General features: G+C 39.4%; 1 protein-coding gene across 1 annotated transcript; it reads right to left on the reverse strand.

The window, feature by feature from the left end:
* Positions 1-2,932: 2,932 nt before the first annotated feature.
* LOC106877232 (uncharacterized) lies at positions 2,933-53,350 on the reverse strand. The gene is made up of 12 exons (XM_089345515.1): positions 53,214-53,350; positions 45,233-45,391; positions 40,045-40,119; positions 34,709-34,800; positions 25,866-25,927; positions 21,882-21,979; positions 18,766-18,876; positions 16,477-16,596; positions 15,319-15,581; positions 14,495-14,686; positions 9,376-9,538; positions 2,933-3,114 (listed from the first exon to the last, which is right to left on the reverse strand). The coding sequence occupies exons 2-12, from the start codon at positions 45,320-45,322 to the stop codon at positions 3,067-3,069; spliced, it is 1,314 nt and encodes a 437-aa protein (XP_089201641.1). The 5' UTR covers positions 45,323-45,391; positions 53,214-53,350; the 3' UTR covers positions 2,933-3,066.
* Between the last annotated feature and the right edge of the window lie 18,739 nt (positions 53,351-72,089).

The following is a 72,089-nucleotide window of genomic DNA, read 5'->3' on the forward strand; positions in this document are numbered from 1 at the left end:
GTGCATGTGTATATGATTGTGTAGAGATAGATATGAATATATATGGGAACACATATTTAAGCTTAAGCTGCCTTTCATAGATGTGTGCATATATATATATACACATGTGGTAGCGGGTAGAAAAATTAAAAGTTATATATGTATGTATAAGAGTGTGAATGTGCTTGCATGTTTGCTTGAGTGTGTAAGCACATAAAGTTGCCTTTCACTAACCAAGCTCCTAACAATCCTAACACAACTAACACCAAGCGGTTCTCAACTGGGGTCCATGGTAGTATTTTAGTGGCCCATGACAAAACTTTGCTTTGGATATATTTATCATAGGTGCAGGCATGGTTGTGTGGTAAGAAGCTTGCTTCCCAACCACATGGTTCTGGCTGCAGTTCCACTGTGTGGCACCTTGGGCTAGTGTTGTCTACTACAGCTTCTGGCCAACCAAAGCCATGTGAGTGGATCTGGTGGATGAAAACTGAAAGAAGCCAGTCTTATATATATATATATATATATATATATATATATATTTATGTGTGTGTCTGTGTTTGTCCCTGCCCCACCATTGCATGACTTCCACTGCTGGTATGTTTATGCCCTCATAACTTAGCAGTTCGGCTAAAGAGACTGATAGAATAAATACTAGGTTTACAAAGAATAAGTTCTGGGATCGATTTCTTCAACTAAAACCTTCTAACGTGGTGCTCCAGCATGGCCACAGTCAAATGACTGAAACAAGTAAAAGAACTACAAGAACATCCAAGAACAATGCCAGCAACAGTGACCATTGGAAACCAAGTCTGGTGGGAGAGGCTGATGGTTTGGCCACATCTGCAGGATGAGCAGCTTTGTCGTAGCAGTGCCTCACTCACTGGAGAATCCAGTGCAATGCACCAAAGAAGACATGGGTGAACCAAATTAAGGAAGACTAGAAGTCACAGTGCTTCAACCTCAAGCATGCTAAGGCCAGCACCATGGATTGGGAGGAATGGAGTAATATTATCACCAGAGTTTGTCAACCAGCAGCATAGTGGTTGAGAGGACAGCCTCACCCTTTGCTTGCCAGATAGCTATTCTACTTACTTTCTTATAGCAAGAAACAGCTAGGTTTCTTTCTGAGGTGTGGCTATGTAGTAAGAAGTTTGCTTCACAATCACATGGTTCTGGCTTCAGCCCCACTGCATGGCATTTTGGGCTAGTGTCTTCTATTGCAGTCTCAGGCTGACCAAAGCTTTGTGAATGGATTTGGTCGATGGAAACTGAAAGAAGCCAGTCACATATATACATGTACATATGTGTGTGTGTGTGTGTGTGTGTTTGTATCTGTATTTGTCCCCCAACCGCCACTTGACAACCAGTGCTGGTGTGCTTCCGTTCCAGTAACTTAGCAGTTTGATAAAATAGACCGATAAAATAAGTGCCCAGTTTTAAAAGAAATAAGTTCTGTGGTTCATTTGGTCAACTAAAACCCTTCAAAGCACTGCTCCAGCATGGCTGCATTCAAATGACTGAAAGAAGTAAAACGATAAAAGATAAAAGAAAAGATAATGTTTTCCATCTTTCAACATGTTTCCAGCCACTGAAACACATTCTCTCAAAGAGAACTATTTACAAACCTACACAAGTGAACATGTGAAAAACAAAACAGTTATTTTGAAAGGAGTGTCTATAAAACTAGCTTTTAAACACTGAATGGCTATGGGGATCCACCAGAATAAAATAATAATCAAAGGAGGTCTATGCAAGTAAAATAGCAAAATAGCAAATTGGGGATTTACAGTAGTATATTAAGGGTCATCATCATCATCATCGTTTAACGTCTGCTTTCCATGCTAGCATGGGTTGGACGATTTGACTGAGGACTGGTGAAACCAGATGGCTACACCAGGCTCCAATCTGATTTGGCAGAGTTTCTACAGCTGGATGCCCTTCCTAACGCCAACTACTCCGAGAGTGTAGTGGGTGCTTTTACGTGCCACCGGCACGAAGGCCAGTCGGGTGATACTGGCAACAGCCACACTCAAAATGGTGTCTTTTATGTGCCACCTGCTCGGAAGCCAGTCCAGCGGCACTGGCAACGATCTCGCTCGAATGTCCTTGCATGTGCCAGGGCACTTGTTTTAGGTGTATGTATTGCAGGAAACAGCTAGGTTTCTTTTTCTAATGTTTTACACAGACCAACTTAATGTGTGAAAAACAAAATAGGAATTTTGAAAGAAACAATTATAAAACTACATTTAAAACATATAATGGCTATAAGGCTTCACCAGAATAAAATAGGCATTAAAGGGGTTCACAAATAAAAAAAAGGGTTAAGCACCACTGACCTAAACCATTTATCATTGTTAACTAAGATAGCTTAGGGATTTGATTTTCTTTTTTTCCCCAAGACATCCTGACTAAAATACCCTTCATTACTTCTTTCTCTCTCTCTATTTCACTGATAAAATAAAAAATAATCTTCTGTAAAAAGATCACTCTCTTAAGTTTTTTCGCAGTTCTATCTAGAACTACCAACTAATTGACATTGGTAAATAAAACCAGATTGAATTACTGTTTTCTTCTGAAAATCTAACACTTCAGTGTTATGCTATCATCCATGTAATGATTGCTGCATAATCTACTAGTATTCGTTAGTGGAACAAGTAACAATTATGTAATTTATGATGATGTTATAATAAAAAAACAATTACACTGTTCAGTTTTATTCTACTCATTAAAATCCATCCAAATATACATACTCATGTATCTCCACCCACACAAGCATTTATGTCCCATGCCAGTATGAAAGATGATGATGATTATATATATATATATATATATATAGGAAAGTGTGTGTGTGTGTGTGTGTGTGTGTGCAAGAGACACACACAAACACACAGAAATAGACAGAAGCACACACACATATCAAGAAATATTTACAATTTGAAAATGATGTCTTTGATGTAGTAGTAGTAGATATAGTGGTAGTGGTGTTGTGATTGTAGCAGTGGTCAGCTTATTTGGTCTTCTTCAGAAATAGGTGGTACAGATGGTAGTAGCAGTGGTGGTACAGGGAAACTAAGAATGACCTCCTTAATCCACAACCAAGTTCTTCTTTAGAAAGAGATGGTATTTATCCAACTGTAATAATAAGAAAAAACAATAGAAATAATGATAATAATAATGGTGGTTTCAAATTTTGCCACAAGGGCAGCAGTTTTGCAAGAGGGGATGAGTTGATTACATTGACCCCAGTGTTCAACTGGTACTTATTTTATCAACCCTGAAAGCTTGAAAGGCAAAGTCAACCTTGGTGGAATTTGAACTCAGAATGTAAAGACAGACAAAATGCTGCTAAGCATTCTGCCTGGAGTGCTAACAATTCTGCCAGCTCACCACCTTATATCTATGTAAAGAAAAGTGAAATTCTGTCTGTCTGGGACCCGTGTATCTCAGTCTATATTTGCTCTACATAGACATATCGTACCTTTTTGGAATCAGGATGATCTCTGGATTGAAAATCTGATCTTCATTTAGTTCTTGAACATCCAGCATTGGGATCTGATGTAAGAGCATTTGGGCTGCTATTTCTAGCAGGTAAAGCGCCTCTCAGAGGTTTCAAACAGTTTACAAGAATTACCTCCCTTAGCTATTCTGTGTCAGAAAACTGACCAAACCTTTTGAATTTAATACCAAAACTTTGTGACAGTTACCTACAATAAAACATGATATCCTGTCTCAGAGAAAACTGACTGGAACTGTGAATTTCATACCCAAACTTTGTAAGTTCAAGACATATTTTCAATTCAGTTCATTTAAAACTAGAATTAATGTGAGCGGTTTCATGTTTGTGAGGTTTCAAAGTTCCATAGGGTTTGTGAATTGAAGCAGTCATAACGAAATATAGAAGTCGAAATTTCAGCCCAAATAGGACTTTTGGCAAAAAATTGACTTTCAACCCAGATCGGACATTCAACCTGATCAGATCTTCAATCAGACTTTTGGCCTGATTGGACTTTTGGCCTGATCTCACTTTTGGCCTGATTGGACTTTTGGCCTGATTGGACTTTTGGCCTGATCGGACTTTTGGCCTGATTGGACTTTTGGCCTGATTGGACTTCTGGCCTGATTGGACTTTTGGCCTGATTGGACTTTTGGCCTGATTGGACTTTTGGCCTGATTGGACTTTTGGCCTGATCAGACTTTTGGCCTGATTGGACTTCTGGCCTGATCAGACTTTTGGCCTGATTGGACTTTTGGCCTGATTGGACTTTTGGCCTGATTGGACTTTTGGCCTGATTGGACTTTTGGCCTGATCGGACTTTTGGCCTGATCAGACTTTTGGCCTGATTGGACTTTTGGCCTGATTGGACTTTTGGCCTGATTGGACTTCTGGCCTGATTGGACTTTTGGCCTGATCGGACTTTTGGCCTGATCGGACTTTTGGCCTGATCGGACTTTTGGCCTGATCGGACTTTTGGCCTGATCAGACTTTTGGCCTGATTGGACTTTTGGCCTGATTGGACTTCTGGCCTGATTGGACTTTTGGCCTGATCGGACTTTTGGCCTGATCGGACTTTTGGCCTGATTGGACTTTTGGCCTGATTGGACTTCTGGCCTGATTGGACTTTTGGCCTGATTGGACTTTTGGCCTGATCGGACTTTTGGCCTGATCAGACTTTTGGCCTGATTGGACTTTTGGCCTGATTGGACTTCTGGCCTGATTGGACTTTTGGCCTGATTGGACTTTTGGCCTGATTGGACTTTTGGCCTGATTGGACTTTTGGCCTGATCAGACTTTCGACTAGATTGAACTTTCAAACCACATTTGATTTTCAAACCAAAGATTGTATTTTAGATCTGATTCAAAGTTAAAGTGAGTTTCTGAAGTTCCATGGTGTGAATTGCGGAATTTCATTTCATACTCTTATAGAAATTGCTTTGGAAAAGCACTAAGACCAGAACTCTTAGGAAAAGAGAGAGAAGAGCAGCAGAGACATCAGAGGAGGCACAAGCAAGGAGAGAAGCAGATGCAGCTAGGAAGAGAAGATATAGAGGTGCAGAAGATGACAGTCAGACTTTCTTAAGGAGAGAGGCAGATGTTGCAAATCATAGAAAAGCAGGATCTTTAGAAACACCTGATCAAAGATATGCCAGGTTAGTGATAATCACAATCATGCCAAAAGCAGTGCAGCTTCTTTTCTGAGCCTGTCCAGCCTGGCTTTTCAATACAACTGCCACAGTGACTATTCGATTCATCCCAATATATCTATTCGATCAATGACCATTCAGTGTGAACATTGCAATGCCTTCAAATTCAAAGCTGGCTCTGAAGGAATATGTTGCAGTAAAGGAAAAATACACCTGGACGATCTACTAGCTCCTCCAGAGCCATTGTTATCACTTCTGGATGGGAACTCAGCTGAATCGAAACATGTTTTTCATCACATCAGAAGTAACAACAACTATTTTTCAATGACTTCATTTGGAGCCAAGGATGATACAATACCTGGATGGAAAACAACCTGCAAAATTAAGGGTCAAGTTTATCACAGGATTGGATCTCTTCAGCCACTTCCAAATGAGCTCAAGCAGTTTCTCTGAATCTACTTCATTGAAAATTACTAGAAACAGGTGGATGCAAAAAGAAATATTCCCCAGGAATTGGAATCGAATATCATTCTGGATCTTGAAGAATTGTTACATCAAGAGAATTCATGTGTCAAGGAGTTCAAGTCAGCAATGCAAAGAGGAGGTTCTGAGGACTTGAAAGTAATGATTAGATCAGACAAAAACTCCTTCTAGAGAACATAAAAGAAGATTTAATGCTACAACAAATGAAGTTGCCATTCTCATTGTAGCACAAGACTTTGACAAAAACAGAGACACAGCTCTCCAGAAACAGGATGGAACACTTCAAAATGTTGCAGACACTCACAGATCCTATGATGCTCTGCAGTATCCACTGATTTTTTTTGGCAAGGAACTGATGGGTACCACTGGACTGCAGACAAACAAGAAGATATCAGCCCAGGACTTTTATGCATAAAGAATCATGCTGAGGTAAAACAACTTCAACCATCTGCTCAGACTTGACCAATTGTTAAATCAGTTCTTTGTCAACATGCATGCCAAAATTGAATCTGAAACGCTTCTTTTTATCAAGTTGAATAAAAAAAAAAAGGCTGAGGACTTACATTTATCTCAGAGATGCAATACAAAATGATGGACATGCACACAATGCAGGACAAATAGCAATTCTTCCATCTTCATTTACTGGTGGTCCAAGATACATGCATGAGAGGGTTCAAGATGCACACACTTGTGTCAGAAACCTGATCTTTTCATCACCTTCAAGAGAACCTACTTAATGGACAGTCAGCAACAGGTAGACATAACATAGGGGTGAGCGTGTTCAAGCTTAGAGTTGAGCAGCTTATGGATTGTACTTCCAAAGGAGAAATATTTGGTGCTAAGAGATGTCACATGTATTCCATTGAATGGCAGAAAAGAGAATTGCCCCATGCTCATCTTCTGGTATGGCTGAAAGACAAGATCAAGCCAACAGATATTGATAGTTTCATCTCAGCTGAACTTCCAAATCCAGATGAGGATCTTGATCTGTTTGAAATTGTCAAGAAAAACATGATTCACAGTCCCTGTGGACCACTCAATGCAAATCCAAACTCACCTTGCATGGATGAGAACAAGTGCAGCCAGAATTATCCAAAGGATTTTGAAAAAGAAACTCAAACAGATACTGATGGCTATCCCACCTACAGAAGAACTCCTGAAGAAGGAGGATTTTCATTCAAGCTTCACAAAAATGGTCAGGAAATAATAGTAGATATCAAGTCTAGCAGAAGGCTTTGAAAGAAATATCAAGACTGGCAAGAAAAGCCATTGCATGGACAACACCTCAAATGAGCTGTGGAAGCTGATGGAGAATTGAGAAGAACCCATTGATGGCTGCAGAGTATTGGCTTGAAAGCTGAAACAGAAGGATTTATTTTAGTCACACAAGATCAGAGTATCCTCACTCAGAACTATCAAGCTAATGTCGCACATAATGAGGTAGACACAAAGTGTAAACTCTGCAATGACAAATTTGAGAATATTGACCACATTGTTGCCGGATGCTCAGTCCTTGCCCTACAGAATACAAAATTAGGCATGGTTCAGTTGACCAATACTTGCACTGGAGCATGTCGTAACTATGATATTCCACACTCTAAGAACTGGCATGAACACCATCCAGAGTCAGTCACTGACGGAGAGAATGTCACCATCCTATGAGATTATGGGATACATACAGACAGGTAAATAAATGCTAACAGACCAGACATAATCATCAAAGACCTAAGACAAAAACATGGCTGTTAACTGATATACCAGTGCCTACTGATAGAAACATCTCAGCAAAGGAATTTGAAAAACTCTTAAAATATAAGGACCTAGAGATTGAGATATCTAGGACGTAGCAATTAAAAATTAAAACCATTCAAGGTACCCTGGGAATGATCAAGAGAAGTACTGACGAATTTTTTTTATCAGATCCCAGGGAAACCAAACCATGCCTCCATACTAACAGAGAATGGGACAAGGCTGGCCCCTTTGAATTACAGGTACAACTCATTTCTACCAGCTGACTGGATTGGAGTAATATGAAATAAAGTGTTTCGTTCAAGGACACTGGTACTCTGTCAGTTATGACAACAAGGGTTCCAGGCCACATTGCACATGCATGCGCATGTGTTTTCACGAGTGTGCATACATATATGGGTTTGCTCTGCAACACTAGTTATGCATGCGTTTGGGGTTGTTGCGTAGACAAGTAATGAAGCAATCAAACTTGTAACTTAATCAAAGGTGGAAGAACAGCTCCCACTTCCTGCCCTTTTCAAAGTCTCTAAAACTGATAAATAAAAGGGAAGGAGGAGGACATCTTCACACTAGAGCCCTTGTGAGTTCCACTGTCACCCTCTCAAAACTCAGGTTGTGGTCATGTTAAACTGGACAATAAATTTAGATCTGCCAATTATGCTATGATTTATTTACCTTATAACGTGCAGGTGACACGTAAAAGCACCTACTACACTCTGACTGGTTGGCGTTAGGAAGGGCATCCAGCTGTAGAAACTCTGCCAAATTTAGATTGGAGCCTGGTGTTGCCATCCAGTTTTACCAGTCCTCAGTCAAGTCGTCCAACCCATGCTAGCATGGAAAGCGGACGTTAAACGATGATGATGATGATAACTATACAATTTGGCAAAAAGAAATTGACAGAGTAGGCATTATCATCATCATCCTCATTTAACATCTTCTATGCTGGCATGGGTTGGACAGTTTGACAGGACCCAGCCAGGTAGAAGATTACATCAGGCTACTGTATCTGTTTTAGCAGACTAAACAATAAGTGAAAGTAATTGGGAAGTATTTAATTGGTTAAATTCTTCAACAGTGCTCCAGCATTGTCTCAGTTAGCTGGCTAAAACAAAGAGTAAAAGAGCAAAGACTGCTATTCTCTAAGATGGAACGAGATGATTGGATGCAGCTGTTTGGAAGGTGGAAATGTGGCACAACTGATTGACCATGGAACCTGCTTTGGCAACAGTACTTTTTGGCAACAGTACTTTTTGGCACTGGAGGCAAACACACAAACACACATAAGTGTATGGTACATGCAGCAATATAGACAAGGCACAGGTATAGCTGAGTGGTAAGAAGCTTGCTTCCCAGCTGCATGTGTCAGGTTCAGTCCCATTGCATAGCATCTTGGGCACGTGCCTTCTGCTCTAGCCTCAGGCTGACCAAAAGCTTTGTGAGTGGAATTGGTAGATGGAAAACAAAAGAAGCCTGTCATATATATATATATATATAGGCACCTTGGGCAAGTGTCTGCTAATATAGCCTCAAGCTGACCAAAGCCTTGTGAGTGGATTTGAGAGATGGAAACTGAAAGAAGCCTGTAGTGTGTGCGCGCGCTGTCAGTGTTTGTCTCTGATCGCCACTTGACGACTTGTGTATGTTCCTGTAACTTAGCAGTCCAGCAAAAGAAGCTCATAAAATAAGTACCAGGCTTTAAAAAAAAAAGGTATTGGGGTTGATTCATTCAACTAAAAACTCTTGAAGATGAAGCCCCAGCATGGCCACAGTTCAACGGCTGAAACAAGTAAAAAGCTAAAAAGATATACTGAGTGAGAGAGAAAGAGGGAGAGGGAGAGAGAGAGAGAAAGAGGGAGAGAGAGAGAAAGAGGGAGAGAGAGAGAGAAAGAGAGCAAATGAAACACTAAAACACCTGAGGTCAAATAAGTTGAATCAACAATGCCAAACGGGCAGTGTCAAAACATCTCATTCCCCCACCAAGATACACTTGTCCTCTCCCCTTGCTCTGTAACTCACCTCTTGCAAAATGTCTGAGTAATTCTTGATGACAGTGTTGGTTGTCTTGGTGCACTTAGATGTAGAATCTTTCAAACTGTCCAGTAGCAGCTGCCTCGCTTTCAAGAATTCTTCCTTCTTCTGTATGGCTTTCTGCAGCGCTTCTCTAACACTCTTATTCTGTCTGGTGACCATGACAACAATGACAATGGTGATGATAATAGAAAGAGCAGGAAAGGGGATGTGTCCATGTGGGTGGTCATTGGAAATAAAAGCAGGAAACATATAGGATTTAAAATACAAAACAAAAATAAAGTATTTTTTTTTGTTATTAACAATTATTTTTATTATTATTATTATTATTATTATTATTATTATTATTATTATTATTAAGGTGACAAGTTATTCTGCCTTAGTTGACTTTGCCTTTCATCCTTTTGGGGTCGATGAAATAAATACCAGTTACGCACTGGCATTGATGTAATCGACTTAATCCTTTCCCCCAAACTTGAGGCCTTGTGCTTCCAGTAGAAAGGACTATAATGGGACTAGAAGGTTCCTGATACCTGTGGAGTATCTCCTTCTCCCATTACAATTATTTTTTGTAGTCTTAGGATTCTGGAACTTGAAGAAGAAGAAGAAGAAGCTTACAAGCGGATTCAGTTCAATGGTTGTTTATTTGCTTCTCATTTCACGGGGTTTGCTCCTGGCAACCATCTGTATGTCAGCACATAGTTCGGTAGCTCCGTTCACGAGAGGTACATTACCTCTGGAGATAAGGGGTAAAGTTAGAGCGGGTTAAGAATCAACCGTGTGCTGCTAGGTTGTAGTGTTGTTCAACATGAACACCAACATGAGAGAAGAGAATGGGTTGCTCAATACACCACCTTAAATAGATGTTGCCCACGAGAGCCTCGCTGTGGTCTCACGCATGGTTGTAGGTGAGATCTCGCTCTTGTCTTGGACCTGGCAATGGCTGCCGGCAAGATCTCGTACAAAATGGCGCTGGCTTCTTGTGTCACGCTACAGAATTATTAAGGTGGCAAGTTGGCAGAATCATTAGGCCTTGTGCCTATAGGGGAAAGGATCATTATTATTATTATTATTATTATAAAGGTAGTGACCTGGCAGAATTGTTAGCATGCTGATGTAGTTTTCACTTTATTTAATGACAATTTTGATACTTATAATTTTCAGCACCATGTAAAAAGCATCCATGCTGGTACCACATATTAAAAGTACCCATGCTGGCACCATGTAAAGGGCACCACATAAAAAAGCTGCTGTGCCAATGCTGTGTCAACAAGCATCCAGTCCACTCTGTAAAGTGGGTGGCATTAGGAAGGCTATCCGGCAGTAGAAACAATGTTAAAACAGACTATGGAACCAGGTGCAGTTCTTTAGCTGGCCACCTCCTGTCAAACCATCCAATCCATACCAGCATGGACAATGGACATTAAATGATGATGATGACACTTCTAAAGTGTTACACTACAATCTTAATGATGAAACTGCTTTTGATCTTTTTACTAATATTTTTTTTACTAACTGCAAAGGTTTCTAAACAAAAAAAAACAAGTTTTTCATTCAAACTTTCATTTCATATTTCAAAAAGAAAATCAGGCTAAGTTTATCAGCTGATGATCAGAAACAAGCAACTTGGACGACTGGAAATCAGAGCCTTTCAGTTATAATCACCATCACTTAACATCCGTTTTTCCATGCTGGCGTGGGCTGGATGGCTCAACAGGAGCTGAGCAGCTGAAGAACTGTTTAGGCGTGGTCTCTACAGCTGGATGCCCTTCCTAACACCAACCACTTTACAGAGTGCACTGGGTGCTTTTATGCAGCACCAGCATGGGTGCATTTTATTTGGTACCAGTACCTACGAGCCTACAAGACCAGGGATGTTCAGCCAGAGAGGGTTGCAGGGGACAAGCCTGTATGCAAGGATAATTATGCGTTTACTTAGCTTGACGTGTCTTTTCAAGCACTACAAACTGCCAGGAGTCTAGCTCCCCTGTCATCCCCTCTGTGAGTCCCAACACCTGCAGATCCTTTCTCACCACTTTGTGCCACGTCTACCTGGGTCTACTCCTTCCACATGTTCCCTCAACAATCAGAGATCAGCACCTCTTCATGCAACTGTCTCTTTTACTTGTTTCAGTCATTTGACTGCGGCCATGCTGGAGCACCGCCTTTAGTCGAGTAAATCGACCCCAGGACTTATTCTTTGGAGGCCTAGTACTTATTCTATCGATCTCTTTTGCCGAACCGCTAAGTTACGGGGACGTAAACACACCAGCATCGGTTGTCAAGCGATGTTGGGGGGACAAACACAGACACACAAACACACATACATATACATATATACGACGGGCTTCTCTCAGTTTCCGTCTACCAAATCCACTCACAAGGCTTTGGTCGGCCCGAGGCTATAGTAGAAGACACTTGCCCAAGGTGCCACGCAGTGGGATTGAACCCGGAACCATGTGGTTCGTAAGCAAGCTACTTACCCTATAGCTACTCCTACGCCTACTTACCACACAGCCACTCCTACGCCTATTGTTAACTATTTAGAATGATATTGTAGCGTTGGTGTGAGAAACCAGTTCTGGCCAGTTTTAACATAAAACAAGAACGTTTTGGCCGGATATGGCTGGTTTAAATGCAATAGCGTTAACTAAAACACAGTCAACAACATGGACTGGTTTGTGCAATTAGACAGTCAGGTCAGAAAAAATGAAGCAGTATCAGTGACATATTTATATTTATATTATCAGAGACATATTTTAACTAACCTAAAGTTTGCACATATAAATATAGAGGGTGAGTCAAAAGTAGCACCCAGTTTATAGGTATCATGCCTGTGTTATTACTGACAGTTTTGAAAGTTACTAAATCTGGATCACGTACCATGTTGTTAATACTCTTTGATATCCCAAACACATAAAACAAGAATTAGGAGTGAAAAGTTTCCCAATTGGGAGGTCATACATATCAACCCTAAAACAGGAATTCGGTGCTACTTTGACTTGACCAAAACTGCAACTGGACTGACAATACAAAGCTCCAAATGACCCATCCTTGTTTTTTCCTGTCCTTTTTTTGTATCGTCTGACGGTCCGGATGTTTTGTTGTTGCCTCTTACATTCTTGTTCCATTTTTTGTTTTGTTTATCATCATCATCATCGTTTAACGTCCGCTTTCCATGCTAGCATGGGTTGGACGATTTGACTGAGGACTGGTGAAACCGGATGGCAACACCAGGCTCCAATCTAAATTTGGCAGAGTTTCTACAGCTGGATGCCCTTCCTAACGCCAACCACTCAGAGAGTGTAGTAGGTGCTTTTACGTGTCACCCGCACGAAGGCCAGTTAGGCGATACTGGCAACGGCTACGCTCGAAATGGTGTCTTTTATGTGCCACCCGCACAAGAGCCAGTCCAGGGGCACTGGCAACGATCTCGCTCGGAAATCCTACGAAGGCCAGTCAGGCGGTACTGGCAACGGCCACGCTCAAAATGGTGCATCTTATGTGCCACCCGCACAAGAGCCAGTCTAGGGGCACTGGCAACGATCTCACTTGGCATATATATATATATATATATATATATATATATATATATATATATATATATATATATATATTCTTTTATTCTTGTTTCAGTCATTTGACTGCAGCACCACTTTGATGGCTTTTAATCGAATAAATTGACCCCAGAACGCGTAGTACTTATTCTATCAGTCTCTTTTGCAGAACTGCTAGATTACAGGGATGTAAACACACCAACACCAGTTGTCAATTGGTGACAAAAGGGACAAACAGAGACACAAAGACACACACACACACATACATATATATATATTTATACATATATTCTGAAAGAATGAAAGACAAAATTGACCTTAGCAGAATTTGGACTTGCCCAACGTTCCATGAAGTGGAACTGAACCTGGGACCATGTGGTTGGGAAGCAAGCTTCTTATCACACAGTCATGCCAGCACCTGTGTGTGTGTGTGTGTGTGTGTGTGTGTGTAAGTATGCATCTATATACACAAGATGTAGGTATGTACATATATGTATGTAAACATGCATATGCTTATATATCATTCGTATTATTATTTTTATATATATACACTCACACACACAAACATACATGGTGGGCTTCCACACAGTTTCCGTCCACCAAAGTTACTCACCAGGCATTGGTTGGCCTAGAGCTAAAGTAGAAGGCATATGTGCAAAGTGCTGTGGAGTGGGACTGAACCTGAAATCGCATGGCTACAAAACAAGCTTCTTAACCACAGTCATGACTTATGCTTTTTTTTTTTCTTTTTACCCCATTTTTAAAAATTAGTTCCCAAAAAGATGAAAGGCAATTTTGACTTTGATAGGATTTGAACTCTGGTGCAGATAGTCACAACAAACACATGGTGTCATCCAATTAAAAGCTCTCTAATGAGTCTTAGTCAATTTGGCTCCGAACAACAACAAAAACAACTGCAGCAGCAACGACAATGATGAAGACGGCGGTGGTGGTGGCAGAGAAAGAGGCAGAAGGAGAGTTGGAAGAAGAAGAAGAAGAAGAATTGGAAGAAGAAGAAGAAGAAGAAAAAGAGTTGGAAGAAGAATTGGAAGAAGAAGAAGAAGAATTGGAAGAAGAAGAAGAAGAAGAATTGGAAGAAGAAGAAGAATTGGAAGAAGAAGAAGAAGAATTGGAAGAAGAAGAAGAAGAAGAAGAAGAAGAAGAAGAAGAAGAAGAAGAAGAATTGGAAGAAGAAGAAGAATTGGAAGAAGAAGAAGAAGAAGAGTTGGAAGAAGAATTGGAAGAAGAAGAGTTGGAAGAAGAATTGGAAGAAGAAGAAGAAGAAGAAGAAGAAGGAGAAGAATTGGAAGAAGAAGAAGAAGAAGAAGAGTTGGAAGAAGAATTGGAAGAAGAAGAAGAAGAAGAAGAAGAAGAAGAAGAATTGGAAGAAGAAGAAGAAGAAGAATTGGAAGAAGAAGAAGGAGAAGAATTGGAAGAAGAAGAAGAAGAAGAATTGGAAGAAGAAGAAGAAGAAGAATTGGAAGAAGAAGAAGGAGAAGAATTGGAAGAAAGAAAGAAAGTAAAAAGAAAGAATAAAACTAAATACTCACTGATCTTGTGCAGAAGAATGAGCATCTAAGTCACGTAAACGAATTCTCTTCTGAGTCTGGAAATTTTCAAGTCTCTCCTGGATGAGTGCTTGGGCATCAACCAATTCGCTCTGTTGTAACTGGAATGACTTCAACTTCATGGAATTCACAACGCTCAGCTTCATAGATGCTTTAATCTCATTCTTGATTTCCCTGTTCATGGCAGGTGAATAATTATGATGGTAATAAAAATTAGATGGCAACAACAATTAGGAGAACAAGTCCAACAAATACACACACACAGATGGCTTTCAGTGAGTTTCTATTTATTCTTCTTTAACAAGAATAAATATGGGCAGGCATGGTGAAGTGGTGGTGGAATGTTACCGTAGACAGGGCCATTAGAGCAAAGAAACAGGCCCTGAAAACCTGGAAGAGTTGGGGTGTTTTCAAGGGAGATAATCAAAGACTGTAACATTGTAATACTTCATGTAAAGTAAATATAACAAATGAAAAATCCTTCAAGAATCCATAAAAATTCCCGGATCACTACCAAAATTTCATCATATGTTCCTTGTGTCATTACCAACTTTTCCTGCAAGTTTCATCAAATACTGTTCACAACTTTTTGAGTTATTTTGCACACAGACGGACAAACCAACGTCGATAAAAACCTCCTTCTTTGGCGGAGGTAACTACTATATCATACATTAGATAATGTAGTCCTAGATAGATCTGAATAAAAGATGGAATGGAGTTGGAACATCTCTGATCATAGGTCTGCTGGATCAGGACTAACCCTGGGCTAAACTACAACATAACTATAGCAAAAAACTCTGACTCACTCATGTTTTTGCATATCCTCTTCCATGGTTTGCAGGAGATGTAAGGTCTGCTCTTGCATGTGCTCAGAGTTCTTCATGTTGCTCACCTTGTTGCTGTAATCTGACAAATTACTCTCTTTCCTCTGGATCTCTTCCTTCATCTTCTCCACCTTCTCCTTCATTGATTTCATCTTTTCCTTCGTCTTCTCAGGAGACTGAACAATGTTCTGTTGCAACTTCTCTTTCTGCTGCTTCAATTTCACAATTTCACAATTTGTCTGAGCCTGCATAGTTATTAATAATAATAATAATAATAATAATAATAATAATAATAATAATAATAATCATCATCATCGTTTAGCATCCACTTTCCATGCTGGCATGGGTTGGATGGTTTGACTGAGGACTGGAGAGCCAGATGGCTGCACCAGGCTCCAATTTGATCTGGCTGAGTTTCTACAGCTTGATGCCCTTCCTAACGCCAACCACTCTGAGGGTGTTGTGGGTGCTTTTACGTACCAGTCAGGTGGTACTGGCAACGGCCATGCTCAAATGGTGTTTTTTTACATGCCACCTGCACAGAAACCAGTCCAGCGGCACTGGCAACGACCTTGCTCAAATGTTGTTTTTCACATGCCAGTAAGGCAACGCTGGTAACAATCACGCTCGAAAGGTGCTTTTTACGTGCCACCATCATGGCAGCCAGTTAGCGACCCTGGCAACGATCACACTCGGATGGTGCTCTTAACGTTTCACTAGCACGGATGCCAGTCAAGCAGTGCTGTCATCAGCCACGTCAGCATGATGATGATGATGATAATAATAATGATCGTTTCTACTAAAAGCACAAGGCCTGAAATTTGTGGGGATGGGGAAAGTTGATCACATCAACCCCAGTACTTGACTGGTACTTAATTTATTGATCCCGAAAGGATGAAAGGTAAATGTGACCTCAGTGGAATTTGAACTCAGAACATAAAGACAGACGAAATACTACTAAACATATTGCTCAGGATGCTAACGATTCTGCCAGCGGGCCACCACCATAATAATGATGATGATGATGATGATAACAACAACAACAATCCTAGATACACTATGTCTGAATAACAGATGGGATGGTCGCAGTTGGAACACCTTAGATTATAGGCCTGCCAGAGTTAAACAACATCCTCTTACCTTCACGGCTCTAATTTCCGCAGTCTTGGCCCTTCGTTCTGCTATGACCTGCAATATTTCCTGGCTCTCTCCCTGGATTGCACTTATTTTCTCTCTCATTTCCTCTGAATCCTTCATCAACTGATGCCCAAAGAGAACAATTACCATTATAATAATAATAGCAATAATAATAATAATAATAATAATAATAATAATAACAATAATAATAATAATAATAGTAATAATAATAGTAATAATAATAATAATAATAATAGTAATAATAATAATAATAGTAATAATAATAATAATAGTAATAATAATAATAATAATAATAATAATAGTAATAATAATAATAATAGTAATAATAATAATAATAGTAATAATAATAATAATAATAATAATAATAATAGTAATAATAATAATAATAGTAATAATAATAATAATAATAATAGTAATAATAATAATAATAATAAGAAGAAGAAGAAGAAGAAAAAGAGGCTCAGTTGTTTGTTACAGATTAACTACTAAGATACAAGTTAAAGCATCTAACTTGTTTCTCATTCACCACCATTAATATCATTCTCCATATCCACATGTTACACTGCCCCCACCACCACCACCTCCCATGCCCAGACCACCAAATTATTTCTCCTCATGTATTACACCTGTTATTTATCTCCTTAATCCACTCCCACACCCTACCTAAACACATCGTCTCTCTTCTCCTCACTGTCAACTGTATCATCACTACCCTAAGCCTCCCCAAACACATCATCTCTCTTCTCCCCACTGCCAACAGTATTATTACTATCATACTGTTAGTGTCCCTATGGCTCTCCCAGGTCATGCATTCTTTGCCCTTCAACCCTTTTCCAGGCTTTACAGAGGTGACTGCCCTTCTTTTATACAATCTCTTCTTTTATACAGTCTTGCCACCCATTCTTCACCTGGCAAAGACTGATTTACAAGCATCTATCTATCTTGTTGTCTGGTGAGGATGTAATTCATCTTGTTTATGGGCCTTCCACATTGATAGGTGATCAGGTGGCTAGTTGGTTTCCAGGTCATTAAATCATTTGAAGCACGGAACTCCAGTATTCTTGTTTCTACCTCATTTCTACAGCCAAATCTGTAACTTCCATGCATACCATGAAATCCACGGCAATGTTGCCCAATGTGTCCATTGAAGTTATCAAGCCACAATAATCAAGTCTCAGTCATTGCGGAGGTATCTCAGCAAAAAGATTTAATAAAATTGGTCCTTCTTATCATCGGCCAGCCCAGACGATAGAGCATACACAGAGGTAGATGTAACTTGATTTATCTAAGATTAATCTCTGCTTAACTACCTTTGTCTGCCTCATCAAAATGGTGATAACGATAGACAGACACGCAGATATTTATGGATAGATAAACATATATATTGGTATACAGAGACAATCAGACAGACATGAGGTGGCATCAAAAACCTCCCTGACTAGTTCTGTAGCGTGTCCACAGATGACAGCACGCGATTGCATACAGAGTGAGAGCTAGCAGTGACTTTCATTTGTGTTTTTGTTATCACATGTATGCTGTAATGATTTTGTTATGGACAGGAAGAGCCAATGTGAAATTTTGTGTTAAACTTGGGAAGTCTGCTACAGAGGCATTGAATCTGTTTCAACAAGCTTATGGTGACAAGGCAATGTTTGAAGTGGCACGGGCAATTCAAAAGTGGAAGAATGTCTCTGGAAGACAATGAGCGATCTGGAAGACGTGCTACAAACGTCACTCCTGGAAATGTGGTATTGTGCATTGAGAATTTGTTCTTTAGGGCCAGACCATCAATCAAGAGTTCTACTGCAATGTTTTGAAGTGTTTAAGGGAAGACATTCAATGAAAACAACCAGATCTGTGCAGCACAAAGAACTGGATTCCTCACTACGACAATGCACCATCAACGTGAGTTTCTCACCAAAAACAACATGGCATCGTTTCCACCCTATTCACCAGTTTTAGCACCTGCAGACTTCCATCTCTTCCCCACGATGAAAATGCAACTCAAGTTTCACCGTTTAAACACTGTTGTCCAGATCATGAGTGAATCGCAGAAGATCCTCAACTCACTTACAGGAAACTACTTTCAGACTGATTCCAAGTGGCAGAAATGCCGAGACTGGAATATTGTGGCACAAAGTGACTATTTTGAAGGAGAAGATGTTAAAACTTAGATAAATAAGTTATTTTTTTTTAAACGTAACTAGTCTGGGAACCTTCTGATACCACCTCACACACACACACACACAGAAATAAAAGAAGACAACTAACAGATTCCCTTTCTGGTTCATTCTTTGCTTGTATCTGAAGGGCAATTTCCAATTTTTTCTTACTTTCTTCATTATTCTTGAGCAATTCACTGTGTTGCATCTTCCTGGTTTCCTTTTGGAGAGAAAGAGAAAGAGGTAACAATGTAGTAAATGATAATATTGTTTAACCCTAGGTCAATCCAGATGGGTCTAGCAGTGACCGTCCTACCTCATTGTGTATCTAAAACTTTTACATGTTTCAATTGTTTGTATGTATGTATGTATGTATGTATATTTGTGTGTATATATATATATATATATATATATATATATATATCATTATGTCATATATATTACTTTTTATAAAATATAATAAAATAGATTATTTATATATGTTTATCTATAGGTGTAGTATGGTAAGAAGCTTCCTTTCCAACCACATGGTTCTGGGTTCAGTCCAAATGTGTGGCACCTTGGGCAAGTGTCTTCTACTATAGCCTGGGGCCAGCCTTGTAAGTGGATTTGGTAGATAAAACTGAAAGAAGCCTGTCACATATATGTATATAATTACTTATGCAGATATTGTGTAAGAAGGAAACAGCCAGTGTTTTTTTATGTAGTAACTTGATTCTTTATTATACTGGTACTAACAAATACATATTAATTACAGAACAGTGTTAAGATAGAAACATAATTGGAGTGGTATTCAGTCTTGTAAAGGATCAAGTTCATGTTACCAAGCTTGTTTCCATTAGAAGAAATTTGAATTGTTTGATGTTATAGCTTGGAATATTGGCAGTGACGGGGGTGAAATTAAACCAATATTTGTAGGATATATATACATACACCCACGCAAGATCATATATATATATATATATATATAAACACACACATACATACATACATAATTATATGTATAAAAATTTAGTATTGCTTTGGTATTAAAGCTTGATAGTTGTTGAAGACAATAATAAAACTTGTTCAAAAAGCAATCTGAGGCTCATGTCAGCTTTGAGGAATTTCAGCTCTTTAAAACTAGTTATTATATAATGACTAATTTTAAAATTTTGGGAAAAAAAAAAAAACCCACCCAGCTCTGCAGGTTGGCAATAATTTTGTGTTTCTTTTTTTTTCTCTCTCTCCACACATACATACACATATGGATAAGTGAAGCAAACACACATTTTTAGCCCTACTGTGAAAAGTAGGTAATGTAGTTAAACTATATTTTTCTGCCTCTATGTGTCCATTAAAAGATATAAACCTAATTAATCTTATCATATTTTACAGCTATTAAGTAATTTCCATAGCCAATGAAGGTAATATTATCCCAACTAGGGAAGACCAACTTAGTTTTATCCAAGGTTGTGTATAGTATAAACAGTTATAAGCTACTACCCTCTCAGAAAAATGAGTAACTGATCTCTGAGGAAGTGGTAAACATCCACTTACAAGGCTGGCCCAAGACTATAGTACAAGACACTTGCCCAAGGTGCCACACATTTGGACTGAACCCAGAACCATGTGGTTGGAAAGGAAGCTTCTTACCATACAGCCACAACTACGCCTATGGATAAACATATATAAATAATCTATTTTATTATATTTTATAAAAAGTAATATATATGACATAATGAGATATATATATATATATATATATATATATATATATATATGTTGTTGTATTTGGGGATGGTCATATTGCCAGTTTAGCCAATAAAAACACACGCACCGTATATTTGGTGTTAATTTGCTTCAGCTTTATATTACATTACATTACATTAATCCTATTTCGGCCAGAGTTCTTTCGTCACACTTCTGTGACCTCATCAGTGGTCCTTTGCTTTCTTCTTTCTTATGTGTGTCTCACCTTGCTAACTATCAGCCATTTTGTATTTTGTATTCCTATTGTATGTGTCTACGCATGCGTATCCCTCAATGTGTGTCTATGTTTTGTAAGTGCATGTGTGTGTATGGGGAGTGCCTGTATTATCTATATCCTCTGTTAATACATGTTCGTTTGTTTTTGTTTTTATTTATTTATTTGTTCATGTGTTTATACCTACTTTTTTTTTTTTTTTTTCACTGATGAGGTCACAGAAGTGTGACGAAAGAACTCTGGCCGAAATAGGATTAATGTAATATAATGTAATATAAAGCTGAAGCAAATTAACACCAAATATACAGTGTGTGTGTTTTTATTGGCTAAACTGGCAATATGACCACCCCCAAGTACAACAACATCTGTTTCAACACACGATTTCACATCAAAAATCTTGCAAAACAAATATATATATATATATATATATATATATATATATATATATGACCGAGACCTTTGGAAATGTGCTGACTACTGACCGAGACCTTTGGAAATGTGCTGTGCGTGAGAAGACCCGGCAAGCCAAGTAAGATCGTTGCCAGTGCCCCTGGACTGGTTCTTGTGCGGGTGGCACATGAGATGCACCATTTTGAGCGTGGCCGTTGCCAGTACCGCCTGACTGGCTCCCGTAGGATTTTCGAGCGAGATCGTTGCCAGTGCCCCTGGACTGGCTTGTGCGGGTGGCACATAAAAGACACCATTTCGAGCGTGGCCGTTTTCGTACGGGTGACACGTAAAAGCACCCACTACACTCTCTGAGTGGTTGGCATTAGGAAGGGCATCCAGCTGTAGAAACTCTGCCAAATTAGACTGGAGCCTGGTGTTGCCATCCGGTTTCACCAGTCCTCAGTCAAATCGTCCAACCCATGCTAGCATGGAAAGCGGACGTTAAACGATGATGATGATGATATATATATATATATATATATATATATATATATATATATATATCATTATGCAGCATCTTTGGTTGATTGAAACTTTCTGGATGGAACTGGTAGATGGAAACTGAAAGAAGTGTGTGTGTGTGTGTGTGTGTGTGTGTGTGCGCACACGCGCTTGTTTGTTTGCTTCCACTATGTCTGAATAAATGTCAAAATGGTCACAACTAGAACATCTTTCATCACAGGTCTGCTGAATCAAGGCTTAGCAACTGCAACTATAGACACTAATACAAACTGCTATAGTATACTTTAGATAATGTGTCACAACAACAGCATACAACAAGAAAGCATCAACCGTCCATCAACACTTACTATTTTCTCCAGAATTTCTTGAATGAGGCCATCATGGCTTGATTTGAATCGGAGGAAGTTGATACATGCACTGCTGATCACAATAAGCCTTTTTGGACCTAGTAAAATAGAATCATATCCATGTGTTTGGGATGTATACATATACACATTATTGTCGTTTTGCTTAGACATTGCAATACTAATAACCTGATGTTAGAACTCAATCTACAAATGCTTCAGAACAAAGCATCTGTCCAGTATAGAGCAGTAATAAGAAATATTGGAGTGACAAAGGAATAAACAATTATGTTTCTGCTGTAAGTTGCAATGCACTCATAGCTGAGTGCTTGCTTGAAGCTCTGATGAAGCTATTACAGTGTTTTACATGTTAGATAGACATGTAGGAAATGCCCTATTTGAAATTCTACAGATAGAGAAATGAAAGAATACAAATTTATACATTTGGATGAAGCATTTATATTTAGTCAGAAACCTGGAGCAGTAGAGACAGATGGTGTGAAGGAAGGAAGAACAAATCAGTTTTTTACAGAAAAATGAAAAAGAAGGAATGTCACACACAGACACACACACACACGTTAAAAACATAATAAATGCACAAACTAACAAGAAGTAGACACAGAAGGTCACAGACTCCTCATCAGTTACCGGCCAGAGGGTCAAATGCAAATTCATGCCTGTCTGGTAGTGCCAACACCGAAAATGCCACTGGGAATTAGCAAGTCAAAAAACAAGGCAGAGCATGAACAACCAGACAAGAACTGAACAACTATACAAGATAGAAAGTTAACATACAAATGTGGAATAAATATAATTCAAGACAAGACATTTAGTGTACAGACAAGGGACAGAGATGAAACAAACAGGACAACTGTGGGCATATGAAGGAACTGAAAAAAATAAACAAAATAAAATAAAGCCTTAGGGCTGGATAGGAGATGATATATATATATATATATATATATATATATGAGTGGTTGGCGTTAGGAAGGGCATCCAGCTGTAGAAACTCTGCCAAATTAGATTGGAGCCTGGTATTGCCATCCGGTTTCACCAGTCCTCAGTCAAATCGTCCAACCCATGCTAGCATGGAAAGCGGACGTTAAACGACGATGATGATGATGATGATGATAATTGAGATTCAGTTGAATCAGGTACTTAAGTTGAAGCACCAAGTCAGTGCACTATTATCCGTACAACTCAAAGTAAGGTGAATAAAATCAAAATAAGCAACAGGATATCAAGAGGTGATGCAGTATGACCGTTTCAAGCAGCTCCATTTAACTGAACAATGCAATCATTACATCAATTTAAATGCAGAGCTATCCTCAGCTGCATAAATAAATAAATAGAATTTTTAATCAGTTGGACACATTAATATAATTTTGCTCAAATTCTCTAACAGAGCAAGAAGACGGAGAAAGTCCATGTTGCTACTAATGTAGCTCAGAATATACTACACTTCTAAGAACTTTATGAAGTTTGTTAGGGTCATTGTTTGTAAAGGATTGTGATTCACTTTTAATTTATTAGTCTTTTTTTTATCAACTACCAAATCTGAGGCTAGGGGATAGTGTCTGTTTAGAATGGATAGACAGAGTGAGTTGACAGTTTATAGTTGGATATGGTCATAAATATTGTCAGGATTTTAGGATTTGTATAAGTAACTGTCTATAAAGGAGGCTGGGTAGGGGAAGACCCTAAATCAGGGTGTTAATTACCAGATAAAGGGGCAAGACGCTAATAAAACCTATGATGTTAATACAGAGGAAATTATCATGGAGTACTATGGATGATTGTATATAAACAATATTGTTATGCTGTATAAAGAAAAATTTAAGATTACTGAAAATGATATTATAACCAGAATAGATAAACTGTGTATATATACCAATTTTCAACACTAGAAAGGGAAGATTACATAGAATTGGTTTAATATTCATACCTGTACTTAATTATTTACTTATAAGGTGGTTTCTATAAAGATTACTCTGGTTATTTACTTATGGAATACTGGGGTGATAAATTATGCTATCTTTATATTAGTTGTAAGCTAAGAATCAGAAAAAAAAAATCAGAAAAATAAGTTGCACACAGATACATACATATATTTAACTATGTGCACACATGCAAATATGCACAAATATGTGTACTTTATTATGGGCATGCTATAATCAACTCTTCAAGACTTAAGTAACTAGAAAGTTTATATTTCTCTTTAGGAACATTAATAACTTATAAGAGATAAGAGGTTAAGAGGTAAAGATATCAAAATAAGAAATTATAGAGTACATTATAGAATTTATAGGGTACATCGTGGTATGTTGATTTTTGTTTATTTTTTATGTGTCTCGACCATACGTGTACTGATGAACAAAAGATGCAGCTTACTTCACAGTTTTGCTGTATTAATTGAGAAACCAGTGGTTTGCCGTTAAGTTAAATGTTTTTAGGAGATTAATTTTTGAAAGTTGCATTTCCCTCGCTTTCGGTAAATATGTTGCTTATTTTTTGGTAGTTTTTTACTTATTTAGTCCCTCTAAGCGTGAGGCATTACTATATAGTTAATGTCCTTATATAAATTATATATATTTATGGAAAAAACGATGGGTTTTTTCCTTATGGGGTTTTTTCACGCTGACTACTTGATAAATTCTTATAAAGATTTTATCCTATATTATATTATAAATAATTAGAATATATTCAGTGCTGAATATTATTCTGTAAAAGCACGTGTTACTGAGATGCAACTAGATAAGGCTAGCCTCTTTCACGGATATATAATGATGAACAGAAGTCATTGTGCTGTGTTGAGTACATCGTGGTATGTTGATTTTTGTTTATTTTTTATGTGTCTCGACCATACGTGCACTGATGAACAAAAGATGCAGCTTACTTCACAGTTTTGCTGTATTAATTGAGAAACCAGTGGTTTGACGTTAAGTTAAATGTTTTTAGGAGATTAATTTTTGAAAGTTGCATTTCCCTCGCTTTTGATAAATATGTTGCTTATTTTTTGGTAGTTTTTGACTTATTTAGTCCCTCTAAGCATGAGGCATTACTATATAGTTAATGCCCTTATATAAATTATATATATATATATATATAAACAGTTACATCAAAGCATATTAAAGTAAAGACCCTGAAGAAACTGCATCAGTATTATAGTAAGGTTGCAAATGCAATGTTTATTAATTGATACAGTAGAAACATATGTAGGTCTATTTGAGGCTGTATTTATATAAAAAGAAATTAAAGGTAATGTTAATGCTACTTCATAATAATCCTTATTATCATCATCGTTATTAAATACTCCAGGAAATCTATATGGCTAAAGGTAATATGTCTAGAATAATCCAATGGAATATATCTCTTGATTCTTATCTTATGAGAATTATTACTGGATTTATATACAAACTGTTGAATAACCCATTTTGAATAGCTAACTGTGAGCAAACCGGTAAACCTGTGGAGAAATCCCTTACTAATTATCAATATATATATCATCATCATCATCATCATCGTTTAACGTCCGCTTTCCATGCTACACACACACGTATATATATATATATATATATATATATATATATATATATATATATATATATATATGTGTGTGTGTGTGTGTGTGTTCATTTTTCCTGCATTTTGAATTGTGTCCTTTTTATATCCCTCAATGGCTTGATAAAGTGAACACAGTAAATTAGGAAACAGACTGGAATGAATACTGGATGGGGGTGGAGAGGGGGGCTGTTGCTATACAATAGATTAAAACCCCTCTTGAAGGTGGTGGTCCTCTAAGATAATTACAATCCAATGACCTGAAATCAGTAAAAGATGTAAAATATGAAATATGCTAGCTCTAACACATCATTACATAAATTCTGATGTAGTAATCGAAATGACAGGCAGACAAACAGACAGACATATGTAGAAGATAGAGACAAAAATAAAAGGGGATCAGATGTGAGTCCCCCACTTACTTACGTGGATCCCTAATGTCTTTGAAAGTGAAATCATGGACACCACAGGCTATGAAAGCCTTCTGTCTGTGGAATAAAAATACAAAAGAATTAACTTCCTTCCATCATCATCATCATCATCATCATCATCATCGTTTAACGTCCGCTTTCCATGCTAGCATGGGTTGGACGATTTGACTGAGGACTGGTGAAACCGGATGGCAACACCAGGCTCCAATCTAATTTGGCAGAGTTTCTACAGCTGGATGCCCTTCTTAACGCCAACCACTTATATACACCTTGTATATAAGGAACTCTATTATGTGTATGCATTGGGTGTAACAGTGGTTGACATTTTGAAGGGCATTCAGCTGTCAAAACCAGTGCTGGTGCCACATAAAAAAAAGCCAATCTATAAAATGGTTGGGCTTAGGAAGGGAATCCAGCCATAGAAACCAAGCCAAAGCAGACAGTGAAGCTTGTTGAAGACCACAGGCCGGCCAACTCTTGTCAAACCATCCAACTCCATGGAAGACATGGAAGATGAACATTAAACAATGATGATGATTACATGTATATATAATCATCATCATTAGAATATACTACATAAAATTATCAAATAAATTTTGTGGATGAACAAGTCTCCATACTCTTTATTATTAATAATAATATATATTCCAGACAATTTCTACCATCCAGCAAAGCGTACATGGAATTACCCATCGGAAGAATTCATGGAGTGACAAGCAACAAACAATAATCACAGACATTAGATACTGATTGAAGCGGTTAACCATTAACTGGAACTCAACTGAGAGCCAATACGGTATCCATCTGGATAATATATCCCTCCAAACTCAGACACATATATCAACCCATGCTAGCATGGACAACAAATGTTAAATGATATCTTTTTTCTCTTCATCATTTAACGTCCATTATCCATGCTGGCATGGGTTAGATGGTTTGACCAGAGCTGGCAAGCTGAGGGGATGCACCAAACTCCACTCTGATTTGGCATGGTTTCTATGGTTGGATGCACTTCTTAATGCCAACCACTCCAAGAGTGTAATTGGTGCTTTTATGTGCCACCATCACGGGTGCCACTTGCATGACACCAGTATCTGCCACAACAATTTCCTTTGGCTTGATGGGTCGTCTACTGAAGCATGGCATATTGCCAAAGGTCTTGGTCATTTGTCATTGCCTCCATGCTTGAAAGGTGCTTTTAATTTACCACCGGCATGGGTGCCAGTTATACAATATTAGCTTGTACATTTTACACTTATTTTTTCATGCTAGCATGGGTTAGGCAAATACATGTAGGGACCTCACTTGGCTCTGCCTGAGATTTGAAACCAAATCTACCTACTTATTGCTTGTCAAAACAAGTGGGAAATCCTCTCCACACCAGATGATTGATGGGGAAACACTTGACCCCAAGGACCTGTGGTGGTCAAGGAAAAGTCAGCTCTTTGTTTAGGGCTTGACCTACATTATTGACCATAGTCTATATAACAGAGAGCATTTCCTATCTCTTGCTGTTCTGTGTCAGCCAAGCCAAGGAGCAACACCATCCTTTGCCTCAGCCACGACCAAGAGCAGCACTTCCCCTTCACACTTTGCTCGACATACAAAGAGAAGCTTTCGGCTGCAAGAAATCAATGCCACCTTTCTAGTCAGCAGTGTGTACTCCTTACTCTTTCACTCTCTACTGGCAGACAGCAAATTCTACACTATCAACCAGCAAGCAAACTTGTTGTCACTGCCACTTCAATTACTGCTGTATCTCTAACTACATGTCGGGCAAATGAATAAATATATGTAAATATTTCTTCCTTCTTGGTGCTGATTCTTTGATGTTTACTGGTTACTCCAATGTGAGAACCTTCAAGCATCACATCTAAATGCTACATCATATCGACCTGATATGGCATGTCCCTTCAGCCACTACATACATACTACTGAGACACTATTTTACAGCCAGAAAGCTTTCCCACTGCTAACAGTTACCAGTATTTTAACTGAGGGTGTTTCCACTCTTCAAAAACACAGAGCTATTAGATGATTTGTTGACAGGGAAATGTCAACATTCACACACAAACATGTGCATGTGTGTGTGTGTGTGTGTGTGTGTGCGTGTACTAGGATATTGTAATGGATGTGATGTGCAAGGGTGTGTGCTGCTGTGGTCATGTGATGCAGGCAGATGAGGACAGCTGTATAAAGAAGTAATAACTGCTAAATGTAGAAGGAACATGTGGGAAAAGGAAACCAAATAAGATGCAGGATGAAGTGGTAAAAATTGATCTCAAAATGTTGAATCTCTCAGAGATGGCAGGGGACCAAGAAAAATGGCAATATGCTGTTCTTGAGAAAACTCGTCCATCTCAGTAAAATTGAATTTCTGTCAAGCCTTGCAGTATTTTATTTCTTTGCTTCACTTCCCCTCTGGTACTTATTCTATTTATGTATTTCATGAACGACTAAGTTATGGTGTTGCAAACAAACCAACACTGGTTGTCAAGTAGTGGTGGTGGTGGGAATTATCAATAGCAAACAAAATGACACATTATAAATATTATATATGTGGCTGTGTGGTAAGAAGCTTGGTTCTGGGTTCAGTCCCACTGCATGGCACATTAGGCGAGTGTCTTCTACTACAACCATACACTGACCAAAGTCTTGTGAATGGATTTGGTAAATGGTGACTGAAAGAAGCCTGTTGTATACGTATATACATATATATATATACATATATATATATATTATATATATGGACATGTATATATCTATGTATCATGTGTCTTTGTATCTGTTTGTCCCCACCCCCACCCCCACTTGACAACTGGTGTAGGTGTGCTTACAACCCTGTAACTTAGTGGCTTAGCAAAACTGACTGATAGAATAAGTATCAGACTTTCAATAAAATAAGTCCTGGAGTTGACTATATATATATATATATATATATATATAATCTTAAAATAAAGAAAAAAACACAAATCTTGTAAATACAGCCACCCAGGATTTCCTTGTTGAAATAATAATTTATTCTGCTATTTATCAAGCTGAAAACAAATCTATTTGTCAGTTGTCTTTTGAGGTCTTGTTTTCAGCTTGATAAATGGCAGAATAAATTATTATTTCGACAAGGAAATCCTGAGTAGCTGTATTTACAAAATTTGTGGTTTTTATTATAAGATTATTTTCACTTTCTTAACCAATCGAATGCTTTTCTACTTGTTGAAGCATTAACGCATAATATGTGTGTGTGTGTGTATATATATATATATGCATACCATACCACCTGTGAGAACTGAATAGGTGACCTCAAATCAATAGGAACCACAACAATACTAACCACTCCAAAACATTCCATTCCTTTATTCTTGATAGACTTAACTCTTCTCTCCACTGTTCTCAATTACTATAAGTCTTATCTTTATTTTTATTCATTTTTCTTTATTTCATTTACTTTTTTCCTCTTCTTCTTTGCCTTCTCTCTTCCTTCCTCTAGTTGCTGTTCTTCTTCACACATGCGTTTGTATTTTTTATATATATATTGCTTGTTTCATTGTTGTTGTTGACACTTACCATATGCAGAGCTAAACTAAAAAATTTTCTCTGTTTTAATCACTTCATTCATTCACCTAACCCATAATATTAACATAATATTAACATAATATTAACATGTACTATTCCCTAAAACCTTAATTTTCTCTCCGTTTCATAATGTTTTGTCATTGCTCTCTAGTAAAAATGGTCATTGCTTGTCCACAATGCACCCACCCACTTCCACCTCCACCACTTATACTGGAAATCTATCCTCAATACCAAAACCCCGTACAGGGCTCTGCTTTGCTTCTGTACCTGAACTCTTGCATACCTTTGTTCCCACTTCCCTGCCACCAATAATTGCCCACCATGCCGGTGGCACGTAAAAGCACCCACTACACTCGCGGAGTGGTTGACGTTAGGAAGGGCATCCAGCTGTAGAAACTCTGCCAAATCAGATTGGAGCCTGGTGTCGCCTCCTGGTCCACCAGTCCTCAGTCAAATCGTCCAACCCATGCTAGCATGAAAAGCGGACGTTAAACGACGATGATGATGATGATGACCACTGCATGCACCAAAAGGTGATATGTTACTTAGTAAAATATTAGTATCAATTAAGAGTATGAAGACCGGGAAAGCCCCCGGCCCATCAGGAATCACTGCAGAGATTCTCAAAATATCTGGCAGTGTTGGCTATAGCCTAGTCACCCGTATTACGAACCAGGTGATACACGAAGGAGTCATACCCAATGACTGGTGTAGCAGCATCATAGTCAACTGCTACAAAGGTAAAGGTGACGCTTTAGATACAAATAATTACAGAGGCATCAAGCTGTTAGATCAGGTTATGAAAGTTACAGAGAGGGTCATAGCCCAACTAATTAGGGAGCGAATCAATTTAGATGAGATGCAGTTTGGGTTCGTGCCAGGTAAAAGCACTACTGATGCCTTATTTCTAGTGAGACAGTTGCAGGAGAAATACCTAGCTAAGGATAAACCTCTGTACCTGGCTTTCGTTGACATGGAGAAAGCCTTTGACAGGGTCCCCCGATCCCTTATCTGGTGGTCAATGAGGAAACTTGGGATAGAAGAATGGTTAGTGAGAGCTGTGCGAGCCATGTACAGAGATGCTGCCAGTAAGGTGAGGGTTGGAAATGAGTACAGCAATGAATTCCGGGTAGAGGTAGGGGTCCACCAAGGTTCCGTCCTCAGCCCCCTCTTATTTATCATAGTCCTCCAGGCAATCACAGAAGAGTTCAAGACAGGTTGCCCCTGGGAGCTCCTCTATGCTGATGACCTTGCCCTAATTGCGGAGTCACTATCAGAACTAGAGGAGAAGTTTCAGGTGTGGAAGCAAGGTCTAGAATTGAAGGACCTTAGAGTCAACCTAGCTAAAACCAAAATCCTAATAACTAGGAAGGTAGATAAAACACAAACCCCTTCAGGTAGATGGCCCTGCTCAGTATGTAGAAAAGGAGTAGGTAGTAACTCTATAAGATGTACCCGGTGCAAGCTATGGACACATAAGAGGTGCAGCAACATCAAAGGCAGGTTAACTAGGAAGTTAGTTTTTGTTTGTGGCAGATGTTCAGGTGCAATAAAGACTGTAAACAAACAGGAAACAACTTCTATCTCATTCCAGGGTGAAAAACTAGAGGTAGTCGATAGCTTCCGCTATCTGGGCGACCAAGTTAGTAGTGGGGGTGGGTGCGCTGAAAGTGTAGCTGCTAGAATAAGAATAGCCTGGGCAAAGTTTAGAGAGCTCTTACCCCTTCTGGCGACAAAGGGACTCTCACTCAGAGTAAAAGGCAGACTGTATGACGCATGCGTACGAACAGCCATGCTACATGGCAGTGAAACATGGGCTGTAACTGCTGAGGACATACGTAAGCTCGCAAGGAATGAAGCCAGTATGCTCCGTTGGATGTGTAATGTCAATGTGAATACCCGTCAGAGTGTAAGTATCTTGAGAGAAAAGCTGAACATTAGAAGCATCAGTTGTGGCGTGCAAGAGAGACGATTGCGCTGGTATGGACATGTGGTGAGAATGGATGAGGATAGCTGCGTGAAAAAGTGCCACACCCTAACAGTTGAGGGAACCCGTGGAAGAGGTAGGCCCAGGAAGACCTGGGCTGAGGTGGTGAGGCAAGACCTTCGTACATTGGGCCTCACTGAGGCGATGACTACTGACCGAGACCTTTGGAAATGTGCTGTGAGTGAGAAGACCCGGCAAGCCAAGTGAGATCGTTGCCAGGGCCCCTGGACTGGCTCTTGTGCGGGTGGCACATAAGATGTACCATCCTGAGTGTGACCGTTGCCAGTACCGCCTGACTGGCCTTGTAGGGTTTTCGAGCGAGATCGTTGCCAGTGCCCCTGGACTGGTTCTTGTGCGGGTGGCACATGAGATGCACCATTTTGAGCGTGGCCGTTTTCGTGCGGGTGACACGTAAAAGCACCCACTACACTCTCTGAGTGGTTGGCGTTAGGAAGGGCATCCAGCAGTAGAAACTCTGCCAAATTTAGATTGGAGCCTGGTGTTGCCATCCGGTTTCACCAGTCCTCAGTCAAATCGTCCAACCCATGCTAGCATGGAAAGCGGACGTTAAACGATGATGATGATGATTAACAAACCACCTACCTATATATATATATATATATAATAATATTAGGGACAAAATCCAAAATTACAGGTAAAAACTCAATTAAAATCAATTTATAAAAAATTAAAATTAAATTGAGCTTTATAGATAAAATATATAGTTTCAGGGAAAATAACCAAGTTTCAAGATAAATATAATAAATATATTTATCTTATGATATTTACTTTGCTTTATATTATACTCATTTATTGTGTTTTTAATTGTTAATTTTTCTATATGTGATAGTGGATTTTCATCGATGAGTTCTTGAAACTTGGTTATTTTCCCTAAAACTATATATTTTATATATATATATATATGCTTACCCCCAGTAGGGGCCACAATTTTAACGTTTGAATGAGCTAAAGCGAGAACAAATGATGTGAAATGTACCACCACTCCTTCCCATGTTCCCTCCCACATCCCTTTCCCAGTTTTCAGAGTTGGCACTGTCAATGTAGGTACATTGAAAGGTAGGTCTCGCAAGATTGTTGAGATGTTTGTATGGAGGTGTGTTGATGTATGTTGCATCCAAGATGTTAGGAGGAGAGGGGCTTCAGCCAGGTTCCTCACAGCAAGACACATAGCTATAAAATCCTCTGGGAAGGTAACAGTGATGGGAGAGAGAGTTAGCCTAGATGAGATGCAGTTTGATTTTGTACCAGGGAGAAGCACCACTGATGCTATATTTCTGGCAAGGCAGCTGCAAGAGAAATACATAGCTAAAGATAAACCTCTGTACTTGGCCTTTGTTGACTTGGAAAAAGCCTTTGACAGGGTCTCGATTCCTTATCTGGTGGTCAATGCGGAAACTAGGGATAGATGACTGGTTGGTGAGAGCTGTACAAGCTATATACAGGGATGCTACCAGTAAGGTGAGGGTTGGCAATGAGTACAGCAAAGAACTCATGGTACAAGTAGGGGTTCACCAAGGATCGGTGCTCAGCCCCCTCTTGTTCATCACAGTCCTCCTGGTAATAACAGAGGAATTTAAGACAGGATGCCCCTGGGAACTACTCTATGCTGATGATGTCACTTTTATTGCTGAATCACTACCAGAACTAGAGAAGAATTTCCAGGTATGGAAGCAAGGTCTAGAATCAAAGGGACTTAGAGTTAACTGAGCAAAAACCAGTCTTAATAAACAGGAAAGCAGTAAAATCACAAATCCCCTCAGGTAGATGGCCCTGCTTGATCTGTAGAAAAGGCATAGGCAGAAACTCCATAAGATGCACTCGATGTAAGCTTTGGACACATAAAAAGTGCAGCAATATCAGAGGAAGGTAAACAGGAAAACTAGCTTTTGTATGTGGAAGATGCACAGGTACAATAAACGCTGAAAATAGACTCCATCAACTGCCAGAGGAACAAGCTAGAAGTAGTAGATAACTTCCGTTGTCTATGTGACCAAGTTAGTAGTGGAGGTGGATGCTCCAAGAACATAGCTGTGAGAATAAGATAAGGCTGGGCAAAGTTCAGAGAGTGCCTACCTCTGCTGGCAACAAAGGGCCTCTCTCTCAGAGTGAAAGGCAAATTGTATGATGCCTGTGTGTGAATAGCTTTGGTACATGACAGTGAAACATGGGCTGTGACAGTTGAGGAGATGTGTAGGCTGGATGTGCAATGTCAGTGTGCTTGTTCGACAGGTTGTAAGCATCTTGAGAGAAAAGTTAGGCATAAGAGGCATCAGATGTGGTATGTAAGAGAGACGACTGCGCTGGTATGGTGATATGATGCATATGGACAAGGGCAGCTGTGTAAATAAGTGCTAATCTCTAACTATGGAGGGAACCTGTGGTAGAGGTAGACCCAGGAAGACATGGGATGAAGTGGTGAAGGATGATCTTTGAACTTTGTGCCTCACAATGGCAATGACTAGTGACTGAGACCATTGACGATATGCTGTACTTGAGAAGCCCCATCAAGTCAAATAAAATCGTAGTCATGGGTGATGCTGGTGCCACATAAAGAGCATCTCTCGAGCATTGGCCTCACGGAGGCAAAGTGGCTGAGTTCTTTTCGAGTGCTGGGCCTCACAGAGGCAATAACCGAGACCATTGGCATTATGTTGTGCTTGACAAGAAGACCCATCAAGCCGAAGAAAACTGCAGTTGTGGCAGACACTGGTGTCATGCAAATAGCACCCATGCCAGTAGCATGTAAAAGCACCCATTACACTCTCAGAGTGGTTAGCATTAGAAAGGGCATCCAGCAATAAAAAAATCATGCAAAAGCAGACTGCAGTCTGATGCAACCTTCCAGCTTACCAGCCCTGGTCAAACCATTCAACATATATTAAATGATGATGATATATATATTTTTTTTTTTTCCCTCCTTTTTTTGTGTCTATTTTTTTGTATGTATACTTGTAAGAAAAAATCTTTTCCTGTTTAAGCAACCAGTAAAATATACATTATTCAGTTTGAAAACGGTTACTTGAAAGCTTGAAGCTCATATCAGAATAACTCACTGTAAACATTATTATTAAGATTAAATAAAAATTATCCCCCCACCAAAAAGCCACTCAGAAAGCTTTGGTCAGCTTGGGACTATAGTGGAAGGACTCTATGAAGGGAGTTGCAGGGACCAGATAATGATGGGGTTGGCATTAAACAGCACCAGGATGAATTAAATGTATCACATAATGAAGAAACTACAACAAAACAATACTTACAAAGCAATGGTGAACCAAATGACACGACCAGCTTCATCATATATTTCAGGGTGTTCGACATCTATGAGTTTATTGAAACTGAGGAGAGCTTTCTGCAGGAGGAAAGAAAAGACAAGAGGTCAGGCTCTCTGATTATGTGGTTAATAAGAAAAATTTTCATCTATTTTATACTCCAATTAGTGGATAATTGTGCCCTTATTATAAGTATAATAATGCTGTTGAGATGAAGGCTCCTAAATGACACACATTCTCTCTTGATGACCACATAAACTTGCTAGTATCTGATATGCAAAGCGTTCAACTAGTAGCACTTGCATCTACAAGTTCTTTGCAAAAAATCTAAAAACATACCCTACTTAGTGGACAATAGCATCCTTGTTATAGATTTCCAATAGGAGATGGCCCTGCTCAATATGTAAAAAAGGTGTTGCTATAAACTGCATATGTTGTACCCAGTGCAAGCTTTGGACACACAAGAGCTGCAACGGTATCACAGGAAGGTTAACAGAGAAAATAGTTTTTGTGTGTGGCAAATGTGTGGGTACAATAAACACTAAAAATGTGCAGACAATAGACTTTCTGAAATGCACAGGGGGAGGGGGGATCATTAGTAATAGGAGATGGCTTCTGTTACACAGGCAACAAAGTTAGCAGTGGAGGAAGAAGTTCTGAAAGTGTAGTGTAGTTTCTAGAACAAGAATGGGCTGGGTAAAGTTCAGAAAGTTCCTACCTTTGTTGGTAACTAAGGGCCTCTCCTTCTTAGTGAAAGGCAGATTGTATGATGCCTGTATATATACAGCTATGTTACATGGCAGTGAAACATGGGCTCTGACTACAGAGGACATGTGAAGGCTTGAAAGTAATGAAACAAAGCATGCTCCACTGGATGGGTAATGTCCATATGCACACACAACAGAGTGTAAATGATTTAAGAAGAAAACTAGGTATAAGAGGCATCAGATTTTGTGTGCAAGAGAGAAGACTGTGCTGGTATGGTCATGTGATGCATATGGAGGAGGACAGCTTTATAAAGAAGTGCTGAGCTCCTGTGGAGGGAGCCTGTGGAAGGGGTAGACTCAGGAAGACGTGGGATGAAGTGGTGTGAAAGACTCTTCAGACGCTGGGCCTCACTGAGGAAATGACAAAGGACTGGGAGCTGTGGTGATTTGCTGTACTTGAGAAGAGGTGTCAAGTCAAGTAAAATCACTGTCTTCTACACATTTAGGCTTGTCCTTTACAAGTGCCAGTGCCATATAAAATGCACTCATACTGGTTTCCGCATAAATGCAACTGTGCCGGTGGCACATAAAAAGCACCCAGCACACTCTGTAAAGTAGTTGGTGTTAGGAAAGTCATCCAGCTGTAGCTACCATGCCAAAACAGACAATTGGAGTGTGGATAGCTCTCCAGCTGGCCAACTCCTGTTAAACTGTCCAACCCCTGCCAGCATGGAAAATGGATATTAAGCAATGATGATGATAATGATGATTATATATAAGGTAATCTTTATATCCAACTAAACATGGTTATCTTGTTAGAACACCAAATACTGCATTAATAGCCTTGTGAGATCCTCTCAATTAGATGCTTGATGCATAAAAGCACACACACAGATCGTAGCAAAGTTTGTGTGTCATGGGTGCTGGAATCCCCATTTTATATGGTTTTGGTGTTTTAACAAGGCATCCATGTTAAGTTGGATATAAAGATTAGCATTTGGTATTAATATTGCTTCTGCCATTAATAATTAATTTCTAATAAGCCTGCTGGCTATTTGTGCTGTATCGTAGCAGTGAGATTTAATTGTCATGCAGTGACCAGTGCTTCCCACTGATGAGTTCCAATAGAATGTAATATGGGAATTCCAGTAACGATGAGGGACAAATTTTGTCTGCTACAATCTATGTGTGTGCTTTTAAGTACCAAGTGCCTATATGAGAGGATCTCTCAAGATTAATAACACACTATTCCGTGTTTTGACAAGGCATCTATGTTAAGTTGGACACAAAGGTTACCTTTTAGCATTAATATTGTCTTCATTACTAACAATGAATTTTTAATAAGCCTGCTGGCGATTTGCTGAAATTCTATATATTGTAGCAGTGAGATTTGATTGTCATTCAGTGATTGGTGTCTCCCACTGATAAATTCCAACAGAATGAAATCACATGACACGGGAATTCTGGCTCTCACTACAGACGAGTTTCATCTGCTACATTCTATGCGTGTGCTTTTATGCAACAAACACATATATGAGAGGATGTCTCAAGGCTAATAACACAGTATTTGCTGTTTTAACAAGGCATCCATGTTTAGTTGGGTAAAAAATTATTTCTTGCCATTAGTATTGCTTCTATTACTTACTAATAATTAATATATATATTAAGGCAATAAGCTGGCAGAATCGTTAGCATGCCAGGTGAAATGCTTAGCGGCATTTTGTCAGTTTTCACATTCTGAGTTCAAATTCCACCATGTTCATCTTTACCTCTCATCCTTTCATGGTTGATAAAATAGGTACCAGTTGAGTACTGGGGCCAATGTAATTGACTTACCCCCTCCCCCGAACATACTGGCCTTGTGCCAAAATTTTGAAATTAATAATTAATATATATATATATATATATATATATATATATACAGGGTGCATAAGGGATTTGAGGACATACCTTTTTGGGGTCATTGTTGCATTTTTTGCTAACTCTGTATAATCTTTGTTTCAGAAAATAGTAATGGCAGACCCTCAGCTAACTCAAGAAATGAAGGGGCATGCTGTTATTGTAGTTATAAAGGCTGAGCATAGTGATTTAGAAATATCTCGATTTTTTTAAAAGTTGCCAGATCTTTTGTCTACAAAGTTTGTAAGGAGCTAGAAACTGAAGATGGAAACGTATCACCACTTTCAAAGCATAAAAAGCATTCTAAATTCTCTGAAATCATCAGAACACCTGAATCTATCCAGCAAGTTCCACAGATCATTGATTACAATCCCAGAAAATCCATGAGGTCAATTGTGAAAGATCTCCATGTGTCAGAAGGAACAGTCAGAAATGTCTATGAATGATGAGAAAAGGACAGTTTGTCAGAAAAAAGCAAAAGAAAGTTACTACATTGGATCTAAAAGGCTCTTAAACAAACTAAAAAATCCAGCAGAAGATTTGACTTGATTTTCCTCAAATGAGAAAAACTTCGACCAAGATCAAAAAGTTAACTGAAGCAATGACAGATGGTTATGTGCAGACCCTTCTGAAGTTTCAAGTGTTATGCATACAAAATTTCCTGTAACTGTCACGGTTTATGCTTGTCAGCAATGAAGGACATGTAATGCCTCCTTATTTCTTTCCACAAGGCTTATACTGAGGTCCTGAAAATAATTGTTAAGCCCCAAAGATTCTTTGAAAGCTGCCATGGCCAGAGTAATGTCCAAAATGAACTAGGGTCACTTGATTCAAGCATGTAGATGATTTAGATCTCATATAGAAGTTGTTGAAGTTGAAGGTGGCTTTATTGAATAACATTATTGAAAAGAAGGTTTATTTTTATCCTCATAGTATTTTTTGATAAATAAAGTTATTATCTGTTATTATATATGTTTTTTTTTATAAACAAAAATCTGTCCTCAAATATCTTATACATCCGGTATATATTCTATACATATATATATATTTTTATACATTCAAATATGAATTAGAAGCTAGTGTTGTAAACATTATTGACCACTCAAACTCATTGAGTTTTGCTTGTTCATCAGAATGCTGCTGTGTAGCATAGTGGGGACGATTCCCTCAAAGCACCGGGTGTTAAAACACCTGAAAGTGTGGCCAAGCAAGACAACTCGGATCTTTTTTAAAACGGGGGCCACATTTTTCATTAACAAAACACTTTGAAACTTGGAACACTGGTAGAATGTATCATATAAAACATCTTTTTCTCTTAGTCTTCTTAAAAAAAAAAGAAATCCATAAGTTATTCCATGTGAAAGTTGTCGTATTTCTGTAATTTCAACCAATCACTGACGTCCATTCAGCCGATATACATTAAGTGCCGACTACATAAACAAATGATTCTGAAACAATTAACCCTAACCCTAACCCTAGGGTTAGGGTTAGGGTTAAAGCAAATTTAAAATGAAAAAAGCAAATAAAACGAAGGTATGGAGATTAAATACGCTTTACACCGCTTAATCAGCCAAAGGAGTAAATGTAAACAACTGAATACTTGTCAGTGATTGGTTGAAATTATCGAAATAAGACAATTTTTTACATGAAATAAATTCGAATACAAAAATATTTTTCTGTTCTATAACACAAAATAGATAAGTATACGAAGTTTGAAAGTCTTTCGGTACCAAAAACACTACGTAAAACATTAATGAAAAATGTGGCCCCCGTTTTAAAATAGATCCGACAACTCACCCCGAATCCCATTCAGGAGTGATGGATAATGATATTTTGCTATTTTTGTGGCTTATCAACATCACGTACCTGAATCAAACAAAGGATAAACTGAATGACCAGTCTATGACTAGATACAAATAGTGTCAAAACAATTTGCTGGAATGTCAACATGACGGATAAATAAGAAGAAATTCAATTATAATTTAGAAGCAGCGCTAGGGAAGCCATGTTGAAAAGTAAATATCATTTAGTCAGGAGAGTATCTTGGTCAGCTTGTGACTAATAATGAACAGATATCAGACACAAAATACAGTCTTAAAAGGGTAAAAACCACCTTCAGTCATGAATGACCACAGGTTTGCACCTAGAAGGTTACCCTCTGAGGCACAAGTCTGGCATGGTTGTTTATGGAAGACCAGCAGTCACCAATGCGTACCAGTCTCCCCTTTTCACACCACCAATGTTATGGAAGGGAAGGCAAAGGCCAGTACAGCTTGGCACCAGTGATGTTGCAACTCATTTTTACAACTGAGTGAACTAGAGTAACATGATTGTATACACAACACACAATCTGGTCTGGGAATTGAACTCACTACCTCATGCTTGTGAGCTCAACACTCTAGCCACTGACCTCTACGCCTTCAGTCTATTTCATTAACAACACAGCAATCAAGAAGTATACAATAAAGTAGTAAAAAGGAAAATAGGCCAACTCCATATTTTTTTCTCAATTTCAGATTCCTAAAATTAATATGTACAAAACTAAAAATCTGCAAGTTTACTCTCTAGAATTAAATGTTCTTCATTTTGAGAGCCTCTGAGTTAGATTGCTGATTAGGAGGTGATGCTGAGAGTTGGGTGCAGAAAAATTAACTATGATACAGGAAGGGAATAGGGGGGGAGATAGAGAAAAGGGAACCAGTTGGTGTCCATACTCACTTCTTCAACAGTGTCCATTTTCACCGCTGTGATCGATTCAAACAGGAGAGCATAGATCTTGAACCAGCGAACAGCCTGCAATGACAAATATAGTATTACTAGCAATGACACTCAGGATTAAAATGGCAAAGTTTGTATATAATAGGAGGAGTTTGTCTCCCCCTCGCAAACATAAGGACACAGTAATTGTGTCAAGGCCGACAGGAAGCGGTCCAGCTTCCTAGGGCTAAACAACAGTAGTATATTCCCTTATTGGGATTGTCACATTGAGTTGACAATATACAACAACTTTATCGCATCACTACTGCTTAACTCTCTCTGAGAGATTTACAAATATGCTATTTAATATATTACAGTTATGTTGAAACAGGTGAAATGGGAAAGTGCAGCATTTATGACAAAACATTTGTGGAGTGAATAATGGGCTAATTCAACTAAGTGAATGTATCCGTTTGGAGTATTCCAGGCCCTAACCTGTCATTGAGAATTGGGGGTGGTGGGGGTATTTTAGCGGATATACTCTCCTTTGTGGTGGTTGGCACTGCATCTCACACAGCCCATCACCTGAAGTTTTGATACCTCCTTCGGGCTTGTTGTCCTACATCACACATAAAGTAAATTTGGAGGAACTGTGGTTGCTTCATTTGTGGGTAACAGGGAAGCAATGCGGCGATAGACTTGCTCTTGAACTTTGAGCGTCAGTGTAAATCCATGTTCGACTATCTCCTTAGATGTCATTTGAAATGCAGAGTTGTATTGTGTGATATTATTCAGAAAATCCTTTGACTGGATGGAAGTGCCTTCCAGGAGGAGCTGGTAGTGCTGGCAATCTTACCTTACCACCTGAGCAGTGCATGCCACTAGTTTCATTTGGAAATTTTAAAGCTTTGCAGAAATGACAATTTGAGTTTAGCACACCAATTTTGGACAAAAATTATCATTTTTATAAGAATGGGATGAATCATATCTGAAAGCAGTTCCAGAAGGTGTGAAGAAAGAATTTGTATGTAGTCTGTTTCTGAGAGCTGTTCTATTGGACCACTGTCTAATCATTAAAACATTATTTTAATGATTCAGCATTAAGTGCTGCAGCATACTTTTGCTGATGATGAGAAAGTCACATCTCGCTTCTCTCTTCAGGTTCCATTTGACATGCTACAACATGCATTTTGGGAAATGTCTCCTTTCACTTCTGTCTGGAGAAAGTCTCCTCTAACTTCTGTCTTGAGACTCCAGAGGGAAATGTCTCCTATCGCTTCTGTCCTGAGACTCCATTTGACGTACTCCAGCATGCCTTTGCTGATCATGAGAAAGTCTCATCTCCCTTCTCTCTCGAGACTCCATTTGATGTGCTGCAACCACTGACACACCACTCCACTATCATGGCTATGAAGACGGAAAGTTGCCGATGCGTAATGTTGTTCACATTAGGATAGAAATTATTCAATTATTTCAAATATAATAGAAATAAGATGATCTTAGTGTTATTACATTAGAATTAAAAGTGAAACAGTATTATATTACATTACAATAGAGATCTTATTCTTTCACTCCTGACATGTAATACTGAACCAGTGCCGATGTTATATTGTTTTAATCCAAATGAAAAAAAAAATTACATGTTGACACTCACGGGGTCTGATACTGTTACCTTGTAAAATTTGATTTGGTCAAACCACTTCAGAATGCATAGGGAACAGACAGACAGACAGACAGAGGCAAAGAATTTTATATATGTAAATTATTATCGATATGGGTTCAAATTCCATCAAAGTTGACTTTGCCTCTCATCCTTTTGGGGTTGATAAAATAAGTAACAGTTGAGTACATGTTACTCTAGTTCACTCAGTTGTAAAAATGAGTTGCAACATCACTGGTGCCAAGCTGTACTGAACTCAGAATGTGAAAACCAACAAAACGCCACTAAGCATTTCACCTGGCATGCTAACCTCAGGTCAATGTAATCGACTTATCACCTCCCTTAAAATTACTGGTTTTGTGTCAAAATTTGAAATCATGGTGATTGTTATGAGGATGCAAAACGATGGCATATCTGTGTGTGTGTGTGTGTATGTGATTTGTTTGAGATAATTATCATTTAAACATCCTCTTTTCCATACTTGTATGGGTCAGGTAGAGTTTCTTAAGGCAAATTTTCTATAGCCAGATGCCCTTCCAGGTCACTAACCCTGTTTGCAAGCAAGGCAATATTTTTCCATCGCCAGACCTTTTTTTGGGAAATGAATGACATTCATTTACAACAGTGGTTCTCAACCAGCGTCCATATGACCCCTGAGGGTCAGTATAAGACTTTTGAGAGTCCATGTAACAAAAGATAGTTTGTTGATAGAAGGGACAACAATGATACAACTCATAGAGAGCAACTTTTGTAGAGCACAGATATTAGTTTCAAATTTTGGCACAAGGCCAGCAATTTCAGGAGGAGAGAGAGAGTGGGAGACAGCAGGAATTTGCCACCATCTCTATCCTGCTCTCCCTCTCTCTCTCTCCTTCTGCACTTCCCTCAGGTTGGGTAACCATGTATTTCCTTTGCAGCAGCACACCTGTTTCTGTCTTCATTCCTGATCTCTCTCTCTGGCCGAGTAACCTTGTACTTCCTCTACAGCAAGACACTTGTATCAGTCTCACTATAACCTTTCATCATCCAACAGAAGATCACCTCCTCTCATCCTGAAAGTTCTTTTTTGTCTTGCAAGTACTTGGTGACCCTGTCAGTGCAGGTGCCACTTAAAAGCACCCAGTCCACACTGTAAAGTGGTTGATGTTCGGAAGGGCATCCAGCTGTGAAAACCTTGCCAAAACAGTCACAAAAGTCTGGTGTAGGCTTCTGCCTGGTCAGCTTGGCCAGCTCTAGTGAAACCATCCTACCCATTCTGGCATGGAAGGTGGATGTTAAATGATGATGGGGCAGGTCAATTACATCACCCCCACTAGGCAACTGGTATTTATTTGATCAACCCTGAAAGGATGAAAGGCAAAGTCAACCTCAGCAGGGTTTAAACTCAGAACATACAAAGTGCTGCTAACCATTTTGCCTGACATACTAACGATTCTGCCAGTTGAGTGCAAATATCAACATACACAGACACACACTGGACTTCTTTCAGTTTCCATAATTAATCATTATTGTTTAATGTCTGCTTTCCATGCTGGCATGAATTGGACAGATTGACAGGAGCTGGCCAGGCTCCAATTGTCTATTTTGACATGGTTTCTATGGCTGGATGCCTTTTTCCTAACACCAACCACTTTACGAAATGTGCTGCTGGGTGCCTCTGATCTGCTCCTGGCATGAGTACATTTTACAAGGCACCAGTATGAGTGCATTATATGTGATGCTAGGATGAATGCACTTTACATGGCACCAGCTGCTGCAAGGCAAAGACTTCTCAGCAGGGAGAGGGAGTAGGGTCATGGCCATAAAAGACATGCCTGTTTGTATGGATGGCCACAAGTTGACCCAGGGATATAATAGTAGATAATTGCTGAAAGAGCAAGGAGACGGAACCCAAAACCATATGGTTGGGAAACAAACATTTTAACCAAATAACTATGCATATATCTATGTGTGTGAGTGTGAGAAAGTTTGTTTCTGTGTTTTCACAATATCATTTGAGCAACACTGGTGGTTATCTCCATTTCCCAATAAACAATACATCTTCTACAAGAGTCGGCTGAAAAGTTCATAGGCTGACAAAGATACTCTCATGGAGTAGGACCAAATAATGTTTATTTTTCAATGTAGTTCCCCCACAAAGCTTGGATCACATTGATGAAGAAGTTTTCATCCTGTTGATCAAAAAAGTCATCAACAACATATATAACATCATCATCAGTGCAATACTGGTTCCCAGTTAAGTGTCTTTTCATGTTGGAGAACAGATGATAGTCAGATGGGGCCAAATTAGGAAAATAGGGATGATGATTATCCAGTTGAATGTCACATACATGCACAGCAGCCATTGAAAGAAAGGACTTGTGTGCTGGAACATTGCCTTGATGAAACAAGACCTCCATGTGTCAGTCTCCCTGGATGTTTGGTCTTGATAGCTTTTCATAACTGCCTCAGCAAGTTGGTAAAGTACTCTCCATTAATGGTGTGGCCCTTCTGAAGATAGTCAACAAAAACAATGCCTTTTGCATTCCAAAAAAACTGAGGTCATTGCAGATGAAATGACCTTAGCCTTCTTTGGAGAAGGTGAGGAGGGGGTGTTTTCATTGCATGGATTGTCTCTTTGTCTCTGGCTCAAAGTGATGATTCCAACACTCATCTTGAGTTAGAAAATGTTCAAGGAAACAAGGCGGATCTGCCCCAAACAATGTTAGATTGTCCTGGGATGTGATCAGCCTGGTGCACTTTTGATTAGGTGTCAAAAGACATGGTACCCACCAAGCAGAAACCCTTGTCATGCCAAGTTCATTGTGCAGAATATTCTCAACTCTCTCATGGGATATGCTAATAGCATTAACTATTTGATTTATAGTCAATTGCCTGTCATCCATCATTATGTAGCGAAAATGATCAATATTTTCCTCAGTGATGGCAGTTGCAAGATGTCCAGACCTTGGGTCATCTTCAAGACTCTCCCTTCTCCTCCTAAATTCAGCTGCACATTTTTGCACTGTTGATAAAACTAGAGTGCCATCCCCTAATTTAGCACACATGTCAGCATGAATGTCCTGGAAGGCTAAACCCTTTTTCAGCAGGTACTTGATAACACCATGATGTCAAATTTTGTCCATTTTCAAGAGAAGTCTCTACTAGTTACTTTTGAAGTGCTCTTTGAACAGTCAGATGTCAGTCTACCAGGAAGGAAACAAAGCAGTTATTAATAAAATTAGGTGCAATTAATGCATGCCTGATTTTACAGCTGTAGCACCACTCCTTCATAGTCAACCTATGAACTTTGCAGCCCACCCTTGTAGTTTGGCAGTTTCAATGAGTAAAGACTGGTGAAATAAAGGATAGCGAACTTGAGAAGCAATTCAGCATTGATGAGTCAGAAAGGGCAAAAGTCTTCTCCAATTGATGGCAAAAGTGGACATGAAAACCATGACAGCTAAACTTGCACCATCTGACAGTCTCTCTCTCTCTCTCACACACAAGTAGGGGGGTCATGCAGTAGGGTGGTTAAGCGGTAGATGGGAAATAAAAATCTGTAGTTACTTCTGGTTTCTCATAGTCGCTGCGCTTTACAAATTCCCAATTATCCAGAATCTCTTCAAGCGTTAGCACAGGGAAAAAGAACTGTGACATGGTTTATCGGTGAGAAGAATAATGCGGTCTGCTGTTTCTTTTAAATCAAAAGGATTCTGAGCTGAAAACCTGGAAAGGAAAAGAAAAGAAAGGTTAAAATGTTGGAAAGAGTTTCATTGCATTAATCTTCCACCAAGTCAGACCATTTGTTAGCTTTGGGCTGACAAATACCATATGAGTAAACAGAGCTATGGACGTGCATCACATATATAAATCACTAATTCCTTCAGGGAGATGGCCCTGCTGGATATCTAAAAAAGGTGACGGCAGAAATTCCATACGGTTGTGGACACATAAGAGAAGCAGTGGAATTACAGGAAGGCTAACAGAGAAAGTAGTCTGCGGGTGTGGCAAATGTGCAGGAACAATAAACACTAAGAAAACACAGGAAATAGATTTCCTCAAAGGCCCAGGAGGATAGTAAATAGTTTCTGTCACTTAGATGACTTAATTAGCAGTGGAAGGGGTATAGTAGCTACAGAAAGAACTGGCTGGGAAAAGTTTAGAGAGCTATTAACTTTGTTGGTAACAAAGAGTTTCTCTCACAGAGTGAAAGGCAGACTGTATGATGCCTGTATGCAAACAGCTACACTACATGATAGTGAAACATGGGTTGTGAATGTAGAGGGCATATGAAGGCTTGAAAGAAATGAAGTTAGCAAGCTTCACAGGATGTACAATATTAGTGTGCATGGATGACAAAGTGTAAATGTGTTGAGAGAAAAATTGAGTATAAGAGGCATTGGATGTAAAGCACGAGAGAAAAGACTTTGCTGGTATGGCCATGTGATGTATATGGATGAGAACAGTTGCATAAGGAAGTGTTGGTCACTAAATGAGGATGAAACCTGAAGAAGAAGAATACATGGGGCAAAATGTGAAAATGATCTTCAGATGTTGAGCTTCATAGGAAATGACAAAGGACCGAGATGATTAACGATTTGCTGTGCTTCAGATAACCTGTTCACCTAAGTAAAATCGAGACCCTAAAGACATGACATTTAGGTCCATGCCCCTGCACAGAATCTGTTCCTGACAAATCATTCCTCCCACAACTCATCTTCCTAATACTCCCTCCTTCCACCTGTGTTTACTCACCGCATTCCCCTCCCCTTTTGCACTCTTGTGAACTCACCTGCCCACTCACCCTATTCAAACATCTGCACCACCCCACTTATATTTTACCTTCCTGTAACTTAACGGTACGCCCTGACACACCTTCCTCACTATCTTGCCTCTCTCGTTTTCCAACTGGGGTAGCCATACATCTCTACTGCAAGACACCTTTTCTATCCCTGTCATACTCTAACCTTTTATCACCTGGCACAAAATCTCTTTCCTCTTTTCTACTGCTCACTCAGCCAAAAGTCTTACAAGTTATTTGATGACCTCATTGGTGCCATGTAAAAAAGAACCACTCTGTAAAGTGGTTGGCATTAGAAAGGGCATCCGACCATAGAAACCATGCCAAAGTAGACAACAGAGTTTGGTGCAGTCCTCAAGCTCACCAGCTCCTGTCAAACTGTTCAATACATAACAACATGAAAGCAGATGAACCTAGTCAAAAACATGATACCAATACATAAAACAGAAAATTATAACAACCTATGGAATAAGCATTCTAGGACTTCAAAGATATAGATTAATTAAAGAACATGGACTAATAGAAATCACTACTCCAACCTACAGTCCCCTCCCCCATCCATGGTTCTACCCAACAGCTGTACTGACCAGAGTAGAACTGGTACACATTACATCCCATTCCCTCCTAAATTGTCCCCCACCCTATGCCCCTAGATCTACTTCCATTCCTCATCATCCTTGTCCACACTATTTCAACCAATCACCGCCTTTTTGTGCCCTCAGCCACTGCTCTCTCCACCCTCTGCTATACTCCATTCTAAGTATTTCTCTTATCTCCTATCATTCTGAATACCCTCCCATATCAACCATCATGACTCACTTAAGGACCCCCTTCAGTCACAAATGACCAATGGGACTGTTCCTAGAAAGTTCCCCTCTGAGGCAATGTTGTTTATGGAAGACCAGCAGTCGCCCATGCATACCAGCCTCCCCTTGTCACATCACCGATGTTATCCAAGGAAAAGACAAAGGCTGATATAGCTTGGCACCAGTGACATCGCAGCTCATTTCTAAGCTGAGTGAACTGGAGTAATATGAAATAAAATGTCTTGCTCAAAAACACAACATACAGCCAGTCCAGGAATTGAACTCACTACCTCATGGTATATATCATCATCATCGTTTAACGTCCGCTTTCCATGCTAGCATGGGTTGGACAATTGACTGAGGACTGGTGAAACTGGATGGCAACACCAGGCTCCAATCTAAATTTGGCAGAGTTTCTACAGCTGGATGCCCTTCCTAACGCCAACCACTCAGAGAGTGTAGTAGGTGCTTTTACGTGTCACCTGCACAAAGGCCAGTCAGGCGATACTGGCAACGGCCACGCTCGAAATGGTGTCTTTTATGTGCCACCCGCACAAGCCAGTCCACGGGCACTGGCAACGATCTCGCTCGAAAATCCTACGGGAGCCAGTCAGGCGGTACTGGCAACGGCCACGCTCAATATATATATATATATATTGCTTTCGTTGACATGGAGAAAGCCTTTGACAGGGTCCCCCGATCCCTTATCTGGTGGTCAATGAGGAAACTTGGGATAGAAGAATGGTTAGTGAGAGCTGTGCGAGCCATGTACAGAGATGCTGCCAGTAAGGTGAGGGTTGGAAATGAGTACAGCAATGAATTCCGGGTAGAGGTAGGGGTCCACCAAGGTTCCGTCCTCAGCCCCCTATTATTTACCATAGTCCTCCAGGCAATCACAGAGGAGTTCAAGACAGGTTGCCCCTGGGAGCTCCTCTATGCTGATGACCTTGCCCTAATTGCGGAGTCACTATCAGAACTAGAGGAGAAGTTTCAGGTGTGGAAGCAAGGTCTAGAATTGAAGGGCCTTAGAGTCAACCTAGCTAAAACCAAAATCCTAATAAGTAGGAAGGTAGATAAAACACAAACCCCTTCAGGTAGATGGCCCTGCTCAGTATGTAGAAAAGGAGTAGGTAGTAACTCTATAAGATGTACCCGGTGCAAGCTATGGACACATAAGAGGTGCAGCAACATCAAAGGCAGGTTAACTAGCAAGTTAGTTTTTGTTTGTGGCAGATGTTCAGGTGCAATAAAGACTGCAAACAAACAGGAAACAACTTCTATCTCATTCCAGGGTGAAAAACTAGAGGTAGTCGATAGCTTCCGCTATCTGGGCGACCAAGTTAGTAGTGGGGGTGGGTGCGCTGAAAGTGTAGCTGCTAGAATAAGAATAGCCTGGGCAAAGTTTAGAGAGCTCTTACCCCTGCTGGCGACAAAGGGACTCTCACTCAGAGTAAAAGGCAGACTGTATGACGCATGCGTACGAACAACCATGCTACATGGCAGTGAAACATGGGCTGTAACTGCTGAGGACATACGTAAGCTCGCAAGAAATGAAGCCAGTATGCTCCGTTGGATGTGTAATGTCAATGTGAATACCCGTCAGAGTGTAAGTATCTTGAGAGAAAAGCTGAAAATTAGAAGCATCAGTTGTGGCGTGCAAGAGAGACGATTGCGCTGGTATGGACATGTGGTGAGAATGGAGGAGGATAGCTGCGTGAAAAAGTGCCACACCCTAACAGTTGAGGGAACCCGTGGAAGAGGTAGGCCCAGGAAGACCTGGGCTGAGGTGGTGAGGCAAGACCTTCGTACATTGGGCCTCACCGAGGCGATGACTACGGACCGAGACCTTTGGAAATGGGCTGTGCGTGAGAAGACCCGGCAAGCCAAGTAAGATCGTTGCCAGTGCCCCTGGACTGGTTCTTGTGCGGGTGGCACATGAGATGCACCATTTTGAGCGTGGCCGTTGCCAGTACCGCCTGACTGGCTCCTGTAGGATTTTCGAGCGAGATCGTTGCCAGTGCCCCTGGACTGGCTTGTGCGGGTGGCACATAAAAGACACCATTTCGAGCGTGGCCGTTTTCGTGCGGGTGACACGTAAAAGCACCCACTACACTCTCTGAGTGGTTGGCGTTAGGAAGGGCATCCAGCTGTAGAAACTCTGCCAAATCGGACTGGAGCCTGGTGTTGCCATCCGGTTTCACCAGTCCTCAGTCAAATCGTCCAACCCATGCTAGCATGGAAAGCGGACGTTAAACGATGATGATGATGATGATGATTAAGGAAAAGGAGGTAGGATTTGGATAAAAACTATTTACTTTGAAATTATTTGTGATTAATTCCTGAAAGAGACAAAAGTATTAAATAAATAGTTCTTATCCAAACCCTGACTACCTTCTTTTTCTTAAAATATAAAATTTGTACAACACTTCAAACAATCTATACATACATACACACACATATACACAAATCATCATCATTTCATGTCCCCTTTTCATGCTGGCATGGTTTAACTGGAACTGGTAAGCTGGAGAGCCGCACCAAGTTCCAGCCTGATTTGGCATGGTTTTTACAGCAGGATGCCCTTCCTGACACCAACCACTCCAAGAGTGTAATGGGTGCTTTTTACGTGCCATTTACATGACACTGGCAAGCAAAAATTTTTTTCCCACGTGAGTTGCAGACCCCAGTAATGAACTCATTTGCAAACAGTCAATCAGAGCTCACCTCGACCTTGTTGTCAAGTTAATAAACACACTCTACCAAGTAAACTCAAGATGAACATTATTGTAAGTCAACCGATCACCAAGTTATGCCTGATTTTAGAAGGAATCAAGTAATTAGATTTGCATCAATACCTATTATCGGATTTTGTTGGGGCCCCATATGGTAAAGGTGTGGATGAGAAAAATCTGGGTAGAGGGTGATGTGCTAGCAACTCTCTCCCCTTACTGTTTTAAAAAGTAAAGAACAACACAAATAACTACGCAGAGGTAGCCATGGTTGAAACAAGAACAAGAAGCATTAGTAAAAGAGAAAAGAAGCATGGCGACCTTATATTATCGACCATCACTTGTTATGCACTCATAAATTGCTTTGATAGTTGAGCTCTTATTGGTTATATGAGTGGAGGCGCAATGGCCCAGTGGTTAGGGCAGCGGACTCGTGGTTTCAATTCCCAGACCGGGCGTTGTGAGTGTTTATTGAGCAAAAACACCTAAAGCTCCACGAGGCTCCGGCAGGGGATGGTGGCGAACCCTGCTGTACTCTTTCACCACAACTTTCTCTCACTCTTACTTCCTGTTTCAGTTGTGCCTGTAATTCAAAGGGTCAGCCTTGTCACACTGTGTCACGCTGAATATCCCCTGAGAACTCCGTTAAGGGTACACATGTCTGTGGAGTGCTCAGCCACTTGCACGTTAATTTCACGAGCAGGCTGTTCCGTTGATCGGATCAACTGGAACCCTCGACGTCGTAAGCGACGGAGTGCCAACAACATTGGTTATCTGCAAATGAGTTCATAACTGGGTTCCGGAACTCTCGTGGGGAAAAAAAATTTTGCAACCAGCAACGGCCACGACTATAATTTCACGGGGGCCATTTACATGACATTGGCAACAGTTGTCTTGACGAGTCTTCTCAAGCACATCATATCGTCAAAGATCTCGGTCACTTGTCATCGTCTCCGTGAGTATACATACGACTGGCTTTTTTCAGTTTCCGCCAACCAAATCCAACCACAAGGCTTTGGTGGACCCGAGTAGAACACACCCAAGGTGCCACGCAGTGGGACTGAACCTAACTGTGGATGGAAGACAAACTTCTTATCACAGCCACACCTACGCCTACGTGTGTGTGTGTGTTTATATATATATATATATGCACCATCACCGCTTGGTTTGTTTACATCCTGTATCTTTAGCTGTTTGGCAAAAAGCCATCGATAAATAATATGAGGCTATTTAAAAAAAAAAAAAAAAACGGGGTCGATTTATTTAATTAAACGGTGGAGATGGAGTATATGTAATCTGGGTATACCCCCACTTTAAAATTTTTTTTTTTTTTACGGAATCCTATGTTTCAGACCATGGAGAATCCGATTCTGGAAAAAAAATTTCAAAAATCTCAATTTCAAAATTTCGATCCCCCCCCCCGGTTTTTATATAGATCCACAGGGTAAACCTAACCCTAACTCAAACCTTAACCCTAACCCTGACCGTAACCCTGACCCTAACCCTAACCCTGACCCTAACCCTAACACTAGTTTTGTGAGATTTGGCTGTTACTTCTAGCATGTAAATAGCCTGCTTGGTGGGGGGGGGGGGGAATTGAAATTTTTCAAAAATTTTTTTTTCAGAATCGGAATCTCCATAGCCTAAAACGTGGGATTCCGTAAAAAAAAATTAATAAATAAGGGGGGGGTGGAAAGGTTCAGATTACATATAGTCCATCTCTACCAACTAAACTGTTCAAAGCAAGTACCCCAACATAGCCACGACACAATGACCGAAAGAAATAGATGGTAAATAACCTTCAGTTGGTTTCGACTGAGGTTATATCGGAACAATAAAAATGGCGTAAAATAGAAAAAGAACATTTTAGTGGTGATTGGTGTTTGAAAAAAACAAAAACGATGAGGAGGCAGGGACAGACGTTTAAACGCCTACTTTCATACACACACACACACACACACACACACACATATATATATATATATATATATATATATATATATATATATATATATATATATATAATTATTATTATAAAATCTGGTAATTAATCATATATTAATTAATATCGATTAATTATCAGGAGGCCAGCACATCTAAAGAATCAAAGAGATTCAGAAATAGTTCTGGAATCTCAGGGGATTAAAGTACATTTTTAAAAAATAACGTTGACCACTAACGTGGACAATTAATGTGCTAGAAATAGATCACATCTTGTGTCTATTAAGACCTAAATTGTTCTCAACATGAAATAGAGAGAGAGAGAGAGAGAGAGGGTCAGATAAACAAAGTCAGATAGACAGAAATAGACTTATACACATATATATTTATATATATATATAGCTGACCGCCAACACTTTTTTCTGCAAAATAGGGATAGTTTATCCTGTTCAGGCTATATTATTAGCATTATCCTGCGATTGAGAATTTAAAATCACTTCTTTAACTTTCTAAGACATCTCAACGCTTCTAAAAGCAAACTTGGTTTGTTTGTTTACGTTTATCGTAATTTGAATCTAATATATATCTGGGAAGAGTCATTCTCTTTTGGTGCCTTATAATTTAACACTCACCGGTAAAATTTCCTTCTTTACTTTTCTAAAGTTTTCGTTGCCTCTCGAAACCTTTCCAATAGTTTTGACTCTTTTACTGGTGAGTGTTTTAAATTATAAGGCACTAAAAGAGAATGACTCTCCCCAGACACAACAGAAAATGCTTCAATACACGAACTCACATAAAGTATATGGCAATCTTTGGTTTAAAGTGCATTGATTCATGAAGTATTAACAGTAATTGATCATAGTAGTCATTTGATAAAAAGATGATTGGTTTTGTAAATTAGGGGAACGTAGCATGTTGAGTCTGTGATTCTTTTCTTTCGTTATTTTCATATTCGACAACTCTCTCTCTCTTTGATATATATATATACAGATATATATATATATATATATATATATATATATATATATATATATATATATATATATATATATATATATAGTGTGTGTGTGTCTTTCTGTCCATCCCTTTGTTTATTTAACTATCTGTCTGTCAATGTATCTGTGTGTGTGTGTGTGTATATATATTTCGTTTTTGGATTTGGTTTGCAAGATTCTTGGCGATCTAACTACTAAGATCAATTACTGTTGATACTTCATGAATCAATGTACTTTAAACCAAAGATTGCCATATAATGCACAAAGTCAACCTACCTTTCATCCAACGATCAAAATTTAAATTTGGCGCACTGCCAGGGGCAGATAACCGTTTCACTATTTCCGTATATTATTAAACAAAATGTTGTTGGCACTCCGTCGCTTACGACGTCGGGGGTTCCAGTTGATCCGATCAACGGAACAGCCTGCTCGTGAAATTAACGTGCAAGTGGCTGAATACTCCACAGACACGTGTACCCTTAACGGAGTTCTCGGGGATATTCAGCGTGACAAGGCTGGCCCTTTGAATTACAGGCACAACAGAAACAAGAAGTAAGAGTGAGAGAAAGTTGTGGTGAAAGAGTACAGCAGGGTTCGCCACCATCCTCTGCCGGAGCCTCGTGGGGCTTTAGGTGTTTTCGTTCAATAAACACTCACAACGCCCTGTCTGGGAATCGAAACCGTGATCCTATGACCGCGAATCCGCTGCCCTAACCACTGGGCTATTGCGCCTCCACCGTTAAACAAAATAAATATATATAAATTTCTGGGGGATCTTCACGGAGAAGGCCGATCTTTGGTACTGGTATCGAAAGATTGCCCACGTTTTTTTAGATACACATTTTTAAAAAACCTATAACCTTTCTTTCTTTTTTTTTTGTTTGTTTGTTTTGGTGGCCGGGTGTTAAAATAAACATTAACCAAAATATGCTAACCTTGCGCCTAATTATTTTACTTGTTTCAGTCATTTGAGTGCGACCATGCTGGAGCACTGCCTTTAGTTGAGCAAATCGACCCCAGGACTTATTCCTTGTAAGCCTAGTACTTATTCTATCGGTCTCTTTTTTGCCGAACCGCTAAGTTACGTGGACGTAAACACACCAGCATAGGTCGTCAAGTGATGTTGGGGGAACAAACACACACACATATATATACATATACATATATATGACAGGCTTCTTTCAGTTTCCGTCTACCAAATCCACTCACAAGGCTTTGGTCAACCCGATGCTATAGAAGAAGAAACTTGCCCAAGGTGCCACACAGTGGGACTGAACCCGTAACCATGTGGTTGGTAAGCAAGGTACTTACCACACAGCCACTCCTATGCCTAACATGTTAACATCTAAATAAAATCTCTTAAACATTCTACCAGGTTGTGTCTCTCTCTTTTTCTTCTTGCACTTATACTCATTTATCCGTTTCATATTTATTGTATCAACCGTGTGATGTGCAAAGGAGCCATTCTCGTCACCTTCACTTCGCACGGTCGTTTACAAGGTCGATATGATGTAGCCCACTATCAAATGTAGCATTTAGATGTGATGCTTGAAGGTTCTCACATTGGAGTAACCAGTAAACATCAAAGAATCAACACCAAGAAGGAAGAAATATTTACATATATTTATTCATTTGCCCGACATGTAGTTAGAGGTACAGCAGTAATTGAAGTGGCAGTGACAACAAGTTTGCTTGCTGGTTGATAGTGTAGAATTTGCTGTCTGCCAGTAGAGAGTGAAAGAGTAAGGAGTGCACACTGCTGACTAGAAAGGTGGCATTGATTTCTTGCAGCCGAAAGCTTCTCTTTGTATGTCGAGCAAAGTGTGGAGGAGAAGTGCTGCTCTTGGTAATGGCTGAGGCAAAGGATGGTGTTGCTCCTTGGCCTGGCTGACACAGAACAGCAAGAGATAGGAAATGCTCTCTGTTATATAGACTATGGTCAATAATGTAGGTCAAGCCCTAAACAAAGAGCTGACTTTTCCTTGACCACCACAGGTCCTTGGGGTCAAGTGTTTCCCCATCAATCATCTGGTGTGGAGAGGATTTCCCACTTGTTTTGACAAGCAATAAGTAGGTAGATTTGGTTTCAAATCTCAGGCAGAGCCAAGTGAGGTCCCTACATGCTAGCATGGAAAAATAAGTGTAAAATGTACAAGCTAATATCGTATAACTGGCACCCATGCCGGTGGTAAATTAAAAGCACCTTTCAAGCATGGAGGCAATGACAAATGACCAAGACCTTTGGCAATATGCCATACTTCAGTAGACGACCCATCAAGCCAAAGGAAATTGTTGTGGCAGATACTGGTGTCATGCAAGTGGCACCCGTGATGGTGGCACATAAAAGCACCAATTACACTCTTGGAGTGGTTGGCATTAAGAAGTGCATCCAACCATAGAAACCATGCCAAATCAGAGTGGAGTTTGGTGCAGCCCCTCATCTTGCCAGCTCTGGTCAAACCATCTAACCCATGCCAGCATGGATAATGGACGTTAAATGATGAAGAGAAAGAAGATATCATTTAACATTTGTTGTCCATGCTAGCATGGGTTGATATATGTGTGTGAGTTTGGAGGGATATATTATCCAAATGGATACCGTATTGGCTCTCAGTTGAGTTCCAGTTAATGGTTAACCGCTTCAATCAGTATCTAATGTCTGTGATTATTGTTTGTTGCTTGTCACTCCATGAATTCTTCCGATGGGTAATTCCATGTACGCTTTGCTGGATGGTAGAAATTGTCTGGAATATATATTATTATTAATAATAAAGAGTATGGAGACTTGTTCATCCACAAAATTTATTTGATAATTTTATGTAGTATATTCTAATGATGATGATTATATATACATGTAATCATCATCATTGTTTAATGTTCATCTTCCATGTCTTCCATGGAGTTGGATGGTTTGACAAGAGTTGGCCGGCCTGTGGTCTTCAACAAGCTTCACTGTCTGCTTTGGCTTGGTTTCTATGGCTGGATTCCCTTCCTAAGCCCAACCATTTTATAGATTGGCTTTTTTTTTATGTGGCACCAGCACTGGTGAGGTCTGCTTTGGCATAGTTTTGACAGCTGAATGCCCTTCAAAATGTCAACCACTGTTACACCCAATGCATACACATAATAGAGTTCCTTATATACAAGGTGTATGATGGAAGGAAGTTAATTCTTTTGTATTTTTATTCCACAGACAGAAGGCTTTCATAGCCTGTGGTGTCCATGATTTCACTTTCAAAGACATTAGGGATCCATGTAAGTAAGTGGAGGACTCACATCTGATCCCCTTTTATTTTTGTCTCTATCTTCTACATATGTCTGTCTGTTTGTCTGCCTGTCATTTCGATTACTACATCAGAATTTATGTAATGATGTGTTAGAGCTAGCATATTTCATATTTTACATCTTTTACTGATTTCAGGTCATTTCATTGTAATTATCTTAGAGGACCACCACCTTCAAGAGGGGTTTTAATCTATTGTATAGCAACAGCCCCCCTCTCCACCCCTATCCAGTATTCATTCCAGTCTGTTTCCTAATTTACTGTGTTCACTTTATCAAGCCATTGAGGGATATAAAAAGGACACAATTCAAAATGCAGGAAAAATGAACACACACACACACACACATATATATATATATATTTGTTTTGCATGATTTTTGATGTGAAATCGTGTGTTGAAACAGATGTTGTTGTACTTGGGGATGGTCATATTGCCAGTTTAGCCAATAAAAACACACACACTGTATATTTGGTGTTAATTTGCTTCAGCTTTATATTACATTAATCCTATTTCAGCCAGAGTTCTTTCGTCACACTTCTGTGACCTCATCAGTGGTCTTTTGCTTTCTTCTTTCTTATGTGTGTCCCTCCTTGCTAACTATCAGCCATTTTGTATTTTGTATTCCTATTGTATGTGTCTACGCATGCGTATCCCTTAATGTGTGTATGTTTTGTAAGTGCATGTGTGTATATGGAGTGTGTCTGTATTGTCTATATCCTCTGTTAATACGTTCGTTTATTTTTGTTTTTATTTATTTATTTGTTCATGTATTTTTACCTACTTTTTTTTTGTATTTAATTTAATTTTAACGTATGTAGTATTTAATTCCATTTGTTTATCTATGTATTGTATTATATTTTGTTCATATTGTTATTGGTTTATGGGGAATTTATTGTCATATGTTGCGGTTTGTTAGGGGTGTGTGTTAGTGTTCCATTCCAGTTTCCTACTCAGGCTAGGTTTATCTTCTATTATGTGTGTAGCTTCTGTAATTTGTCTAAGTGCTGCGTCTCTGCTATGTGTGGATAAGATTTTAATTTCTATGTTGTTGAGTGAGCCTCCGTGTTCTTGCTCAGCGTGCTGGTACAAAACTGATGAGCTCTTCCCTTCCTTAAGTTCCCTCCAATGTTCATTTACCCGCTCCCCTATGCTCCGTGCTGTTTCACCTACATACGTCGTTGTCTTATTACTGCATCGTCCCTCTGTACATCTTATACTATAGACCACATTTCTGGTTTTGCAGTTCGTTTGTGGGCTAAATCTACATACGATACAGTTCCTATCAGTGCAGGGGGTTCTACTAAAAGGGTATGTTTTACTGATAAGGGATTTGATAGGGTTGCCTGGCCTTTCAACAACCTTAATTCTTAGCTTAAGTTTGTCTAGGTCCCTTCTAAAGCGGTACGCCAGTTCGTCTCTAGGGGTGGTATCGACGAACATGACGCTCTGGTATTTGTGGCTATCATACCATGAGTTGGCCTATTTTCTTCTTAATCCTTTCAATGGTGTTCCATGATTTGCTCCTATAGAGTGGGCAAATCCCATTCCTATCATTACGTTTGATGGTTTCAAATTTCTTCATAGCTCCTTTGTATACTCTGATCCTTTCTTTATGGCTGTAACCTGAGAACTACCCTACTAAACACCCTAACCATAGAGATTACCTGTACTAGATACTGAACTCTGGCTAGAAACTAAGAACAATAAAACCAGAATCCTCCATTCACACAATACAAAACCTACGGCTTCCAAATACCTGATCCACCGGAACTCGGCTATTGCGGACAATGCCAAAAAAATATATTGATGGCAGACCTCGTGAGAGTAATACGAAATGCGTCTTACATGTGCAACCCTACAGAATTAAAGAGACATATACAACATTTCTTTCACCGCTTGCAGTTTTCAGATTTGGCAGGGTTTTTACAGCTGGATGCCCTTCCAAGTGCCAACCACTTTACAGTGTGGACTGGATGCTTTTTACATGGCACCAGTACCAGCAGGGTCTCCAAGTAAATTGCAAGATAAGGAATTTTTTAGAGGGGAGGGAATCCTGTGTCAGATGATGAAAGGTTTAGAGTGTGTCAGAGAGAAAGGGAGACAGAAACAGGTGTCTTGCTGTAGAGGAGGTACATGGTTACTCGGCCACAGAGAAAGAGAAAGAGATATATATGTGCATCAGCCTGAAGCCTCCCTCTCCATAGCTTTCAGTCGCATGCATTAGTACAGACATGTTCTCCATCTCCTGCTAGATCATCCTACTTGGGTATTACTTTCATTTGACGCAGCAGCTGCAGGCTGGAAGATGGCTGGACATGATTGGAGTAGATCTCCAGAGACTTGACTTCATCTTGGAGAATGTGGAGGGGCTGACAGGGCATCACGATGGAAAGCCCTGGTGGACCTGGTTGGCTCTATGCATGATGACGTCTCTGGCACCAGTAACATGGGATGACCCCAGCCCTATCAAGCAAGAGCATGAAGTAGCAGCAACAGTATATATGGTAGCCGAACCAAGAAAAAAAAGTCAGGCTTGGCCGAACATGGGTCATGTGGAGAGAGAGGTAGAGGTAGAGGGACAGCCGCTTTCTATGCAGGCGTGGGTTGGTGTGTTCATGTCCCCATAACTTAGCGGTTCGGCAAAAGTGACCGATAGAATAAGTACCAGGCTTCACCAAAAAATAAATACTGGGGTCGATTCATTCAGCTAAAACAAATTGTTCAAGGCAGTGCCCCAGCATGGCCGCAGTCAAGTGACTGAAACAAATAAGAGATATAAAAGATATATACAACCATCATCATCATCATCTAATGTCTGTTGTCTATGCTGGTATGGGTTGAACAATTTGACCAGGGCTGGTAAGCTGAGGGGCTGCACCAGACTCTAGTCTGATTTGGCATAGTTTCTACGGCTGGGTGCCCTTCCTAATGCCAACCACTACAAGAGTGTAATGGTTGCTTTTACAAGCCACTGGCACAGGTGCCAGGTTTGCAACACTGGCATCAGCCCCATTGCTCTAAAGGTGCTTTTTGTGTGCCACCAGCATGCGTGCCAGTTATGTAACACTGGCAACAGCCATGATTACGATTTCACTTGGCTTGGTGGGTCTCCTCAAGTATGGCATATCGCCAAAGGTCTCGGTCACTAGTCACTGTCTCCATGAGAGCCAACGTTTGAAGATCATGCTTCACCACCTCGTCCCATGTCTTCCTGGATCTATGTATCATCATCGTCATTTAATGTCTGTTTTCCATGCTGGCATGGGTTGTACAGTTTGACAGAGGTCTGGAGAGCCAGAAGCTGTACCAGGCTCCAATCTGATCTGGCAATGTTTCTACCGCTGGATGCCCTATCTAATGCCAACCACTCCGAGGGTATAGTGGGTGCTTTTTACATGCCATCAGCACAGGAGCTAGTTAGGCGGGCCTGGCATCGATCACATTCAGTTGGTGCTTTTTACATGTCACCTGCACAAGAGCCAGTCAGTGGGTACTGACATAAGCCATGTTCGGATGGTGCTTTTTACATGCCACCGGCATGGGAGCCAGTCAGGCACTGGCCACAGCTACGATATTGGTTTTACTTGACTCAACAGATCTTCTCAAGCATATCATATCGCACAACACATCAGGAGTACTCTTAACTGGGTCGGACATGTATGTATATATATATCTGTATATATATAAAAGGCAGGATGTATGTGTGTGTGTGTGTGTGTACGTGAATGTAGTTTATGCAAGTCCACAAATTAGCACGCATGTCGCTCCAATTTTAGGAGGACATTCGTCATGACCCTATCTGCATTTTCATCAACTTTTTTCTCTCAGAGGCACCTGCGTATAGCTGTAAAAATCGATTTTCAACCATAACTTTTACCAATTTTGAAGTTTGCTAACATGGCGAAGTCAAAGTGTGCATAAGCGCGTGAAGGAGAGAGAGAGAAATTGTATGTTTGTGAGAGGGGGAGTGAGGGAGAGATACAGATTGTTTGCCGGCGTCTAACAAAAAAAAAGTAAAGAAAAATTGTGGGAGGAAGACAGAAAGAGTCTAACGAAAGAAAAAGTGGGAGAGGGGAGTAAGGAAGACAATGTCAGTGTTCATGAAAAATGAAAATGTAAAATGATTTTTTTTTCTTAAACATGAGATATAGTTTGAAATATAGGATGTTTTTGAAAGACACTATATTTTATAATGAAATTATATATACTTTCTCACACAACAGTTAAAATGTATTTATTTTATATCATTTATTTATTTTAAATCATTCATCTTTCTCCCCCCTCTCACTCTCATACACACGCACATATACTACTTTGGGAGCGAAAGAGTTTTGTTTATATTTCACGCCGAAGAAAAAGGTTTATTGACAATCCATTTATTTAACAACAATGAAACAAAGAGGTAATCCTAGCTTAATCCCGGGCAGCACCGGGCTATACTGCTAGTACTAAATAATAAAGTGAATGAACACATTTTGAAATTGCTATTTAGAAGTAAGAAGGATTTATCTGTCTACCAACAATTTTCTTTCTCTCTTCTCTGACTCAATCAGTCGTCATCATGTAAGCTTTCATGTGAAAATAACCTACAAACACACACTAACAGTTTGTATATCATCATCATCATCATTTAACGTCCGTTGTCCATGCTGGTATGGGTTGGACAATTCGACTGGGCTGGCATGCTGGAAGGCTGCACCAGACTCCAGTCTGATTTGGCATGGTTTTCTATGGTTGGATGACCTTCTTAACACCAACCACCCCATGAGTGTAATGGGTGCTTTTACATGCCTCCAGTATGGGTGTCATTTGCATAACACCAGGGTGCGTTTACGTGCCACCAGCACAAGTGCCAATTTGTGTGACACTGGTATCTGCCATGACTGCGATTTTGCTCGGCTCGATGGGTTTTCTTCTCAAGCACAACATTATGCCAAAGGACTTGGTTATTGCCTCCATGAGGCCCAATGCTGTAGATTTTGGTAGAACATAGCCACATATCCTCTCCAAACAAAGCTATCAGAAAACATAACAAATTTAAGTAACACATATACCATTCCTAGTGTTTTAGGCTTCAGCGGTTTATTAGTTGTAGCAATTTCTTGCCATACATCTGTCTATATTGACTGATAAGGAAGGAGACACATTATTCACTGAGAGAATTATCTTGAACTTCCTTTGTTGAAATTTAGATATTCTTTGTAGAGATTGAATTTTGGATTGTATAAATATGGTTCTTTCTGTTCTATATACAAGCATCAGTAGGATTTCTTTCCTTCTAGAAATGTTCTTTTATGGGAATGTTATAATAATGATATAAGGTACACGGAGCGCAGGTGTACTACACTTTACTGGAAAAAGGGTAAAAGAGGGGATGGAATGGAGCGATTAGTCAAGTACAGGAAGAAGATAACCAAAGTTGTTGCTGGCAAGATGGTGTATAATCTTGTGGTATTTCACCAAGTCAGCTGCTAGACATCAAAACTTCAGTGTGCTGATACCCAGAGAAATAATACATTCAATATATGGCGACTAACAGAGAGTATTTGCCTGGTTGTAGATCAGATTGAAGGAAAGGTATATAGCATATAATAACATGCTTCAAGATTGGGGTTCCAGGCTGGAACTGAAAGCTGTAAGTGTGGATGTACCGTAGCCACATATAATAACTTTAAATTGATAACTTGACAAAGTAACAATGGTCTTACCAAATGATGCTAAGACACTTTCAACCTTTTTGATGATTTTAGGAATGTAGTTTGTCCATCACAGGTCATTGTTGACATTAATACCAAGGCCACGTTCAAATGTACATATCTACAACCCACTTGAGTTGCCAATCAAGCAATCCAATGCTGCATTGTGTCCAGATCAGATTGAAAGAAAGATATATAGCAGAGAATAATATGCTTCAAGGTGGCATCTATTTAGTTTAATATATACAAAAAACAACAAGGTACCAAGAATAGATTATGAAGAGGTATGACATCTCTAGAATTGTTAACCTGAAACCAGTCAGGGCACTATGACACAGTACAATAGGAGTTCCAGTCAGCCTTGTTCCTGTAAAAGCAATCACTTTGTAAGCAGTTGTGACTTTTCTTTCTGACTGTAAGAGATAGATTAGCAAGATTAGAGCATGGTTAGAGTTAGCTAAATGTATCTTGGTAGTGAAGCTGATAACTATTTCAGGGGCAGTGGTAAATAGCAGATCCAAAGTGCTGTTAGCCCTTATAGAAGAGGTGACTAATTGGGATCGCTTTGAATCCAGCACAAAATGAAGGAAATCATTTGCACTTTGTGACCAGTGAAAGGTTTCCCAATCAATATTTGGATAATTGAAATCACCAGTATGAAAATATGGGTAACTGCTTCCATAGATGCAAGTTTGAAGATGTCAAAATCTGTGTGTTTTGATGGCAGTTTTGCAGATGGTAAACAAATTCAAGTAGAAGTGTATATGTTGCAAATAAAAAATACTTCTTGTTATGACCAGTTTAAATCTCCACAAGGAATTACAGAAAAGCTTGAGTGACCATAGACCATCACACAACTCCCCATGGTAATCAGAGTCGTCTTTGTGTAACAAAATGTAGCTTGCCATGCTCAAAACATCATTGCAGAGTAAAGAATGTGCCCAGGTTTAACTAACAAGATTGGAATTGGTACTTTTAATGTAAGAATCAAAAAGGTGGACCTTGTTACATAAACTGTTGGTATTTAAAATCAATAATTTGTTTCCAAATTGAAACCTATCACGATTCATAGAGGAGGATGTATTGTCCTTGATATGTTTCCTGGAGCTTTTCCATGTAGTGTAGGGTCGTAATTCAAAGAAGCTACAATACACAACTTCAGGTGTATATCTGGTGCTAAACCAAGACGGGCTTGAGAAGATATTTGCTTTTCACACCTCTCCTTATCAGCAGCTAAACAGTAAGCACATGCCTCAGTAGAAAGTTTATCTAACAAGTCAGCGTTTTTTGAGAAATACATTTGAAGTGGAAAAGTTGTCAAAAAATGTTTGTAGATCAATGATTTCTTCAGATTCACCAATAACAATTTCATCATGTGTGGCAGATTCAGTGGCTTTCTCAATGTCCCTTGATTTAGCTTATAACTAGGGGTAGATTTGTATGCATGGCTTTCTTATATGGTCCTTCAGTGTTTGATTATGTAAGGAATTCTACTTTTAATATCCATTACATCAAATATCCAAAATTTCCCTGTGGATAGCCAGATTTTGTTGAAATGCAATGGTGGTAGAAGAGAGATGAGCCAGGCACTGAAAGGACCAAACCAGTAGTTGGATTGTTTCCCACAATCCTTCAATCATATAACTATAGTGTACCTTTTATTGGCCTGAAATCAACGAGAAGTTAGTGGTGCATAGAAATATGGCATTTACAGCATTCAACTCATCAATTTTGAAAAGGGTTCTCAGGTTTTGTACATACATATCGTATATAATTCTCAGGGCATTGTTCTATTTTAGCACTGAGACCTGTTTTGTTACCTAGTTCACCCATACATGAAGTTAGAGCAATTGTGTCTTGTCTGTCCATCCATAAAACTCAAAACTGTATGTCTAAGTATAGAGCACTTCTTAATCAGATTAAATAGAAGAAAGTAATATATATATACATATATATATATATATATATATATATATATATATATATATATATATATATATATATATATAACAAAGGTTGCATATAGAAACACACTTGAGTACAAAGAGATATTTGTTGAGAAGAAATGGAATCTATTCTAGAAGTGTAGTATGGTTTGGGAATATATTTAGTTCTCTTTGTGTCAACCAGTTTTTGTGATGTATCACATTCAAGACATATATTTATTAATATATGTGTGTATATATGTATACATATATATGAGGATGGGCTGAAAAGTTCACAGGCTGACCATGATGCAATGGTTGAACTTGACCAAATGTGTTTTATTTTTTGGCATAGTCTCCCCTGCGGTCCATACACTTCTTACATCAGTATTGCAGCACTTGGATTTCCGTGGTATAGAAGCTCTCATCCTGACCCTCAAAAAAGTCCTCAACAGCAGATATGACTTCATCATTGGTCCGATACTGCTTCCCAACCAAGTGTTTTCTCATGTGGGGGAACAGAATGCTGCTTGCATCCTAGAAGATGGAGGCCATCATCTTCCCTGCCGATGACACCATCTTGGCCTTCTTTGGTGGGGGCAGAAGATAGGTGTTTCTACTGCATGGACTGCTGTTTGGTCTCTGGATCAAAGTGGCGAACCCAGTATTCATCTTGGATGAGGAAAACATTCAAGAAAACCGGCCGGATTTGCTTCAAAAAGTGCCAAGTTTGCCTGCGACATGACCAGCTTGGTGTGCTTTTGATCAGGCATCAAAAGTTGTGGCACCCACTGAGCTGAAACCTTCAACATGCCAGGTTCGTTATGCAGAATGTTCTCAACTCATTCACGGGGGATACCTACAGCATTAGTTATCTGATTAACATTTTAAATGTCTGCCACCCATTACTCTGTGGTGAACATGGTCAACGTTTTCTTGGGTGGTGGCTGTGGCAGGACGTCCAAACCTTGGGTCATCTTCAAGACTTTCCCTACCTTTCTTGAATTCAGCTGCCCACATTTACACAGTTGATAAAGCTGGAGCATCATCTCCTAATGTAGCAACTGTGTCAGCATGAATGTCCTTGGGGGCTAATCCCTTTTTCTGCAGATATCTGATAACACCACGGTGCCAAATTTTATCCATTTTCACAAAATGTCTGTAGTACCACTTTTACAAGTCCTCAATTCTGATTCCAATGTGGGTTTATCTGGAAAGCAAAAATGGAGTTAGCATCAGTAAAGGTTGAATTTAATGCATTCCAAGTTTAATTACTGTATGATAACTCCTTCTTAGTCAGCCTATGATACTTTCAGCCCAGCCTTGTTTGTCTATGTTAATGTGACACTTGTATACACACAAACCTGCTTGTATGTAATTGTTTACAGAAGAATTTACGATGTACTCTTGCTGGTCACTGTAGTGTCTGTCCCTTAATATTCTGTACTCTAAACATGTCCATAATGAAATATTTTATTATAACTGAATGTCATTGATGGAATGTGTTAATATTTTGTTCCACAGGTGTCGGTGGTGTCAAGAGAAAAAGGCTACTGTCACACTCCAGCCATGTCAACATACTGTTATTTGTCAGGATTGCTGTTCTCAAATGACATTTAAGCAATGCCCCATATGTCGACAACACATAAGCAGCAAAATTGGATTTGGTAAGAACATTCTTTAATGATCTGTCTGTTGTTTCATTAACTTTCCGGTGTGGAATAACACACTTCATATTGTGGTGGAGACCCAGATCTGCCATTATCTGGCATATTCATGAAAAATGGGGGGGGGGGGGAGTCTTTTCTTTGTGATAGTATATCTATCACTACATCCACTAAACATTGTCTTTATCCAATTAGAAGAGTGATCACACTTCAAAAAGATTGTGCTTTGCAACATATGACTAACGAATGATAATGTAAGATAAATGGTAATTAAACTGAAGTATCACTAAATCTCCAATGTTCTATTTGTAAACCTTTTACTTTCAATTGTGAATGATTAGAGGTGATTAATGATTTATCAGTATCATGGAGAGCTGATAATTAAACACAATGTTACTTACAAGAACATCAGAGTCAGCTTTGGTAAAGTAGGAGATTCAAGGATAAAATCTCAACTGGGAGTTTAAGGACCAACTTTATAGAGTGTGACGGTTAAATCAATCAGCCTGGGTATCTGAAAAGAATGTTGGAATTGGGAAATGATGTCAGGGATAGTTTCAACCTATTTTACAAAGTTGAACTTCACAAATTCATCATGATTTATCATACTGTGAAGATATCAAACGATTACAGTAGTCTAATGTTTGATAGGAATTGTCATATTTTGTTGGGGGTATATACACAGAATCTCTCAGTATAAGAATATTGAACAATAAATTACTTTCATTCAATACTAAATCAGTATTGAACTGTGAACATGTGTTTAGATTTAAACAAAGTATTGGTGCTAGCATACGATACAGAGATAGAAATAAAACAGGAGTTCCCAGTGTGACTCAAACACACAAATCCTTGTTGATAAATATATACTACCTTGTCCAAAATTATAGAGCAGGTGTAATAAAATAGAGAATATGATTGAAACTCATTTACTTAATAATTGAAACCAGTCTAATAAACATTCTAGAGTTGATCCCATCATTAATTAGTATTTGATGTGTCCTCCTTTTGCTTTTATAACTGCTTTTATGCATTTTTGCATACTTGAGACTAAATTGGCACAAGTGGCTGGGTCAGTTTTCTGCCACTCTACATGAATTTTGGTTTCTAATTCGCATTTTGAAGACCATTTTTGCACCCTCACTGTTCTACCTAAGGGTCACCACATGTTCAATAGGATTGGGGTCTGGAAACTAAGGAGGCCATTTCATCACCCTCATCCCTTTCTCCTCACCAACCCATTGAGACTCTGGATGTGTGGCATGCAGAAATATTTTGTTGAATGATTATGCCATCTGGGGTGTTATCATTGAAGATTTTAGCTAAAGAAGGTTGATAAACTTGATCTAACATGTTGGTGTAAGTGTTGGCATTCATTCTGCCCTTACAAGTGAACAACATTCTAGGCCCTTAAGAAAACATGCAACCCCAAACAATTACCCTTCCCAATCCAAATTTGACTGTTGGGACTGTACATCCAGGATGATAAACCTCCCCTACTCTATGGTGGACATAGACAGCTCCTGGGTTTTCAAAGATCTGAAGATAATCAAAAAAATTACTGATCCTTTTTGGTATCCAATAAAAAAATTGGTAAAAGTGTAAGAATTTCAATTATGCCTAGTAAAATGGTGGAAATGAATGTGGAGAACATATATCAAAGTTACTTTGATCAGACCAAACAACTTCATCATCAGTAGTCCAGTCTTCATGCTCTTTTGCCCAACACAATTGCTTCTTCATGTTCCCCTCAGACAGTAACAGCATCTTTTTTGGCCTTACATCCTTTGAATCCAGCTTCTAATAATCTTCTTCTTCTCACTGTGTGAATTGATATATCTTTGTTTGTTGCCACCCAAAACTCAGTAGCTACGTCAAAAGAGGTGTTTTTCCTATCCACCAGTGATGTCCTCTTCAGCAACCTGTCTTCCCTTGTGGTTGTACACCTTTTGCAACCTCGTTGTTTACAATTTATGAAAGAATTTCTCTCATTGTACCTTTTGATGGAAATCTTTTCTTGAGCATTTCAATTTTCTTGCAATTTCAACTTGAGAGAATCTTTCACTTGATAATGCAATGATTTGAGACCTTTGAGCTTCAGGAATCTATTTCTTTGGAGACATTTTCAGCAAATACTAATGACTGATAAGTCGTTAATATTTCAATGAAAAAATAAGATATTCAATGATTTCTTGATGGCAGTGAATAAGAAATAACACTCACTGATCAAAGACAACAAAAAATTTAAAGTTTGTTACGCAGGAGTGGCTGTGTGTTAAGTAGCTTGCTTACCAACCACATGGTTCCGGATTCAGTCCCACTGCATGGCACTTTGGGCAAGTGTCTTCTACTATAGCCTCAGGCTGACCCGAGCCTTGTGAGTGGATTTGGTAGATGGAAACTGAAAGAAGCCCGTTGTAAATATGTATATATATGTGTATGTTTGTGTGTCTGTGTTTACGTCCCCACAACTTAATGGTTCAGCAAAAGAGACCGATAGAATAAGTACTAGGCTTACAAAGAATAAGTCCTGGGGTCAATTTGCTCGACTAAAGGCGGTGCTCCAGCATGGTCACAGTCAAATGACTGAAACAAGTAAAAGAGTAAAGAGAGAGTTATTGATTTCTCTCTAAATCATGGCCTTGAACCATTGAAAGAGATCCTTATAATGATTCATGAACCCATGTTGTCTACCAAACTGTGTTACATTTTGTATTGGGTCATCCCATAAATAATGCAGTTTTTTCAATTGTATGAACTGAAAGTCAGAGGGGGACGGGATAAACTACCTGCATCAACTTGCTATAAAAGCAGGTAGTAATTTTACATTTTACTTATTCTTAGTGCAAGTTTTGAAGCGTGCAGTTCCATTTTGACCGTTATTTTTTCAAAGCTATAATGGAAGTGACAAAGGAGCATATTTTGCTTTATGAATTCAGTAAAGGCAACAATGCAACAGAAAGCATGAGGAATATTAATGCAGTGTCTTGGGATCAGAAACTAAGCGTAAGCCAGTGTCAATGGTGGTTTCATAAATTCCGAGCCGGAAACTACAGCCTAGAAGATGAGCCTCGTCCTGGAAGATCTGTAGAGCTCAACAAGGATGTCCTGCAAACGCTGGTGGAACAAAATCCCATTGTAACTAGCAGAGAAGCTTGGATTTGGTCATTCAACCATTCATTGATACTTGCATGGTATTGGAAAAATCATCAAATTGGGTCAATGGATCACGCACAGAGTGAATGTGTGCTCTTCTCTGCTGTCATGTCTCATGAATGAACCTCTTTTGAACCAAATAGTGACTGGTGACAAGAAACGGGTTCTCTATAAATACGTCAAGCACCAAAGCCAGTGGGTAGGGAGAGGAGAAACACTGGCACTCCAGCCTAAAGAAGGTCCTCAGACATGTAAGGTGTTGTTATCTGTTTGGTGGGATATGAAAGGTTTAGTCCACTTTGAACTTTTAAACCCTAACCAAACGATAACAAAGGAGATCTATTGGAAGCAGCTTGAGTGGCTTAAGTCAGCGCTAGAAGAGAAACGACCATCTTTGGTTCCAAGACAATAGGTGCTTTTCCATCAGGATAATGCTCGGACACATACAGTAAGGATGACATTCCAAAGGCTGGTGCAGGTTGAATGGGAAACGATGCCCACCCACCATATTCACCAGCCATTGCCCCATCTGATTGTCATTTATTCTGCAGTCTTCAAAATCGTTCGGACAGAGAAAATATGTTATCAGTGGATGAGGTCAGAATAGAAGTGGAGGGGGTATTTTTCATCATGGACAAGTGAATTTTGGAAGAGAGGCCTTGCAAGTCTGCCGGATAGATGGAAGAGCATTGTAGAAAATGAAGGAGAGTATATTAAAGATTTAAAAAGAAGTTTGTTTCTCTTAAGTTTGTAAAATAAAAGAAGTGTAAACAAACTGCATTATTTATGGGATAATAACCCAATACATTGTGTCTTTGAGATCATTCTGGTATCTCGTCTATTTGTATTTTGGTCCAGATATGCCTAATAGGACCAGTATTGTTTGATAGTTCAAACCATATCTTCTAGATATTTCTAACTCTTGATATGTTTTAATTATCAATTTGTCAGAAGGGGAGAAACATCACAGACAACTATTTCAGGCATTGATCATGGAATGGGATTCCTTTAAAGGGTCTCTGGAGTAATGATACTAAATAGGATGTATAAGGGTCCCCCGATCCCTTATCTGGTGATCAATGAGGAAACTAGGGATAGAAGAATGGTTAGTGAAAGCTGTGCGAGCCATGTACAGAGACGCTGTCAGTAAGGTGAGGGTCGGCAACGAGGACAGTGAAGAATTCCGGGTAGAGGTAGGGGTCCACCAAGTTTCAGTCCTCAGCCCGCTCCTATTTATCATAGTCCTCCAGGCAATAACACAGGAATTCAAGACAGGATGCCCCTGCGAGCTCCTCTATGCTGATGACCTTGCGCTAATTGTTGAGTCACTATCAGAACTAGAGAAGTTTCAGGTGTGGAAGCAAGGTCTAGAATCGAAAAGTTTTTACTTTTTTTGTTTTGTTTCCTGTTATTTGTGTTCTAATTTCGCGACCCGCATACATCAACTGCCTTTCATTCTTTCAGAATTGATAAAATAATCTTCCTTTCTACTCTAGGCACAAGGCCTGGAATTTTTTAGGAGGAGGGGGGGGGCAGTTGATTAGATTGACCCCAGTGCGCAACTGGTACTTAATTTATCGACCCCCAAAAGGATGAAAGGCAAAGTCGACCTCAGTGGAATTTGAACTCAGAAAATAAAGGCAGATGAAATATGCTAAGCATTTCACTCGGCGTGCTAACGTTTCTTATTTCTTTACTGACCACAAGGGGCTACACACAGAGGAGACAAACAAGGACAAATGGATTAAGTCGATTATATCGATCCCAGTGCGTAACTGGTACTTATTTAATCAACCCCGAAAGGATGAAAGGCAAAGTCGACCTCGGCGGAATTTGATCTTAGAATGTAACGGCAGACGAAATACCGCTAAGCATTTCGCCCGGCGTGCTAACGTTTCTGCCAGCCCGCCGCCTTCGGATTGATAAAATAATGTCATCGTCATGATATCGGCTAAACCACTTTCTCCCAGAATTACTAACTTTGTATCACATTAGGAATAATTATTTTATACTTGACTTCGGCCATGTGGGTCATCGCGTCGAAGAAATTTTTAGTCGAATGAATCGACCCTAGTACTCACCATAGAAAGATAGAATGGACAAAACAGAACAGGAGGAGACATGTGGGATGGAGTGTCGCCGAAGAGGTCACAGGACGTGTGACAAAAGATTTCCAGACAAAGGACACAAAATAAGAACGATAATAAAATAAATCTGAAGTGAAGAACGAATATAGTGATACCTTGCAGTTCAAGTTTAATTCGTTCCATGGCTGAGCACATTTTACGATTTACTCGTTTTAGAAATCAATTTTCCCTATTGAAATTAATTAAAATATAATTAATCCGTTCCAGCCCCACCCCACCCAAACCATCCACAATTCATTTTTTATGGGTTTTAATACAGAAAAGGTGCAATTATAAGGAAAATGACAATTATAAAAAACATAGTAAAAGGGATTGCAAAAGAAATGTGTGAAGTGATTTTATGAACTGAATTACTTTAAAGATGGGAAGGTTTGCGTGCGAGGAGAACGATGGAGAGGGGATGAGGAGGATTATTGTTTGGAAGGAGATTCTCCTTCCATTAAGACTTCAGGATAAACAATTTAGGGCGTTTTCTCTCTTACTTCGCTTAATTTAGGCTTTTTGGACACACTTTCATCACTTTTCACATTCACAGGTCGTTTCATTTGTAACATATCAAGAGAAGTCTGCTGCTTTTTCCTGCCTTTCAAAATATTGTGAAAATGCACCAGAGCAGTGCCATTAAATAAAGCAGCTGCACGACCCGTAGATACGATTTCAGGATGATTTTTTTTTTTCCCCTACAAATTAAGAAACATGCTGCCACTTTGCCAACACTGCCTTTATGTCACTCGTAGAGATAGCTTTCTCCGCTGCAATGTCCTCCTCCGGGGAACCAATCTCTTCCACTGCACCCAAATGCTGCTGCTCCTGAAGCTGCAGGAGTTCATCTGTTGCCAGCTCTTCTGAGTGTTTCTCGACGAGATCGTTAATGTCCCCATCGTCAACCTCGAGGCCCATGGACCTGTCAAGAGACACTATCTCCTTGACTACACGTGTCTCAGACTCAAACTCCTCGAAATTTTTTTCGGGTACGCAGTCAGTCTACAGCTTCCACCATGCAAAATTCAGCGTTCTCCTCGTTACACCCTGCCAGGCCATATCGATGATTTTCAGGCAGTTAACAATGTTGTAATACTCCTTCCAAAACTCACGAAGGGTCGAATTTGTATTTTTGCTAACTTCAAAGCACAGACAAAACATGAGTTTGCTGTAAAAAAATTTTTTAATTAGAAATTACCTGTTGGTCCATTGGCTGCAAGATAGGGGTGGTGTTGCCCGAAAGGTACAGAACTTCCAGGTTAGGAAGGTGAGATGGAGTATTGTCGAAGACGAGG

This window comes from Octopus bimaculoides, chromosome 29 (genome assembly GCF_046866305.1).
Source record: "Octopus bimaculoides isolate indiv1 chromosome 29, ASM4686630v1, whole genome shotgun sequence".
NCBI lineage: Eukaryota > Metazoa > Mollusca > Cephalopoda > Octopoda > Octopodidae > Octopus > Octopus bimaculoides.

Coding starts and splice junctions, on each gene's coding strand:
- LOC106877232 (XM_089345515.1), bottom strand. CDS start 45,322: ATGTCACAGTTCTTTTTCCCTGTGCTAACGCTTGAAGAGATTCTGGAT. Junction 34,801..40,044: donor AAATGGACACTGTTGAAGAA/GTGAGTATGGAC, acceptor TTCCTCCTGCAG/AAAGCTCTCCTCAGTTTCAA. Junction 25,928..34,708: donor ATTTGGTTCACCATTGCTTT/GTAAGTATTGTT, acceptor TTTATTCCACAG/ACAGAAGGCTTTCATAGCCT.